Below are 72,089 nucleotides of genomic sequence, written 5' to 3'. Positions count from 1 at the left end.
ATCTTTTTTTTTAAATACAAAAGTTATAAATTACAGAATCACATTAAAAAATTTGATGGAAAAATACATAAATGAGGAATAGAATGAAGACCTACCTCATTTTTGGGGCGTTATGGATGGAAATGCAATAAAAAATCAAATTTTATCCCAAACCTAATTAGGTTTTAACCTTCTCCTCTCTAATCTAGACTATTGCTACTATTTGAGGGCATAAAAATGCCCTTAGACATAGATTGTAGACAAAAATATATACTTTACAAAACCCAATTGGGTTTTGTAAAACCTAATCAGGTTTTTAAAAGTATAATGGCCAAGCTTGGATACCAAGCTTGGCCTACATTTCACTTTTAAATAACCCAATCGGGTTATTGAAATTTTTTCTTTTTTTGGGGGTGTCAAATTTTTTGTACACCAACTTGTTGCACTCACCCAATTGTATTTTCTTGCAATGTCCCTCTTTGGCATTTATGGAAACACCTCTAGTTACAATGCAATCCAAAAATTCCACTATAAAATTTTTTATTGTCTCAAGAAACACCCTTAATGTGAAAATTCGGAAATGGATCTTCATTAATATCCTTAGTTTCATTTTCATTCTCATGCATGTATAATTCACATAAGATTTGAACTCCCTCTTTGATATATATCATTTGTTATTTAATCTCTACCTCTTTTACCTTCATGATATAACTCTCACTTTTTCTTATGGTAATTGTCTCACAACATGATCATCTCTATCTTTGATAATAATGCCAAAGACACTTTACCTTCTACATATTTTCCAAGTTGATATCTACATATTAGTACCAAATTCTTTGTCTATCTTTTTTGCATGAATCATACACCATTCTATCCATTTTTCTCATTACTACCTTAGGAAACTCCTAAAGTAGGGCTATATGCATCAAATTATAAGATATTCTTATCAACATATTTGATGCAAAGCTTCACTTTATCTTAAGTATTCTTGTCTAGGGGAATAACCCCTGCTCTTACATATTGATGAGCATCTTTAGGTAAAGTTTTCATGAATATGTGACCTATTTTTTCCTTAGTTTTCACATACTCTAATTTCACTTCTTTGTCTTGAACTAGCTCTCTCAAGTAATGATACTTGACAACAATATGCCTAGTTTTTGTGTGAATTAAATGATTCTTTGATATTTTAATAGCACTAGTGTTATCACAATAGATAACAACTGGATCCTTGATCTCTTCCTTCATTCCTTTTAACAATTTCTTGAGCCATATGATTTTTGAATAATTTACTACTATACCATCATATTCAACTTTAGTTGTTGATTGGGAAATGAACTTCTACTTCTTTCTTATCTAGGAAATTAGTCTCTTTCCTAGAAAAAAATGTGCATCCACTTGTTCTTTTCCATCCATCAATATTACCTACCAAATTTGGGTTAATAAATACCTTCAGTTCAAACTTATCATTCTTCTTGTAATACAATTGACAATCTTCTACTCCTTTGCGAAATATTAGTATCCTTTTCATTGCCATTATGTGACTCTCCTTAGGATGTTTAAAAAATCTTGCAACTATCTCACTACTAATGCAATATCTATTAGAAAACTAAAAACCAAATTAAGCATATATATTCATAGCATGAAAACAAATAAAAATTTACACATATAACACAAGATATGATTGCATAGAAACCCTCCAATGAGAAGGTAAAAATGGGGTGGGGATGACACCCACAAATCTTCACTGCTATAGTTGTAAAGTGTATCCAATGAAGGTTACATTTTTTTATCATGAACCATGATCTACCCTATGAAAAGTCCACCTTGTTAAAGGCTTACAAGATTGTTAGATCGTACCATGTTAAAAGATTTCAAAACCCTATTGGAAGTGTGCCTAATTAAAGGACTTAAAACTTACAATGAAGTAAGACCCTGTTAAAGGATTTACAATAGCCTATTAGGACTACTCTATTAAGAGATTTAATTGATTCAACTATTAGAATGTCTCAATAATGATCCTATGGTTAGCACTCTGCTACTAGATAATAGATCACCTCTTTGCATGTATCCTTGATCCTCTCTAATAAGATATATTACTTATGTCCTTTAATTCTTTTCCTCTATTCTCCTCTAATTGATTCTCCAGCTCATAACTTATGATAAAAACTCTGTTAGTCACAATGAAATGCTTTGTTTGCACATTCACAATTCTCTCTTCACAGTTATGATGTATTAGGGTTTTCCTTAAGTAGATCTAGTTGACTTAGGGTTAGGTATGAATCAACAATTGTGATTCACCCATTTTGTTGCTTAATCTATCCCTTTAACTAATTGGATGCATGTACTAGATAGGGATCCTCAATTTAGATTTGATCTTATCATCTGGAATCTCAAAAAACTCCTTATGTCAGCTCAAAATTGGTTTACATATAAGTTTGTATCATTACAAACAACTATGTCCAAAACTACATTACTTGGCACTTGAAGTCTCTGATGCTTGGCATCCATTTTATCTTCAATGTTGTAACTAAACCTCTAAATGAATCAACATCCATTGATCACTCAACATTTGAATCACTTGACATCAACTATCTTCTCTACACTTGAGTAACTCAGCACTAACTACTTACTCAGCACATACTTTATATTTGGCTCAGCATGCATTACTTGTTCCACATGAACTAAGTTCTTTCTTGTAAATAAATTAAGTGTATTGTCACTCATATGTCAAAACCAATATGATATTAACAATCTCCCCCTTTTTTATGAGTGGAAAAAATACTTTGTCATGCATGAATAACCTTAATTCTTGAGCATAACTCAAATAACTCTATCCTTTACTTGAAATATATGCAAAATTTCAAAACTTCAAAATTTTGTAAAACTTGTGACTTAACAGTCATACCTAACCATTTTATAACTCCCCTTGAGTTGATTGTGCTTTTCTAAATTTGAATCCAATACTCCTACTGAGTAAATATATTGAACTATTGTGCTCTATTATGTCTCCCCCTTTGTTTGGTCTCCCCCAAAACTTATTCATTCTCCCCTTTTATTCTCATTCTCATCTTTTCAAATTTCAAAATATATCTAATTTATTCTCCCCCTTTTTGACACTTATGTCATAGGTGGTACACATAGAGTGCATTTGTCCAAGAATGATTTATGGACCTCTAGTATAATCTTTAATGTTGCATCCCAATTGTCACATGTGACCTACAGAGATTCGACTTAAATATCCGACTCAGCAACAAGGTTGACTAGGAATTCATGAGTAGAAATATGGGGATCTTTCTTCATCAATATTTTTGTAAAGGCCAGTTCCTTGTGTAACACCTCCATGTGAGGAGTTAACATGGATAAGATGTTGATTAGTATAGCCCTAATATTTGTATCTTGGCCTTACAATGTTGCTAAATTACCTTGTGCTGACAAAAAATTTCTAAAATGATTTTAACTTTGACCAGGAGATTTTTGTAGAATTGTACCTATTTTATTCAAATCTGCCTCCAAATGGTCAATGTGTCTCTACACTTCTTGTGTGAATAGGGTTGTATCACACAACTTGGTGGAAAGAGAGAAAATGTTCTCCAACACCTTCTTCACATCATCAATTTTGGTTGCTAATCCAACTTGACTTAGTGCAATGGCACTAGATATCTTCTCATTCACATTTTCTTGGAATTTTCTCTTAGACTATTCAAGTAATTTTACATTTGAATCTAGGTCTTTATCATTTATCTTATCCACAATATGTGCTAACTTCTTAATTATTGGCTTATTTTCCTCAAGTTTAGTTAGGCTAAATACATCAAGAAATATGTGCTTCATGTCATGTAGTGATTGTTTCTACCTATTCTCCCTTCTAATAAGTTCTTGGTGTTTCTTCCTGGCTAGAGCATCTTGCAATATGCTCATTTTTTTTATGGTGATTGATGCAAGATCAATCTTTGGGAGTTCAGTCACCTCATCTAAGTTGACATCACCATATGATGTAACCTCATAAACCTTACATGTACTAGGATTAGGCCTAGATGACTGTAGTGGTGTAGCTTCTACACTTGATCCATGAAGTGGAAGACTAGGAATAGGAGTAGTAGTAACTGGTAGTGTAACCAATGTCTAAATTGCTAACTATTCATCTAGTTTCATAGTCAAGATTGAATCTTTAGTCCTATCCTTCTCATATTCTTTGATATTAGTTTCACCTTGTATTTGTGTTGTAGGTGCAAGACTAGCTTCCTAACATATTTGGACTAGTGTCCCATCTTTTTCATCTATTGCAACTACTTGAACTAAAACATTTTACACCAATGTGATGATATTTGATGTCACTGTTTACTTCCTTTGGTATACTACAATAGAAATTGTAGGTTGTACCTCTATATCTTGAGGAGAGGCTATGGATATTTCTTGGGTTTTCTCCCCTACAGATGCCAATTCTATCTTCTTAATCTCATCCACACTCACCAATACAAGATGGCTACACAATTTTGCCTTGCTAGTGGTGTCTATCAATATCTGAACTTCATGTCCTCCTCTATTAGGGGATTTATGTTCTAAGTGATATTGATAGAAACATCCTTGATCTTCACTATTTTTTTTTTAATCTTCTTTTTCCACATGAGGTGGATTGGCACTTAGCATATGTACCTCTGGTACACTGTGATCCTTTTGTTTCTCTTCCTTAGTTGTAGCCTTTATGTCTAGATCTTTTTTAGTACCTTCATCATGTCCTTCCCTTACAAGTTCATCTTTTTAAACCTCAACTACTCATTTCCCTTCCTTGTCTTCACCTACTTTGACATGTGTCTTCTCAATTGCCTTTGGTGGTGCTAAACCATATATTGATTTCTATAGTTGGGTGGTCTTCTAAATATCATCCTCTATATTGTTCTATAAAATGTTAAATGCTCTTTATTTTGGAGAAAATGTTCCTTTATACTTGTTAATGGCCTTTTTCATTGAAGTTTTGTCCAAGCCTAGTATCATTGTTGATAGAGTAGTCTCTTAGATTTGTCTTTCTACAATGAAACTATATTGCCACTTTTTCTCAACTTTATCGTATAGAATTGTGGGTAAAGAGTTGGCAATCTCAATTGGATTTTTCTTGAATGTTTTCATCATGGCATACATAGATTCTTCTACTTTATTCATTTCTATTTTTCCAAGTTTATCAAGCTCAACGTTTATGAATCTTGATAAGTCAGCATTATTCTTAATGTTTTCACACAAGTTGTCCAAATTAGAAGAGAGATTGTGACTTACCACTTTGAATTGGTTATTGTCATCTAATTTGGACCTCTCATCTAATTTAGCTGGGGCAACATATTTTATCCTTTTCCTCTTCTCAGGTTCATCTTCCTTAGTAGTTGTACTACGATCAAAGCACAAACCAGTATCACCCTTTTGTGAAAGAAAGGCTAACAAAAGTATAACTATTCACCTTCAATAATATAAAACTGGTATTATTATTTAGGATTTGAAAATGAAGTAAACTAATGAAATGTGTAGAAATTGATCAAGTTTAGGATTATAATTTTTAACAACTATTTGGATTAAGAATTGATATATTTTCATAATTTTTATAGATAATTTTTTAGTTGATAAAAAATGTTAAAAATTAGGAATCTAGTTCCCACCAGAAAACTATATGGAAAAAAGCTTATTTCCCTTTTATCTCAAACTATGTTATAGATAACATATATATCTCTAGAACATACAAAAATAAAAATTGTGTTTAGACTTATATTTTCATTTTTATAATCATTCAAAGTTCAACTCACCTAAAATTGATAGCTTTTATCTCCCACCACATTTATCAAAATAAATCTATTCTAACTAGAATAAAAATTATACATTCTAGAAGAGGACTCTCTGCTCTAGAACACCATACAAGTTTTAATTTTTTATGATATGATTTACTATTCTTTTCTTTCTCAAAATTGACATCTTTTCGAGTGTCAAAATATGTGTTTGTAGAATTTTTTAATTATAAACTCTATATGAGAATATTTTTGACATTTGGCTCTAAAAAATGGTGTTTATAAGTTATTAAAATATATCATAAAAAATAGTAAGATTTATTGAAACATCAGTTTTCTTTAGTAATTGGATACAAACTAGTATAAAACATGAATTTAATAGATATTTCCAATTGGAAAAGTGTGATACCATTTATAACTTAGTTAGAATGAATTTATCTAGCTCATATCTTTGAACAAAATCAATTTTTAGATACAAATACTCAAATTTAGTTATTTTGATTAGTTAGCCTAAAATGTGACATAGCTTTGTAATTTTACCCACTTAGCTCTCTTTCCATTAGGCTTATCCACTTCTTGAGTTTTCTTGGCAGTAGCTCTTGTGCTAGCCCTAGTGATAGGAACTGCAAGCTTTTGTTCTAAAGGTTTCACAACTTTCTTTGGTTTACTTACTATCAACAACTTAGCTTTTCTCATCTTAGTTTCTATATCAATAGGTGCTTCATTGGTCTCTTCTCTCTTGGCACCTTCATCAAATTCTGCTTCCTCTTCACTTTGGTCCTCACCTTGACCCTATGTAATAGAAACTGGTAAATGGGAAAGTGTATCATCTTCATCATCTTCATTATTTTCTTCCTCTTCATCTTCTCCTACCTCTTCACCAATTTTTTCTTTGAGTTTCTTCAAAAGTTTGTTCTTTATAAAAACTAGTTTTCCCAGGTCTTAATTAACAACTAACATATCAAAGAAATACAATTATTACTTCATCTCTATAGGAAGACAATTATATTAGTTATGTTCATGTGACTGAGATTAACAGTTAAAAAATAGTTCTAAGAATTGACATACCATAAATGAATTTTCTATGGAAATTAAAATCTACATCCCATGGAAATTGAACCAATAAATCATTGTAAGAATACTTCTACAATTACCTAGATTAGTCCACAAATAGCACTATAATAATATCATATAAAAAATAGCATTCAATAATGCGATATCAAAATTAAATGATGATTACCATTCAATACCACTATATATAATTAGGGCATCACATGCCACTGTGTCAATTAAGGCATCAATTCTATTGGATTGTTTAGGGTTTCAAATACTACTGTATCAGTTAGGGCTTCAATTAGCACTGGATTATTTTGGGCATCAAAGACTAGTGTATCAATTAGGGCTTTAGATACCACTGAATCAATTAGGGCTTCATATACCACTATATCATTTAGGGCTCTAGATACCATTGTATCATTCCTCTCCTTTTGATGGTTTAACTCTGGCAATAACATAAGATTAGAAGATATGCTCATACTTATTATTCAAATAAATGAAATATTGATATAGAAATCCATTAGATAAATATTTATCTCACAACTAAATGTAAAATAATTGTAATGATGATAAAAATCAATTAATCTTACCTTAGTCTTGCATATACATCATAAAAGTAAAAATACCAATTTCTGACCAACAATTGAATGTATAGTTTATCTTTGTCTATTGTACGTTCGATAACTTTGGGAGAGGTAAAACATTGTCAGGGGCTTAACCACCTAACCTTGGACCTTAACTTATCCCTACACTATCTCTATCAAGAAAGGCCCTCCCTACCTAAAATAGACATGTAATAGCTTGTCATCCACTGACCATGATGGTATCTAATCACACCACTTGACTTGATAGCAAGAGAATTCAATAGTCATGATCATGCATGAGCTATTAAATGATTCATTTTAAAAATAATAAACATTTTTATGTCATAACTAATATTGTGTCATGCTATTACAGATTCCTTTCTCTCACCTCTTCACCCTTTTCGTTGACTATACAGTTGGGTGAGTCCTAGGTGTTTGGAATTCTTAGAACAACTGGTTCTTTCTGTTGATTCTCAACTATTTCATAATTAACATATATTCTAGCTTATCACAATCTATTATTTGAGAGATTATATTCTTTAAAGATTGTGGAATTGATTATTTAATTCTAATATCCTTTGTCATAAAGATTTATGGATCCATACTATGGTTACTTGGCTATCACTTGCCATGAAAAATGTTAAATTAAAAGAAATTCAATCTATAAATTCAAACAAGATATCATCATGGAAAATGTTGAAACTTTCTGCTATAAATAATCAATAACAATGACATGGAATAGTTAGCAAAACTTATAACTTATTCATGGAAGGGAAAGAATCCCTAAGCTTTGCTGGCTACTATGGAAAATGATTTAAAACTTTGGAAAATCACAATCTAGGATGATTAATACATGACCTGATGTAAATTTGGAAATTTATGAATTATTTGAAATTTGACTTGGTAACTAGCTCTCCTTCAGTTGCTATGGATGTATCCAAAATGTAGAGATACTTAGTCTTCAATGATGATCAAATCACATATGAAAGAGTTCTAAGGTGCTGCATATAAATGGAAAGTGCAAATTGAAATAAAAATGAAATTGGAACATGAAATATCTAGAGGTTGCGTGTTATGGAGGACAGAGAGAAGATTGGAAAAACATAATAGGAGATAGTCAAGGGTATGAATTATATCAATGACTTCCAAATGTAACCATAGTGTATAAATACAACCTCAACCTCAACATAGAAAATGATCACTTATGAAAAACTACATTCAAAATGGCACTACTATGAAAGGTAAAAGATTTCAATTGAAATTGCAATAAGTTCAAATTTCTTAAGCAAAACATCTCTTACAAATGTAAACTAGAATGAATAAGGAAGAAGTAATAAAAAAAATTAAAGTCAAGATTGTGTTCTCCTCTAACTTTCTTCTCACCTGACCCATGGTGTAAAAGAATTAAGAGGGACTCTTTGGCTTTTGTAACTCAAAGAATATTTGCCAATTTAAAATGCCAAGTGTTAAATCAGTTTCAAAAAAGAAAAGAATAAAAGTATGGAAAAGGAGTTGGAAGGTTATAATTAAAATATTATTATAATTTATATTTATATATGTACATGTAAATATATTGAAGTGGCATTATTTTATTATAATAAAATAATATGATGGTGTCACTTCATTTTTATATCTATGTGTACGTACATAGATATAAATTATAGTAAAAGATGAAATATCAATCAAACCTTTAAGGTATGTATTGTATTTCAATTAATTTATTTTATGTACAAAATTATTTATCTAATAGATCATGTGGTTCCATCAATTGTATCTTATTTTTCAAGTTGCTAGGTCATCAACCCATTTGCCTAGTGATGGTGATGCTCCTGTGCCTAATCCTTTCTGACAATGCTTCCACCCCTTCGATGTGCTTCCTCAAAGGAAATCCTCTACAATTAAATCAAATTATCATAACAAGTTTATAATCATAATGACTAATTGCCTTTTCAATTCCTTGAATTCATGATAAATAATCAACTAGCATGCTATCTTGACATGAAATTATAATGACTAACCATCTTATAATTTCATAGGATTTTAAAAATTTTAATTGTCAAATGACTTCATGTGAACCACTATGGCTATATTTTAAATTAGGTCAAAAATTAGGATGTAAGATTTTTCTTCCTTATTACAAAAGATGTCTTCAAGCCCATTGTGATTTTGGACTTGGCTATATCATAGTTTCCAAAAAAGGTAGTCTTCTTATCTACTTCCTCTACAAGTGAAGTAGTGATGGCTACAGATGCCTCATCAACATTAATTTCACAAGGTAGATCCCTAAGCCATCTAACCCTTGGAGCAATAGCCTGAACATAAGTGAAATCAACATCAATGAGAAAAAAAAAACACCACTATAATATTTCTCTACTAGTGACACTAGTATTCTCATTCTTTGCTTCACTAACTTCTTGAAGTCTTCAAAGTAGCTAGTCATTACAATCCAAAAATTCTCTCCAAGTTGCTCTATATATTCTCCAATTTGCACTATAATAGACCTATTGGTCTTCCAAGAAACCTTTCCAAACGAAGGAAATTTGTTTTGAACATAGAAAAATATGCAAACAAGTATTGAACCAAATTTGCACTATGCACTCTTTATTTTCCATATGGATCCCAAGTTTTCTAATAACTATTGGAGTTGCAACTCAGCAAGGTTATAATAATGATCCTTCTTTACTATCTTATAGCCTAAATCTACAACTATACATGGTACACTATTCAATCTATTGGATTGGAAGAACTTATGTGGAATGAATCTAACTACAAATGAGATCAGGGGATCAATGATTGTCTTTATAGTCAGACCTCTCTTGTTCCATATTGCCCTTGTATTCTTTTTAATTGCCTCTTTTTCATCACTCCTCATGGTCTTTGGTCTGTCAAGGGCAGGATACCTTGTTACTCTATAAGTAATCCTCTTTGTGATTTTGATAGGGCCATCTTCTAACCATATAGAGTTGTCATGTATTCTCCTCAGAACTATCCTAATCCACTCTATCTTGAAAATGTTTTGAAAATCTAGGGCACATGTTAACCCTTTTCTCTCTACAACTTTGTTTCCTTCAACACAAAATTCACACACAATTTTCCATATAGGTCTCTAATTTCCACGTCTCCTATATTTCCTACCTTACAACTGTAGCAACACCTTATATCTTGTATTGTTAGAACTTGTGGTGGTATCATAGATAATGCTCTAGAGACAAGTCTAATTTGTATGCAATATCAAGAATTACCCTAAAATGTGGTTGAGTAATCTCATTATTGGTCAAATGTACATTCAAAACTTCTTTTCTCTCCTTAACCATAGTAGTAGAAGAGCTATTCACCATAACAACTATCTAGGGTTTGTGTAAGTTCAAATAGTGTAGCTCTGCAAAGAATAAATACCTTGAAAAATATGATGATTGGTGGCTAGTAGTGGTTGAATCTAGTTCACAAATGCTTGTATCAACTTCTTCAATTTTCCTCATGCTCTCCATTCTCTCTTCAATGTTGAATAAAAATCAATCATATGGCCCTTGAAACTTCACAATAAATGTTTAGTGCTTACACAACTATAAGCTTGACTCCAATAGTAATTTAAAATTACTAAGATTCTATTCAATCTCTACTATGCTTGGAAACTATAGTTATATTGGCCAACACTATTACCTTCAATATCTTGACATCAACTAAGCTTTCACTTGGCAGCAACAGTGAGAATTTTCATGTTTGGTAGCAACATGAAAACTAGCAAAACTTATGGATTTCTTCTAGGTTCTAACCAATACCTTACATCTTTATTGATGCGTATATGTTCATTTCAACACTAATCATTGGAACTTATGTAAAATATTTTATTGGAATATCAATCCCACACATACATTTTGATTTCCTAGTTAGTGGTGGTGTGATCACCTGATCCATTGGATTAAGTTGTCCCACTTGAACTTGATGTGTTGTAATATTGCTTTTTCTTCCATGTTTTTTTCATCTAGACTTTGAATTCTTCAACATAAACCTTTCCTTCCCTTTTATTGAATTTAGTTCTTAGTGCATTTGACCTTGTTGAACAATGTCTACTTATGTGACCAGTCTTTAAGCAACTAAAAAATAGAGTCTCACTTAACCATCTACTATAATAACTTCTTAAATGTGTTCTTATGCAATTCTTAGGAACATGTACATACTCTTGATAATAGTGATAAGTCTACCTAGCACTATAATCCCAATTATAAGACTTTCCATTATGTTTTACTTTTTTTTGCTTGTTTAATCACCATGTGGGCTTGGATCTGCACTCATATGTTCTATGTCTATACTTTTGACAATTATAGCAGTATCCTTCAAATTTTTTTCCATTCATGGTCTTGGTTATGTATTCATGTGCTTGATGTCCTTTCTTTTTGCACATATAATAGTATCCCATGTACTTCTTCTTAGTTTTCTGATTTGTAGTCTTGCTCTTGTAAACATTAGTTGTATGTCCTATCTTTCCACAATCATAACAAGTAGGCTTGAAGTTCTTACCTTTGCTATCTCTTTTTTCACCACTTTTAGATGATTCTCCTTCTTCAGTGTTGGTGTACCTCAATCCAGTGGTATCATCATTGGATCTAGAAGATCTTATCAACTTCTCAAAGTATCTTATGGATTTGCTTGATTTGTTGAAACTTTTTGAAAATTCATTTTCCCTTCTTAGATCATTACTCAATTGTTGATTCTATAATTTTAGGGTTGTGATCTCAATATATTTACCATTCAATTCATGATTGGCTTTCATCACTTGATTCATTGTCTCCAGTTGCATGCTAGCAATCCTTTGCACTTCTAATGTCTTCTCTTCCAATCTATTAGTCAATACCCTTTTGTCATTTTCAATCATGAATTTTTCTTCTTCAACTTTCTTTCTCAATTTAGTTGTCTCACATAAGATTATAGCTTGTGCTTCATGTTATCTTTTAGTACTTCTAACTCTTTAGTTAGGATTCCATTCTTTTCCATCAGATTTGCAACTATTCATCAAATTCACTTGAGTTTCGTTTTGAAAATAGTTTAGTAGTGTCAATATTTTTGTAATGTGTATCATTATCTTTAATAGCTATTTATTTAATTCTCTTTAGTGAGTGCTAAAGATCTTCTCTTGCCTCATTCAGTTGATATAGGGCAAGTTGTATTTCAATCTTCTAATTCTCAATAGTCTTTCCTAACTTGTAGACTTCCATCTTTAAGATCTTTCCTCAAAGTTGCAAAGCTTTCCTTTCAGAAGAACAAGGCTTTGATACCATTTTTTGGAAATACAATAGGAAAATCAAACTTTGAGAGAGAGGGAGGGGTGGGGGGGGGGGGAGGGGGGGGATGGGGGCTAGAGGGTAATCAACACTTCAAAAATTTAACCATAAAATTATTCACCTTACATCCATCTCACAATTTGCATAAAAACTAAAATATTAAATTATGCATACACATCCATCACATGAAAACAGATAAAAATTCACACATATGACACAAGATATGATTACCAAGAAACCCTCCAATGAGAAGGTAAAACTAGAGTGGGGATGACACCCAAAAATTTTCACTACTATAGTTGTAAAGTGTATCCAATAAAGGTTACAATGTTTAATCATGAAACATGATCTACCCTGTGAAAGGTTTGTCCTATTAAAGGCTCACAAGCTTGTATCTTACCCTATTAAAGGATTTCAACACCTTATTAGAAGTGTGCCTGATTAAATGACTTAAAATTTACAATGAAGTAAGCACCTTGTTAAAGGATTTAAAATAGCCTATTAGGACTACTCTATTAAGAGATTTAATTGATTCACCTATTAGAATGTCTCAACAATGATCCTGTGGTTAGCACTCTGGTACTAGATAAAAGATAATATAACACCTCTTTGCATGTATCCTTGATCCTCTATGATCAGATATATCACTTATATCCTCTAATTCCTTTCCTTTGTTCTCCTCTAACTAGTTTTGCAATTCATAACTTATGATTACAACTCCCTTAGTCACAATGAAATGCTCTATTTGTACATGTAAATTTCTCTCTTCACACATAAAATGTATTAGGATTTTCCTTCCTTAAGAAGATCTAGGTGAATTAGGGTTAGGTATGAATCAATTCATTTTGCCCCTTAATACATCCCTTTAACTAATTGGATGCATGTATTGTATAGGTATCCTCAATTTAGATTCAATCTTATCATCTCGAATCACAAAATAATCCTTATGTCAACTCAAAAATGGTTTACATAGAAGTTTATGCCATTACAAAAAGCTATGTCTAAAACTATATTACTTGACACTTGAAGTCACTAATCCTCGGCATCCACTATAGCTTCAATTTTGTAACTTGGCCTCTGAATGACTTGACATCCATAGATCAGTCGACATCTAAATTACTCAATATCAACTATTTCCTTGACACTTGACTGACTCGGCACTAACTGCTTACTCAACACATATTATATATCTAGATTGACATACACTATGTTACAACTTATGCTTGACATTCATTATTTGTTTGACATGAACTAAGTTCTTTCTTGTAACTAACTTAAGTGTATTGTCACTCATATGTCAAAACAAATCTAAGATTAGCAATAATAGGTCTTATGTGAACAACATATTATAGTTTTCCAATCATTGATCTATATATTTTCTAGTTCACATTAGTAGAATCATCACTCTTAGGTAACTTTTGGCTAGTGACCATAGGTGTACTAACTAGTCTTGAATCTTCCATTCCAAAGGTCTTTAGAATTTTTGTGATATATTTGGATTGAGTAATACAAATACCTTGGTTCATTTGATATGCTTGTAATCCAACAAAGAATTTGATCTCTCCAAATACTAGCATTTCAAATTCCTTCTTCATTTTATTAGAAAATGATTTTCATAATGCTTCCTTACCTCCAAATATAATATCGTCAACAAAACTTTTTGACAACAATACCTCATTGTTCTCACTAATCTTCAAATATAGATTACTGCTATCATTTGTTCTTGCGAATCCAGTCTTCACCAAATAGTTATGGATTCTTTCATACCATGCTCTAGGGATTGTTTTAAGTTGTATAAAGCCTTGTGAAACTTGCATACCTATTTGTAAATAGATTTTTCTTTGCATAAAATGCTTACAAAATGACTCAAAAATGCCCAAACTCAAAGACAAAACAACTCCAATAGATAGATAGCATTACAATTAGATTACACAAGTGTCCTTTGAAATTTTTAGGGTATATCTCCCCAATTAAATAAATAATTAATGAATTTAAAAGATTATTTTAACCTAAAATAGATAGCTACTCTCACTATTCTTAGATAGGGGGATAATAAAATAAACATTAGCAAATTAAAATGTATGTTTCATAATGAAAAGGGAATTCATAGTTTCCCCATCAATGAATATTTAAGAGGAATATAAAAATAGATAAATTATCTAAATCATGCACAATATATGCACCCCACAGTATAAAAAGATTACACAATTCAATATTGGTTTAATCATAAACTAATAGAGAAAAATTCAAATCATAAAATCTTCAAATATATTTATAGAACCTTTATCATCAAAAAATAATCTTGTTGTTGCATATCACTAGAAATCCAAAATATTTGCATAAAACTAAGCTAAAGACTAGATTAAAGTTTATAGTATGATGCCAATAAAAAACTATCAACCCTCTACACTACTAAGTTTCTAGCTTAGGTAGACTAATATCTGAGAACCTCCATCAAAAACCAATTCTTAGATAGATTTAAAGTAGTTAAAATAACCAAGTTTAATGGGTAATTAGACCTTGGGAAAAACTAATTAAAAGCTTAAATTTGAGAAAGAAACATAAAGCAAAGACTTTTCAAAGAGGGTCATCATCCTACTTCTTTAGCAACTCTTCTTCTTCATCCTCATTTGGGTTAGAAGGTCCTTGGGTGAGCTTCAAAACTATGTATCTGCCTATGTACTCAAACATGGAATTCTTATTTAGACTCTTTATGCTCTACATATGGCTTTTCCATGTTTCCCTATCCTATTTCATTTTAGTGACACTATCTAGATACTCTGGAAGTTACTAGTCACACATGTTGATCATAGTCTCTACGTTGGTGATTTTGATAAGATCTATTGTGGTCAGATCAGCTCCATCTTTGATCATGTTTAGGGGTTCTTCATATTGTTTAACCAATGCTTCCACATCAAAACCCCATTCTTTGAAAAGTGCAAAAGGAGTTGAATTGATGATTTGCATGTCTTTATTCACACCATCCTAAGTTGTTTTGAACTCCTTTTCAAAAGAATGTATGTGAGAAATGTTTGAACCATAGTTAGAAACCCACTAAGCTATGTTCATTCACAATACATGGATCAGCCTTGCATCAACTAGTTGCAAAGGATTCTCCTCCAAAAATTTATCCAAACCATACTCTTCCACATGTGCTAGCTAAGTAATCATGGCTGATAGCCTTTTAGATTCTTCTTTCCATACTATCACTTATATGAAGGCTTCACTTATCACCACTTCAGAAAAAGTAAATATCTTATGCAAATCATGTATAAATTTAGTGAGAAGATTTATTACATAGTCTATCCAACTATGGATGACAAAAATTAAAGCCTTTCCCTTTTTTAGAGTATTCATCAATTGTCAATTTTTGGGTGCACTAGGATCATGGCTGAGACCAAAAATTAGTCATTGAACTTTCCACCCTTTAATGATCTTATGTATTCTTCCATTGCATATACTTCTAACTTCAATCTCTTCTTTTCAACACCTTCTTTTTGCGATTGTAGAATAAACTATTTAGTGGATGATTGCACCTAATGTTCTTTCATCTCCAAGTTGATCACCCCTAAATTTGTGCAAGTAATCTTAAAATTATTCAAATCCAATGCACCTATATCTTTTTTGTGATTTTAAGTGGCCACTTCAGCAATGCTATTGCCTATTTCTTGGTTGAACACTATTCTAGCCAAGCTCTTAGTTCTTTTGGACTTTGAGGCTCTAGTAGTATACTTGCTTACAATGTCATCAACAAAAAAACAAATAGAAACTAGGCTTCTCTTTTTGTTAATTGTGGCAACCAGTCAATTTGGTGTGGAATCAAGAATTTTTTGAGGTTCATTACCTTTGGAGTATTGAAATTCACTATCCTCTAAGGAGAGGTTCATACTATCATTTGAACTCACTAAATATTTTTGATGAGTACACCACCCATATCCTTGTCGAGTTCACTGTCAACATGATAGCTTCATTAGGTCCAATAGCTGTCGACATCTTGGTTCTATTCTTTTAATGAGCTTTCTATACTAGGAGGGGATTATTGCCTTGCACCTTGCTAATCCTTGAGATCTCCTACTACCTGTAGCTTTGAGATTAACATTAGAACTAGAATTAGTTTATTTTTTAGCATGTTTGATCTTTTTCATTTTTACCCAAGAATTTTTTCTTTCAAGCATAGTCTTTGTTCTCTCTAGGATATTATCCTCTTCTTCAAAATCCCAGTTTATAATGGCTTTGTTGGAAATTAAAGGCTTAGTTATTTGGATGTCTACTAGATCTTCTTTATCTTCTTCACTATCCACAACATCTATATCCAAATTTAGTTGAAATTTTTTTATTTGGGAAATAGTCAACCTAGTAGATTCTCTCTAGTCTTCAATATTAGGGACATGTAAAAAATTTACATGGGATTCAAACAAGCTATGAGCTATCCTTTTGCTATCAAAATTTTGGCTAGCATGATAGGAACCAAGATGAAAATTGATCAAGTCCAAACTTATGCATATAGCATCTTCTATACTTTGTAGGTTAGTTTTCTTAGTTCAAGTGGATAGATGATGTTAGAAGCTTCATCAATGGTAAACTTTTTTATGACTGAAATTAATTATGGAGACACCTCTGCCAAGATAAAATAATGAAGAGAAAATCTAGGGAGTCATAATAGTTCCTTATCAAAACCACCTATCCTCATATAAGTGAATTTGGGAAATTGAATGTATATGCTACAAAAGAATTGAACAAATTTTTGAGATTCATGAGAGAATTTATGATGAGGAGAACCATTCATTTTGAAACACAATTTCCTTGAGAAAATATCACAAACCTTCCTAAAGTTTCCCAAAGCTTTGTCTTTATGCAACACATGATAGGAATTATATATAGTGATATCTTCCATCTAGGGTTCATGGGGTAGATACTACAAGTCCTGAGTATGGGCAAGCATATATGTTAGGTACGAAAACATATAAATCCTTCTTTAGGTTTAAAGTTCACTTGAGTTGATTTCTCAAAGAACTAGCAATCAACTTGGCCCAGTCAAGGAATTAAGACCCTTTAAAGAAAATTTTAATGTAAAATTACATCCATTCTTTAAAAGAAGAGACATCTAGAGAGCCATAAATCCAATGCAACAAGACCATTATATCATGAGCTTTTGAGGTCATGCGACCTTTCTTGAGGATTTTGGGTAACCTAGAGCCACCTTTATAAGGAGTTTTAGTCCAAAACTTTGCAATGATATTTCTATAGATATTAGAGATTTCTAAAAATCTGGCCAATGATAATGTAGGTGTCAAATTTACGAACTCTTGTTCTTCAAGGTGACACAACTTCGACACAGTTTCTCTAGTGATACTTAGCAATACACTTCTATCCCTTTTCAAAATATTTCTACTAGGCATATCATGTATTTGGATACATTTTTGAATGAATTCTAGACATGAATATGCTAATGGGAAGGAGGAGGCCAAAGGAAATTGGTATCTAAGACTTTAGTAGAAAAGGGCTCTGAAAGTTTCTCACACAACCTTTCTATTATTTCTGCTAGATCAAATACTAAAAGGTTTGTATCTAACACAATGGAAAACTTACTATGAAGACTATAGGTATTCCCAAATATATGCAATGTATACCTTATAATTTAGAATTCCCTCCCATTTCCTAAAAATCAAAGAAGAAGTCACAATCTTTTCTACTAATAGGTGAAAGAAAAAGAGTTAGAGATTACAAGACTAACCTGAAGAGAAGTGACTATGACAACTATAAAAGATATCTTCTCCTTCCTCAGACTCTTGATACTGACACTTAACCAACTAAAGAAACTTGTGCCTTTTAAAAAAGGAAATTTTACTCATATACACTTTGAAACAAAGGTAGGGTAATAATCATGAGAAGAATACAATGTATTACACATTCTATGAGAAAAGAATGATGTGACAAAATGATGTCGATCATTAAATAAAAAGAAAGTATCTTAAATGATGTTCTACCTTTGCATGTGCAAAAATTTTACTTTTACCCCTTAAATATATCCTGACATGATAATTAATGATTGCCTTACTTCAAACATTAGTTATTTACTACTTTTCTGCAAATGATGAAGTCATACATGATTATGTCAGACTCGACAAGGCATCTAGCTATAGTGCATCTCCTCTTTGAACTCCATGACACATTAGGCTAGGGCCAGCTAATGATGTTGCATGAAAATTGAAAGTGAGTTGAAGAGATGAACTCGTTGAACCTTTCGAACTCGGTTCAAATGGTACAATTGGTACAAGAGGTTCATGGTTACTTCACTTCATTTACAAGTGGTACAAAGGGTTCATGAGTTACTTAAGGAAAATTGAATCTTTGGATATGGCCTTAATAAAAACATTTACAAAGGAAATTTGGGGATTGGACTTGGTCAACAAAAAAAATGAAGGAAGGACTGAAAGGACAAGGTTCATGGATGAATCACTGAAAATGGTTTATTTAACTTCAAATAGAAACTAACAATAGACAGAACCAATGATTCAAAATAAACAATTGAAAATAGAAGTGAACAAAAAAAAAAAAAATGGTGAATCTGAAAAATCCTAAACTAACAATACCATATTATTCTTGCTAGGATCCACAAAACCTTTTGTTTTCTCTATGTATACTTCTTCTTCAAGTATCCCATTCAAAAATACAGATTTGACATCCATATATTATACCTTGAATCCTTTATAATTAGAATATTCAACCAGTGTTCTAACTCTGTCTATTCTTGAAACATGGGCAAATGTCTCCCCATAGTCAATTCCTTCTTCTTGTGCACATCCTTTGCATTCCAGTGTAGCCTTTATCCTTGTGACTTCACCATTTTTATTCAACTTGTTCCTAAATACCCACTTTGTTTCAATAATATTTTTTTATTTAGGTCTAGGTCCTTTTCAATCTACTCAATTTCTTCATTTATTGCTTGTATCCAATCCTTCTCTAAAGCATCTTTCATTGATTTGGGCTCAAACTCACAAAGTATGTATTATTCTTTAGTCTTTTCCTTGTCATAACACTAGTTTCTTTGTGTCCAATGATTTCTTCTAGTGCAAGATGTCTTCTCACATCTTTTTCTAGTAAGTTTGAAGATGATGAGTTTGTCAATAACTACAATCAGATGGGATCCTGTTTGCTTCCCTTTTGTCATTTCTTTTGTGGGCTTTAGTTTTTAAATATTTTGTTTAGCGGTTATCTCCCTTTTGGATTTTCTTTGTGCTGTTACCAATGTTTCTATTTTTCTTTCTTGTTCATACATTGAAATCATTGATACACACACACACACACACACACACACACACACACACACACACACACGCACACACATATATATGTATATATATATATATATATATATATATATATATATATATATATATATATATATATATATATATATATATATATATATATGTATATGTATGTATATATATATATGTATGTATGTATGTATGTATATATATATGTATGTATGTATATATATATATACATATATATATATGTATGTATGTATATATATATATACATATATATATATATATATACATACATACATATATATATACATATATATATATGTATGTATATATATATATATATATATATATATGTATATTCAATATTTACTCTATAAATGGTTTTCAAGCCCCTTCAAAACTTTCTTTTACATAATTAAAAGAAAATTCCTAACTAGCCTAAAAGCTCTTAGCTAAAACCTCATTTTTTCTAATGAGATCATCATTAATATCTCTAACCTTACAAAAAATACTATCTAAAGGAGTGAAAACATTATTCTTTCTCCTTAGATGCACATGGAAAGGTCTAATATGGAAGAACAACCCTTAGGGTAATTATGGACCTTCACTTCAATGTCTATGTCTTTATTTATCTTCTTTAATTGGGACTTTTTAGTCTCATGCAAAGTACTTTTCAAGATATTACTAGGGGAGTTACCTTTAAATTAAATGATACTTATCTTTACTTGTATCATTAAGATTTTGTAGGCCCTTACTAGTTTCATTTAAAGTAGATTTATCCACATTCAAAACCTTGTTCAATTTACTCTACACACCATAAAATTTATCATCCAAAGTTTTTATTTTCTCTTCATGGTCCTGTTTATAATTATGAATTTAATTGGAAAGATTATGAGTACTATAAAGAATATCATCCAATATATTGGTTGAAATTGACCCACTTTAAAAATCCTTAAACACTAAGATGAATCAATTAAGTAGGGCCAAGATTGACTTTGTAACAAATTATTCAATAAGGCTACTAATAGTGGGGTCTTCCTTGATTGAAGAGCTAATTTCAATAAGGGTATGTTTCCCAATGTCTATAGGAATGTCATCATTAATTTTATTCTTAATTCCATCCTTATGAATAATCTTCAAGTATTCCCTAAGAAAACTAGGAGAAGGTTTCCTTCTAAGAAGAGATTAACAATTTTACAAGGTAACCCATAAGGTTTAGGCTGGATTATTTAATTAGCCCTACTAGTACTCACCTGCCCTTTTCTCTTTCCTGTACTTTTCTCTAACTAATTTGGTAGACAATCTTGAGAATGCACATAATCTAAGTCCTCTTCATCCAAAGAAATAATGATATTTCTACAAGACAAAGAAGGAAGAGATGCCTTTCTTTTCTTCTTATACATGTGATAAATGTCACCCCCTTTAGAACAAATTCTATCAAGGTCAATTCCTAACTCATCATAGTGAATCCAAACACTCTTTTTGATTTCTAGGCCAGACTTTTTATGAATCTTTTTTTCAACATATAGGGATTTATCTTATCCCATTACAAGTAAAGTCAGTCCCTCTTGCTAAATGGGTTTAGAGTGTCTCTTCATATGAGCCACCATTCTATAAATTAAATATGAAGACATATAAAATAACAAAGAAATACATTTATCATAGAAAAAATAATTGACAATAACCCATTGGTAACTCAACAACTTGCTAAATTTTCCATCCAAAGTCCTATATTGCATGATCAGCTTAGCAACATTCACCCATAATAGTGGTAGAGAAAGGTGCTCAGAACCCCCATTAGTGGTCTTGGTGGACTTTCTCTTTCATTAAGAAAAAATAAATTGTCCATCACCTCTAAAGATAATTTTGTCTCCCTATAAAATTTAATGCCACCACTTTTCATGTTGGAGACAATTGAGCCCATTTACTCATTGATCACCATCTATATGTCATAGACTTGCAACACTCCATCCTTTCACCCCTTGTCAAAAGCCTTAGTAATTAGGGAATCCACCTAGTAATGAGTCAATATGTAAGTTGTTTAGCTGCCAATAGAAATGGTGCTCAATATAATCTCTATATATTACCAATTCTCATAAATGATGGGCTCTATTAGGTTGAAATATTCTCTAACAGTGTGAATAGGTATGTTTGTAGAATCAAACACAGTAGGGATGCCAAAAAAATAAAAATAAAATTATATGTAGCCTCAAAAAATTCACCTTCCTAGCACTATTCTTTTTCACATATCAAGGTAATGAGTGAGAGTTAAGCCTTGAAAGCTTACCCAATAATATTCCTAAGAATCCATTTCATCCCTATTGGGATGTGATCTTCATAATCCCAAATCAAACAATGATGGGATGCAACACCTTTATGTGCAATGAAATTTGCCACCCAATTTCATTTATGATGCATGTGAGAAATTAGAAAATTGTGAAACTCATTAAGTATTTTGATACAGTCTCTTATAATATTCCTAATAGGCTAGCTAGGAGGGATGGAGCCTTGAAGTAATTAGCTATATGCAATGAGTCACTCACAATCCACACTTTAGCCAAACTTTTGTCTTTGGCCATTTTCAAAGCCCAAATAGATTGCTCTAGCCATGAAAAAATGGTTTATCTAGGTCCCTAAAGGAATTTCCATTGATCATTGATAATGTTGTTAGTTGTCAAATATATTAAAACTAGTCACCAATATGGTAAAGATGCCATCTTTTGTAGGGTAAGTGTGCACAATATACAAACTCACATTTATACTAGTATTGTATACAACTATTATTTGATCCAATCTATTAAAGCTTTGACCATGTAAGATTTCACCATCATATAGGTATTTCAACTTTTGATGTTCAAATTGTCCTTTTTGGAAATCTAGAGCAACACAAAGTATAAAGAATACAGAGCCATCCAAAAGAAAGCTTCTCTTAAGTAACTATTATCATTTGTTTGCCCCGCCAAGATTCAAATTTCAAATGTCCAGCCCATCCAATGGCTAATTCCAAAAGATAATACCATTTTAATGCCAAGCCTTATGATATATTTTGCGGCCCGCAAGTTCATAATCGTCAGATCCGATGAAGATCTATGGTTGGCGTTATCTCACCATCAGAAGCTGTGTGAGATTTATGTTCGCGACATGGCACCCTGATGACATGTGTCCGGTGGGTCCAACAGGTGGACAACATGTTTTGGCAGGTCAAAAAAGTTCCATGGCATCATGGGCGCTATGTCGCTATCGTGTGTTGGCCAAAAAACCTTCATAGCGACATAGCGCCCGACAGAAAAGGTTTCACGACAGGCAGGTTGTGTCACCGGGAAGTTTTACGGCGGATAGTCAATTTGCATGGGCCAAAAAGTTCAAAAGGCAGTAAGGCACCATGTCGCCATTGGAAAACCCATGGGTTTTCTGATAGCGACATAGCACCCGGCCGACCGAAGGTTGTTTCTACAGCGAGTCCCAGTGTCAGCGGCAAGGTTCGCAGCAACGGAAAAGATCAATGGAAAGAGCTTCAAGCAAGTGGTTGGGTCCCATTTTGTACCTCATTTGCCTAGTTGGTGGAATCTGGTGCCATGGTGGTGAATCATTGGAAGACACGTGGAAATTATAAGACATGTCATCATTGGGTGCCATGGCGCTATGGGAAGTTGGCCTCGATTTTCCCATAGCAAAATAACATCTAGACACCACGTGTCCACTCAGTAAGGCCCCGTTTGGTTGCTGGAATATGAGTGGAATAGGAAAACGAAATTAGAATATATTTTATATTCACTGTTTGGTAAGCTCAATCGTAATTGGGAATAGGAAGACATATTCCAATTTTGCCCCTAAAATGAGCATATGTCTATGCCAAAAAATATTTGTTATTGGAATAGGCCATTTCCATTCCCATTTTGATTTTCTATTAAAAAATATTTTTAAATTTTTTTTTTTTCAAATTTTTTTTAAATTTTTTTTTTTTTTGATTTTTTTTTTTTTACTTTTACTTTTTGAATTTTTTTTGTTAAATTTTTTTTAATAACATTTTTGAAAATTATATCTATTTGTTTTAAAAAATGAAAATGAAAATGAATTAACTAAAAAAATAATAAATTAAAAAAAAAATTAGGAAAAATGTTTTTAAAAATAAAAAACTTAATCTTATTCCTATTCTATTTTTGTACAACCAAACAATAGATTAACATATTCCTAGTCGAATTCCAAGTGCACCAAACATGATTGGAATTGCCTATTTCTATTCCCATTCCTCATTTCCATTCCCATTCCATTTTTCTATTCTAATTTTCTATTCCTATGCTAGCAACCAAACGGAGCCTAAGGTCAAAGTAGTACGGACCCTCTAGGTTGGTGCCTTGTCGGACCAAGGTGGTGCTTCGTTAGTCTAATGAGGAACAACCATGTATGCCAGGTCAGAATACAGTCAGCGCATGGGACCAGATCTTCAACGCGGCCAGTGCAGTAAAAGGTTAACTTCTCCACCATCAGATCTGTAGAAAATCAATGGCAGGTGCCATCGTGCTATGGATAAGCTGCATGAGTTTTATGTTAATGACATGGTGCCCTGATGACATGTGTCCTCATGGGTCTAGATTTAGAGGTGCAAGAAATATAAACAGCGATACGTGGCCGATTTCTATTGATTGATGCACTGAGGAGCAGTATCTATCGCTTACTGTTAGATTAAGGAGAATCAACGTAAGGCACCATCTCACTATGGTAAAGTTGTGTGATCTTTACAATAGCGACATAGCATCTTGCTGACACGTGTCTCACTGGCAGACAAGGTTGACGGTTAACTGCTGACAGTTAGTGCAATCATCGCAGTCAACGTGGTAGTTAGTTTCGATGTTGCTGCTAAGTGGTGGAAAGGTGGTGCAATCAGGTTGGTGACCACCGCAGTGAGAGATATCAACAACGACATCGTGCCCAGTCTAATGTAAGGAATGGTTAGCGCATGGGACCTTGAGGAGGTGGCAAAAGAAAGAGAGGTGATTGGCCCACGTGGCCTAGTTGGCACATAAGGAACTATTGACTTGCTTTGACCTCACGGATTCATGAGCCAGAAACAATGAATCAAGTTTTTGCCATGAGATTGCAATCCTGTGATCAACGCCATCGACTTAGAAGTGAATACAAAGTGCAAGGACATTCTACCACCATTACAAATCTATCTACTATGTCAGGGGATGTCTTTTGGCGCCATTTTGTCTTCTCTAGGCTCTTTCTTAGAGGAATGTCAGATTTTTTTGGTACTCAAAACCACCAAATCTTTGATTGGATTTTCAGGGTGAGAAGTTAATGCCAGTATGTGAGAAGTAAATGTAATGCAAAAAATCCTCAGTTATGCCTGAACTATAAAGGCAATTTTTGTGATCTTTTCTTAGAAGGACTCCCTTTCTGATTTCTCTGCTACTTCTTTTAGGTCTATAGTGTAAAATTCCCTTTGTCTCTGAGCTGTATAACATTCTGTATCATCTCCTTCAGCTATCAATGTGTATGTGCATCTGTCTTGCCTCTCATTGGTGTATTGTTGAGATTTGTGGCTTGCATACTATGTCTATTTTTGGCCTATTGGATAATATATAAGTGAAATCTGTTTCCTTGTGTTATTTAGTTTGGTTTCCTGATCTGTATGTGGTTATTGATTGACATAAGTCTGGGTGTGTATGTCTTTTGAATGTTATCTTGGTTTTGTAGTGCATATATGGGTAGAAATGAAGTTTGAACACTCTATCTTGGTGCATCACCTCCTTAGATTAGACTAGGTAGATTTGCTTTCATACTCTTCTTCTCTCTTTCCCTCTCCAAGAGTAGATAGGTGCGCCCTAATAGTAAGAGAAAGCTGGCCTTCTCCAGAGACTCAACCTCACAGTTCAAGTCCCACAGCTTGGAAGTTGTTTCCATGTTTCACTAGTTATCCTCGTGCATAGGCCTTGGACAAGGGTGCAAACCTAAGTGACAACAGTTTTTAGCATGCCTAGTGGGACTCCTTTCAAAAAGAATTTAAAGTCTACTGGTGTCAAGAAGAAAGAGATTCAGAGATTAATGCTAAAGAGGTAGTGCTGGCGTTAGTATTCAAGCCTTCAAGAGGCTGATTCTTCAAAGTACTTGATGACTCTGAACATCAACAAATCTGGTTCCAGGCCAAAGCTATAGTGATTCATGCCTAGAGCTGAAACAAGGGCGTCTTCTAGAGGTAAATTTCAATATCAAGAGATTTCTCTTTCAAATCCTAGAAAAAGGAGGACTAGAACTTCATTATCACCAGTTAGGAGTGTAATAATAGTTAATATACCTATAAGATATGTCTCTACTCCTCCTATTGCTCGAACTCAGCCTAGATTGCCATCAACACTCATCAATAGAACACTTGTTTACATGGCACAACCAAGAGTTCATGCTTTTGCCACCTTTAATGGTGGGAGTCCTCTATTGTTAGCCCAAAGACATGATATACCAGTATCTACACTAAGAAGCATACCTGATTTTACTGGTGAAGCTTCCATCTCCCCTTTAGAGCATATCCAAGAAGTAGCAAATGTCTGTAATATTCATGGCATCATAGAGGATGATGTTGTTGTTAGACTTCTAGCCTCATCTTTAAAAGGAAAAGCATTAGAGTGGTATAGAGGCTTAGCTCATGGTTCTATAACTAATTGGGATGGACTAGGAGTAGGGTTGTGCAAACATTTTGAGGATAGAAGTTACCATTTGTCACTTTTAGAGCAGCTGACTACTATAAAAAGAGCCCCCCATGAGTCTATGACTGATTTTAACTATAGATTTCAAAAGACATGGGATAGAATACCTACTACGGTGAAACCTACCCCCTATAATGCCTTCTTACATTACCTTAGAGCTTTTAACAGTGGTATTGCTACTACAATCCAAACTATGGGAGGAGATACCTTGCCTAATGCTTATGAGATAGCCATAAAAGCTAAGAACATCCTAATACAAGGAGGAAAGTTGGCTCCAAGGCCCCCTATCCCTTTCTTTCCTGATGTTCCTAACTACCAACCAGAAATGGCCCCTCTTCCTACAACTTCTACATCACAAGCCCTTACTCCAGTTCCCCAAGCTTCCACATCCTCAAATGGGATAGATGAACTCAAAGAGATGCTCCAAGGTCTAGTGCTGAATAAAGATAAGAGAGAGAAGACCCTAGATAAAAAATTGCAAGAGTAGGGGAGGGAGTTGAAGGACCAAGGGAAGAGATTAGAGGATAGTTTCTCTATAATACGAAAAATGAGTAACAAGGTGGTGGCCTTAGAAAGGTAGTAGGCTCAAAGTGGCAAGCCTCCCCAATTGCAATATCAAGCTCCAAATGGTGGAAGGTCTCCTAATTAGTGGAATAGCTCTTTTAATCAGGGTAGGAAAAATAGTCATGCTTCTACTTCAAGCTCAAATCGGAACAGAGCTATAGTCCCTCAAAATGACTTGGCCCAAGATCAAGATTTCTGTCCTTCCTGCAACTATTCTTATACCTATTGCATGTGCCAGAAGGCAAAATCTTATTTGGCCCTGACTGACCAAGAACCTGTAGCAAAGCAATCATACAAGGAGGATCATCCCAAGGAGGCCTCATATATTCAAGGACGTGATGATTCCTCTTTCATAATTCATCAAATTGAGGAGCATTGTAATGTCAACCAGGATTCTGTTGCTCATAACACAAGAAGCAAAAGGAGAGCTATAGAACATGCTACCCCTCCTTCTCCTAAGCAGGCCTCAACTTCAAGTGCTACACCTCATATACATGCAGAAAATGAACCAACAAATACTTCACAGTAGCAAAAGCAAGATTCTAGAAAGAAAGATGCAGGTGATCCTTATGTTGCTCCATCTCAACCTCTTATAAATACAGCTCCCAAAGTTTCTACCAAAGTTCTTAATACACCATTCAATGTGGTAGATCAAATGAAGAAGACAGATGTGAACATTTCTATGTGGGATGTTGTTGCTACCATACACATGCAGAAGAGGATGTTGCAGCAAGAATTAGAGATGATTGAACCCAAGGATCAACCATCTATCATAGAGAGTGCAACAAGTCTAGTACAACCAGTAGGGGATGTGGAGACAAATAAAAAGGTTAGACCTCCTCCATTCTATGTTTCTCTAATTATAGGGGGAAAATTAGTCCACAATTGCATGATAGATTCAAGGGCTAGTAGCTCAGTAATGCCTAGGTGTATTGCTAATGCTTTAGGAATGAAATATGAGCCCATTGTTAGGGATGTGTTACAATTAGATGGTAGTACTATCAAAATTGTAGGTATCCTTAGGAATGTTGAGATGGCCCTACATGCATGCCCTAGTTGCACTATGATTCAAGACATATCTTTTGCTGAAGTCAAGCCCTATTTTGCTATCTGTCTTTCAAGAGACTTCACTACTCAAATTGGTGGATTCATATCTGCTGATTGGTCATATATGTCATTTAAGACCAGATATGGAGCCAATGCCTCAATTAGAGCGGAACCTCAAGCCCTTCATCACACTGAATCCTACACCCCCAACTTCATCAATATGAATTTCCCTATTCTAGAGATGGATGAAAATGACATAGTAAATGAGCCTGTTACTTCTATAATGGAGATTCCTGATTTCTTCTTGGATGAGTGGGAAAATGCATATCAGTTTGAACCTATGTTAGAAACTCTTGAGATAGGCCTCAGTACATATTGCATAATAGAAAAAGATGCTCAAGTTCCTCATCTTGTTGGGACTAATGATGATATAAGTGGAACATGGACTATGTACTTTGATGGCTCAAGGAATAGAAATGGGTGAGGGGCTAGTGTTATGTTGATCTCTCCTGCACAAATAAGATACTACTTCTCCTTTAGGCTCCAATTCAGTTCCACCAATAATGTGGTCGAGTATGAATCTTTGATTCAAGGTCTCTTACTTGCCCAAAAGAGAGGAATTCAAGCCTTGAAAGTATATGGGGATAGTGAGTTGGTAGTTAACCAAGTGAGAAACCAGAACATCACCAAAAATGGCCTGCTCAAATCTTACAAACACAGAGTCTGGGATTTGCTTGAGGGCTTCAATGCATTTAATATTTAGAGCATTCCTAGGAAAGAAAATAGACATGTTGATAGACTTGCAGCAGTGGGTGCAACTTATGATGTACCAAGGAATCTCGAGGAGAAGAGGAAGTAACAAATAAGGGTGGTAGTGAGGCCTACCATCCCTGAAAATAACACTCGTTAGAAGGTGTTTGATTCTGATGAGCAAATTGTGAGATTCTTGTAGAATAAGGCAAAATTCTCAGATAAAAACCAGTCAAGACTGCAAGATTAGTATGGTGATTAGATCATTCACCTCAGTTCTAACAAGTTACCCAAGGGTTTCATTACGTTGGAGAGTTTCTTTAATCGTGATGATCAAACAAGAGGCAAAGGAATGAATCTAGCTACAAAAAAGGATGATTATGCCCCAGTTACAATTGCTGATGGAAAATCTCTGAATATGGGGAAGGTATGTTCTGAAAATGAGCAAGAAAACTTCATTCATTTATGTCAAGAATTTAATGATGTATTTGCTTGGACATATGATGACTTAAAAGGGTTTGACCCTAGTTTGTTTTAGCATACCATAGATTTAATTGATAAGACCAAACCAGTAAGGCAAAAATAGAGGCCAGTGAATCCTAAGATTGAGCCCCTAATGAGAAAAGAACTATCCAAGTTGATAGAGGCTAATATAATATTTCCTATCAAACACTCATCATGGGTAGCTAACCTTGTCCCTGTAAGGAAGAAAAATGGAGAAATCAGACTGTGTGTGGACTTTAGGGATCTTAATCAGGCTTCTCTTAAAGATCACCATCCTCTCCCTTCCATGGAGAAAATCCTGTCCAGAGTTAGTGGCTCAAGGAGATTCTCTTTTCTTGATGGATTCTCTAGTTATAATCAAGTGCTGGTTAAAGAATCTGACACATATAAGACAACATTTACTACTAAATGGGGCACATATGCTTATCGCAAGATGCCATTTGGACTAACAAATGCAAGTGCCACATTTCAGAAGGCAATGGAGATGGCCTTCAAAAGATTAATTGAAAAATTTGTCTTAGTATACCTTGATGATATAACTGTATATTCAAAAAATGTAGAAGATCATTTTGATCATCTAAGACAGGTATTTCTAAGATGTAGAGAGTTTGGGGTCTCCCTCAACCCAGCCATGTGTGTCTTTGCTACAAGCCAAGGAAAACTATTGGGACACATTGTATCTGAGGATGGGCTGACCATTGATCCAGAAAGAACAAAGGTAATACTTTCCCTTCCTCTTCCTAAACACAAGAAGGGGCTGCATAGTTTCCTTGGTAGAATAAATTTTGTAAATAGGTTTATTCCTAATCTTGCTACCATGGTGAAACCTCTTACAACTATGCTTAAGAAAGGTATGGTATTCTCATGGACCAAGGAAGGAAAGGAGAGTTTTGAAGAGATCAAAACAGCCATAGCCTCAGCCCCTACTCTCATGAACCCAAATTTTGAGAAAGATTTCATCCTCTACACTCTAGGTGGTGAGTCAAGTATCTTTGTTGTCTTGACTCAAACAAATGAAAAGGATGAGGAGCAGCCCATAGCCTTCTTTAATGAAGGGCTCAAGGAATATGAGGATAAGTACAATTATGTAGAGAAGCAAGCCCTTGCAGTCATCAGAGCCTTGAAGAAATTCAAGCATCTCTTGTCCCACAATAAGATCCATTTGTTGGTGCCCCATGCTAGTGTAAAAGACTTCCTGTTAAGAAAATATATCAGTGAAAAGAGAGCTGGATGGATCATTAGGGTAATGGAATGTGATGTTGATATTTAGATTACCAAGTTGGTAAGGGGAAGAGGATTGTGCAAAGAAATGTTAGCAGGCTAGGATTCTGATGAGGAGGCTGCTATGGTAATAACAGAGCAGCAAGAGGAAGGAAATGTTAATGGTCCAAGGAGCTGGATAAATTACATGAAGAGCTTCTTATCAGGGAATGGATACCCTCAGGGATTGGAAAGAACTAAAAGAAGACAATATAGACTGCAATCCATTCCCTATGTTGTAATTGATAGTATCCTATTAAGGAGGGATTTTAATGGGACCCTGTTGAGATGCATTGAAGAGGATCAGGCTGAGAGGATGATAAAGGAACTTCATGATGGCCCTAATGGTGGCCATTTCTCTGCAAGAACAACTGCTATGAAGATCATGAGGGCTGGTTATTATTGGCTATCTCTGTTCCATGATTGTCATGGATATGTGAGAAAATGTGAGAAATGTGCTTTCTTCTCAGGCAAACAGAGGCTTGCAGCTCTCCCCCTTCGTCCTATTCAGGTGGATCAGCCCTTTACCCAGTGGGGGTTGGATTTTATAGGCCCCATTAATCCTCCATCTAGTGCAGGTCATAAATGGATTTTGGCTGCTACCAATTATTTCACTAGGTGGACAGAGGAAGTTGCCTTGAAGGATGCCACAGAACCATCAATTTTTGAGTTCTTTGATGGAATTGTATCTAGGTTTGGTGCTCCTTCTACTATCATTTCGTAAAATGCTAAGTTTTTTGTTGGAACCCAAATTTGTGCATGGGCAATGAGTTACAATATCTACCTGAGCACATCATCAAATTACTATCCCCAGGGTAATGGTTTGGCTGAGTCTTCCAACAAAAATCTGATTAGAATCATGAAGAGGACAATAGAAGACAATCAGAGGGTCTGGCATAAGAAATTAAGAACTGCTCTGTGGGCTAACAGGATAACACCCAAGAGATCTGTTGGGAATTCACCTTTTGTGCTGGTATATGGTAGGGAGGCCAGACTCCCAATTTCATTGGAATTCCCATCCATAGAGTTGGCTCATCAGCTGGAATTGATTGAAGATAATGCCATGTCAGTAAGAATGGCAGAGCTGATTGAACTACAAGAAAAGAGAAATAAGGCTATGCAAACCCTGGAGATACATCAGAAGTAGATGAAGAGGAGTTTTGATAAGAAAACTAGGGTTAGGACCTTCAGAGAAGGAGATTTGGTTCTAAAGTTGGATGTAGATAGGGAAAAACCAAGAAGACATTCCAAATTTGATGCACTATGGAGTGGCCCCTATCTGATTTCCAGTTGCAAACAGGCTAATGCATTCCAGCTGAGCAGACCCAATGGTGAAGTTTAGCCCATTCTAGTCAATGGGATTTATCTTAAAGCTTGTTTTTGATGAGGGTCAAGTTCCTATATATAGGTAGTTTAGTTTCTTTTCTGTTGTTTCTTGCTTTTCAAGAAGTGCGCGGGCACAATCGTCTCCCTGTGAGGTAGCGAATTTTGAGGTGTCTCAGGTTGCAAAGGAAGTTTTGTTTTTTGTTTCTAGTTGCAATTGCAGAGCTAGGGTTTTCAATGTTTTGATCTCCTCACAGAAGGGTTAGGGTTTTGCAGTTCTCAAATTCATACTTTTTTGACTCCATAGCCCAATGGATACATGAGGCCACTGGTCATACACATAGTAGGCTTGTGTCCCTTGTGAGTTGCTGAAAATGTTATCATTTGTTCACCCCGCCAAGATTCAAATTTCAAATCTCCAGCCCATCCAATAGCTAATTCCTAAAGATAATACCATTTTAATGCCAAGCCTTATGCTATATTTTGCGGCCCGTAAGTTCGTAATCGTCAGATCTGATGAAGATCTACGGTTGGCACTATCTCACCATCGAAAGTTGTGCGAGATTTAAGTTCGTGACATGGTGCCTTGATGACATGTGTTCGGTGGGTCTAACAGGCGGGCAACATGTTTTGGTGGGTCAAAAAATTTCCACAGTACCGTGGGCGCTATGTCGCTATTGTGTGTTGGCCGAAAAACCTTCATAGTGCCATAACGCCTGATGAAAAAGGCTTCACGATGGGAAGGTTGCATCACTGAGAAGTTTTACGATGGATAATCAATTTTCATGGGCTAGAAAGTTCAAAAGGTGGCAAGGCGCCATGTCACCATCAAAAAACCCATTGTTTTCTAATAGCGACATAGCGCCCGACCGACCAGAGGTTGTTTCTACGATGAGTCCCAGTGTCGGTGGCAAGGTTCATGGCAACGAAAAAGATCAATGGCAAGAGCTTCAGGCAAGTGGTTGGGTCCCATTTTGTACCTCATCTACCTAGTTGGTGGAATCCGATTCCATGGTGGTGAATCATTGGAAGACATGTGGAAATCAAAAGACATGTCATCGTTGGCACCATGGTGCTATGGGAAGTTGGCCTCGATTTTCCCATAGCGACATAGTGTTTGGGCGCCACATGTCCACTCAGTAAGGTCAAAGTAGTACGGACCCTCCAAGTTGGTGCCTTGTTAGACCAAGGTGGTGCTTCATTAGTCCAATGAGGAACAACCACGTATGCCAGGATAGAATAGAGTCAGTGCATGGGACCAGATCTTCAACGCGGCCAGTGCAGTAAAAGGTTAACTTCTCCACCGTCAGATCTGCAAAAAATAACGGCAGGCGCCATCATGCTATGGATAAGCTGCATGATTTTTATGTTAACGACATGGCACCTTGATGACACTTGTCCTCATGGGTCCAGATTCGGAGGCATAGGAAATACAGACAGCAATACATGGCTAGTTTCTATTGATCGATGCACTGAGGAGTAGTATCTATCACTTGCCGTCAGATCAAGGAGAATCGACATAAGGTGCCATCTCGCTATGGTAAAGTTGTGTGATCTTTACAATAGCGACATAGCATCTTGCTGACACATGTCGCAGTCAATGTGGCAGTTAGTTTTGATGTTGCGGCTAGGTGGTGGAAAGGTGGCGCAGTCAAGTTGGTGGCCATCATAGTTAGAGATATCAACAGCGACATAGCGCCCAGTCCAATGTAAGGAATGGTCAATGCGTGGGACCTTGAGGAGGTGGCAAAATAAAGAGAGGCGATTGGCCCGTATGGCCTAGTTGGCACATAAGAAACTGTTGACTTGCTTTGACCTCATGGATTCATGAGCCAAAAACAATGAATTAGGTTTTTGCTGCAAGATTTCGATCCTGTGATCAATGCCACCAACTCAGAAGTGAATGCAAAATGCAAGGACATTCTACCACCATTATAGATCTATCTACTATGTCAGGGGATGTTTTCTAGCACTGTTCTCTCTTCCCCATGCTCTTTCTCAGAGGAATATTAGATTTTTTGGTACTCAAAACCTCCAGATCTTTGATTGGATTTTTAGGGTGAGAAGTTAATGCCAATAGGTGAGAAGTAAATGTAATGCAAAAAATCCTCAGTTATGGCTGAACTATAAAGGCAATTTTTGTGATCTTTACTGAGAAGGACTCCTTTTCTAATTTCTTTGCTACTGCTCGCAGGTCTGCAGTGTAAAATTCCCTTTGTCTCTGAGCTGTATAACATTCTGTATCATCTCCTTCAGCTATCAATGTGTATGTGCATCTATCTTACCTCTCATTGGTGTATTATTGAGATTTGTGACTTGCATACTGTGTCTATTTTCGGCCTATTGGATAATATATAAGTGAAATCTTTTTCCTTGTGTTATTCAGTTTGGTTTCCTGATCTGTATGTGGTTATTGATTGACATAAGTTTGGGTGTGTATGTCTTTCGAATGTTATCTTGGTTTTGTAGTGCATATATGGGCAGAAATGAAGTCTGGACACTCTATCTTGGTGCATCACCTCCTTAGATTAGACTAGGTAGATTTGCTTTCATGCTCTTTTTCTCTCTTTCCCTCTCCAAGAGTAGATAGGTGCGCCCTGATAGTAAGAGGAAGCCAGCCTTCTCCAGAGACTCAACCTTGTAGTTCAAGTCCCACAGCTTGGAGGTCATTTTCATGTTTCACTAGGTTGTCCTTACGCATAGGCCTTGGACAAGGGTGCAAACCTAAGTGACAACAGTAACCTATTGGGTTTTGTTAATAAATGGAAAGCTTAATGATCTCAAATCTAAATATAGTTAGTGTTTAAAGTCTTGCATCAATGTGTTGTACCCCACTCAATTTCCCATATGTGTATTGGGTAGTTAATTATAAATGAGAGTTCTCTCGAAAAATTCAAAACAAAGATTCTCACTTTAAAATATTGCTAACAAAAATATTACCAAGAAAATTAATTGAAGTAAAGCAATATTATAATATTCTTAAAACTGCCATAAAACTAATTAATGAGAATGTTAACATATCCAATGTGGTTATCTTTCATAAGATCATATTATTTAAAATCAAAAGAATATCCTTGTAAACTATAAATAAAAATTAAATAACACACAAAATATCTATGAAGACAAAACCAGATATAACATAATATTTAATAATAAAAGAGCAAACATCTTTAATATTATTAAAATATAATTGTAATAGATTCATTAATAAAAGAGAAAACATCTTTAATATTATTACAAATGTAATCCTAATATATTCATTAAGACAAAACTAAATACTAAATACAAGATAATATTTTATATTATTCCTTCATATGTAAGCACCATACCAACTATTGATACTTAGATCCATAATTTTATTTTGTTTTGAGTCACATAAAAGTGAGATCAGTCCCTAAAAAAGAACACATAAAAGCACACATATAAACATAAATATATAATAGTAATGTTATCTTCAACACAATCATATATTATTCTTTCATATGTAAGCATCACACCAACTATTGATACTTAGATACATACATAGTTTTATCTTAAGTCAAACAAAACATAAAAGTGGGATCAGTCCCTCAAAAAGCACACAAACATAAATATATAATAGTAATGTCCTCTTCAGCTCTGTCATATACTGATGCTGTTAGGAATTCCGTTGAAGGTGAGACCACCAACCTTGGTATTATCTGAAGTGCTTGGAAATAGGAGTGTGTAAGGAAGCATTGTGCCACCACATCGGTTTTTCAGGTTTGGATCCTTATTCCTAGCTATAATATTTTTCTCAATGGCCAACAGGTTCTGCTGAAATTTTTGAAATGCTTGAGAAACCCTTTAATCATCAACCCATTCTTATCTTGAACCCTGCCCCAAGTAAACCTCGTCGGTGGAATGCCTAGACAAGATTTCCAAGACAGCCATGGTAGTAGTCGTTGTGATAGGGTCTGTAAGAGTCTTGAGAAAATAGGCCTCTGGGTCCTTGAGTAATTTGGAATACTCGTCTAACCCTTTTTGTGGAACAAGCTTTCAGGTGGTACTGGGTAGATTGGGCATGAATCTAGCGTAGTCATACTGGATAAAGTTCACTGCTGCGTGGTGAGCAGAGGCAATCCAGATGAGCATTGTGACTGCTTCCTTCAGATCACTCAGGCTCTTCATCTTGTACCACCCAGCTACATCCTCTGCTGTACTCTACAGCATCTTGTCCCCGTGCCCAACTTCTATTATCTCTTTCCACCACACTCTCAATTCTTCATCACTCTCCACACTCCCATCATCGCTGTAATAAAGTGATAAGTAATCAGACACCCATGATTTCAAGGCATCCCATACTTCAAGCCCATCCACCACATATGGATAATCTTTGATCACCAGTTCCACTCCACCTACTTTGTTGTCTATGGCAATGCCCCTGCCACAAGTAAGCTGGCAGCATCAGTATCTCTATCCTCATTTGTACATGAATATCAGTATTTGAATACAATATATATTGTTCATAACATACCTTCTCTTCACATCAGCTGGCAGACCTTGCTCATTGAATTTCCAGTCGATGTATGCTTTGGAAGAGATTTCCATTGCAAACTTGCCTGGACTGAAACATCTCTCGATAATGCCATGTGCATTAATTAGGCTTTCAGGAGCTGCACGATTGATGTCCATTGTGTTGCGAAAGTGAGGGGCAAGTAACTTGTGAAGAGGGTGTAGTTTGCTCAGATTTCTGTTAGTGGAAATGATGAACAGCTCTACAACCGCATGTGCTCTAAGCCTGAAATTGTACCATATTAAGTAGACTACATTAGGTACCTTCATGTGTTGAAGATTTAAGGGTAGTTTGTTACGATGCATCAACTACTTACCAGTGACTAACTAGCTGGTGATAACCAGAATCTTTGGATCGCACATGACCTTTGGCCAACTCCCATAGCCATCCCTTATCTTCTCTAGCATAATTAGGTGTGAAGACCCGGTTGTCACCAAGTCCCATCGATGTGGGAGGAAAACAAAGCTCGATGGCAATAGGCCTCAGAGTTCCATCTTGGAAAAGGAAGAATATGGTGCGGGTGGCGTGGATTTTTCTTGTGAGAAGGCTGTTAATGCATCCCACAAAGGGCATGTACACATCGTAGTAGTCCAATATAAACAGCTTCTGGTTTTCAATAGCCTGCCATCAATATATCCAACATGGATACTATGCTTGTGCTGCCTTAGCTATTTATTATTATTATCCCTATGGTTCAAAGAAAAAACAACGTGAGATTATTACAAGATAGCGTATCTTTTGCACCGACAATCGATCCATATAAGGAAGTAAATGCTCCTGAGTGATTGAAGTGCTGCCATGACAAAAAAATATCGCTGGGATAAATAAAATAACATGTCAATCATCAATGTACAAGCATTTCTCTAATTACTATTGCCCATTGTGAAGGCAAAGAAAAGACAAATACACAGAAATAACACTAATTTTATTGCCTTACTGCCTTGCACAAATGCATTACATAAGATCTTTATTTATAGAGATCTGAGAATACTCTAGAATACACATAGAACATTTTAAACATGTTATATTATATTAAACATGGGCAGCTTCTATACTGTAGTTGGGACAGCTGACTGTCTACTATTTACTTTGGATGGTGGATGGACGGCTGAGTTGTGGGCTGGACGTGGGCTGGCTGTCTGCTATTAATGGCAGAAATTAATACTGCCAACTACTGCCAACATTCCTTCTTAATTTTTGTCATTAACAAATTTTGCATCAGTAATAGCCAATTTCTCTCACAAATATTCAAAGTTATTCTTTGACAATGGCTTAGTAAATATATCTGCCAATTGATCTTCAGAGTTGCAAAACTCAAGATAGATTTCTCTATTGTTGACCAATTTTCTGATGAAGTGATACCTTGTATCAATATGTTTGCTCCTCTTATGAAATACATGATTTTTAGATAATGTTATTGCTGATTTGTTATCACAAAGAATTGGTGTTGGTTCCTCTTGATGATGGTGAAGATCGAGCAAAATTTGATGCATCCATACTGCTTGACATGCTGTAGAAGTGGCAGCTACATATTCTGCTTTAGCTGACGAGAATGTCACTATAGGTTGCTTCTTTGATGCCCATGATATAACTCCTGATCCAAGGCGAAAGATATATCCAGAAGTGCTCTTCCTATCATCAATGCTACCTGCAAAATCATTGTCAGTGTAACCAATTAAACCAAAATTGTTAGCTTTTGAATATAGGATTCCATATCCCATTGTTCCTGCAATATATCTCAATATCCTTTTTCCAACTTGCCAATGAAAATTTTGTGGTGATTCCATGAACCTTGAAATCGAACTGACACTATACATGATGTCTACCCTTGTAGCTGTCTTATACATTAAACTTCCAACAAGTCTTTTAAACATAGTTGGATCAACATTTGAGCCCTTTTCTTCCTTGCTAAGTTTTGTTCCTGTTGCAACTAGAGTTGACACTGGATTGCAATTCATCATTTTAAATCTCTTTAAAACATCCTTTATATAATTGGATTGACAAATGAAGATACCTTTGTCATATTGAATAACTTCAACACCTAGGAAATATCTCATCAACCCCAAATCTGTCATTTCAAATTCTTTCATCATTTCTGACTTGAACATGTCTACTGATAGATTTCCAGTGAATATTAGGTCATCAACATACAAGCATACAATCAAAATCTGACCTTTCTTATTAGTCTTAACATATAATGTGGGCTCATTGTTACTTCTATTGAATTCATTACTTATCATGTATGAATCAATCCTCTTATACGAAGCCCTAGGAGCTTGTTTCAAACCATAAAGTGCCTTGTTTAGTTTATATACCTTGTTTTCATGCCCACTAACCTCATAACCAGGTGGTTGTTTAATATATACCTCTTCATCAAGAAAACCATTCAAAAAAGTTGATTTTACATCCATTTGATACACTTTCCAATTATTTTGTGCTTCTATTGCTAAAATAGTTTGAACTATGTCAAGTCTAGCAACTGGAGCAAATGTTTCATTATAATCAACTCCATATTGTTGTGAAAAACCTTTAGCAACTAGTCTTGCCTTGTGCTTAACAATTTCACCTTTTTCATCAAATTTAGTTTTGTAAACCCATTTGACTCCTATACATTCTTTTCCTTTAGGTAAACCCATTAATTCCCATGTGTTATTTCTTTCAATAGAGTCAATTTCTTCATCCATTGCCTTGATCCATTTATCTTCTTTAATTGCTTCATCAAAATAGAATGGATCACAAGAAAATAAAGAAAAATTTGATTAAATATCTGCATTCTCTTCTTTTTGGTCATATATTTCTTTTAAGCTTCTTGTCTTCTTATCTTTGTAACCTGGTGTTGAGAATGTTGAATCAGATTTATCACTTACAATTGAACTTGGAGGTGAGGCACCTTGCACAAAGTTCCTTGGTGGAGTATTGGGTGTTGATTGAGTCCCTTGTTCTTTTAATTCATCATCACCTTGTAATATTGGTGCTCCTCTTGTGACTTGTTTGTTATCATTTTCATGCCATGAATCTTCTTCTTCAAATTTAACATCCATGCTAATGATCAATTTCTTTGAAACGAGATTATACAATCTATAAGCCTTTGATTCTTCACTATAACCAATAAAGATGCATTTTTTGCTTTTATCATCCAATTTCTTTCTCAATTTAGATGGAACTAATGAATAAGCAACACAACCAAAAACTCTAAAATGGGACACCGTATGTTTCTTACAATTCCATGCTTCTTGTGGAATTGTGTTCTTAACACTCTTTGTAGGACTCCTGTTCAAAATGTATATAGCACATGCTATTGCTTATGCCCAAAACTCATTGGATAGATTTTTGGACTTCAACATACTCCTTGCCATTTCCATTATGGTTCTATTCTTCCTTTCTGCTACACCATTTTGTTGTGGTGTGTACCTTGTGGTAAATTGCTTCTTAATTATGTGAAATCTGCAAAATTCTAGAAAATCATTAGAACTGAATTCACCACCTCTATCAGATCGCAATACCTTGATGTAGTGACCACTTTGTTTTTCAACCAAATTTTTTAATTCCTTGAACTTTTCAAAAGGTTCACTTTTTTGTTCAAAAAAGTATATCCAAATCTTCCTGCTAAAATCATCAATAAATGTTAGGAAATATATACTTCCTTCTAAAGATGGAGTTTGCATAGGTCCACATATATTGGTGTGAACTAATTCTAATGGTGCTCTTGCTCTATATGAACCTCCTATTGGGAAGCTTTCTCTATGTTGTTTTTCCAAAATACAACTTTCACATGAACTTGGTGGTTTCAATATTTGAGGCAATCCTTTCGCCATATTCTTCTTTTGTAATAAGCTTAAAGCATCAAAATGAAGATGACCATACCTCAAATGCCATAGCCACAACTGATTTGAGTATACTGTCTTGAAACTAACTTCTTTTCCTCCTTGAATGCAATGAATTTGGAGGGGGAACATTCGATTTTGTGTCATGTTGACCCTTGCAATTAACCTGCCACTAGGATTTCTATCCAAGATTGTGCAAACATCATTATCAAAAGAAACTTTGTAACCCTTTTGTACTAGTTGACCAATACTCATGAGATTGTGTTTTAATCCAGGCACAAAATATACATTAGGAATATATCTTTTTCCTCCATTTTTTGTTAAGACATTTATAACACCTTTTCTCATTACAACAACTTTACTATCATTTCCTAGCTTTACTTCAGATTTTATAGAATCATCCAAGCTAACAAGCAAATCTTTATTTCCAGTCATATGGTTACTAAATCCACTATCTAGGAACCATATATCACTAGAGCTTTCTTGGGCAACATTACAAGTTATAAATAAACTTCCTGAATTGTTATCAGATACATCTGAGTAATTAGCACCATTCTTTTCAATATCCTCTTGTTTCTTTCTACATTCACTTGCAATATGACCAAATCTCTTACAATAATGACATTGAATTCGAGATTTATCAAACCTTGATGATGGGTGTTGGAATGAACTTTTGCCACATCATCTATTCGAACTCTGAATGGATTGATTTTTTCTCTCTTCTTGATTTGGACTTCCACGTCCATCTATGCTTCTACCTCTTTCTCTTCCTCTGTAGTTTGATCTTCCTCTTCCTCTGCCAAAAGATACCTACGATCTAAATGCATTCTCCAAAGAAGAATTGTTATTTCTGTTCATTCTTGATTCATGAGATAAAAGTGAGCCTATCAATTCATCAATAGATAGTATTGTCAAATCTTTAGATTCTTCAATGGCAACAACAATGGCATAAAATTTTCTAGGCAAACAACGAAGTATCTTTTCAACAACTTTTTGATCTGTCATATCATCACCATATGATCTAATTTGATTAACCACATTCATCACTTGATTTAGAAATTGATCAACTGAGTCTAAATCCTTCATATACAAATTTTCAAAATCATGCCTTAAAGTTTGCAATTTAGCAATCTTAACTTTTGATGTCCCTTGATATGCTATTTCTAAAATATCCCATGCAATTTTAGACTTTTTAGCAGCACAAACCTTAGGAAAATTTGATTCATCTAAAGATTGTTGAATTAGAAACAACGCTTTAGCATCCTTTTTCCTGTTATCTTGTAATTTATCCTTTTCATCTTATGTTAATGTAGACTCATCTTGTGGTTCAATAAAACCCTTTTCAATAAGATCCCATATGCCTTGAGAACAAAATAGTGTCTTCATTTTTATAGCCCAAAATTCATAAATTTTACCAGAAAATATTGGAATTTTTGCTTGAGCTATACTACTTCCTGAAGCCATATTAATACACAGTTACAACTGTACCTTACAATTTTAAACTTTGCTTTACAAAGAAAATCCACCAAACAAGTCTAAGACAATGACATATAGCTTAAACAAACAACATTATAATGCTTATTTTCCCCTTTTAACAATTTTTTTTTAATCATTAGACTTCACTCCAAGAAATCAGCTCATGCCTTCTTCAAACATTAAATTGGGATCTTTTCTTCTCTCAATCTTGGCAGCCACTAGTCTCCAACATTAGATGTTGATAATGATCTGCAATCAAGAAAACATTAGAAGCTTCATTCACTACTACAACAATTATACATATCAACACATAATTCTTTTCTTCCTAGGCGTAGCTCTTCATGCTCTGATACCAATTTGAGGGCAAAGAGAAAGACAAATACATAGAAATAACACTAATTTTATTGCCTTACTACCTTGCACAAATGCATTACATAAGACCTCTATTTATAGAGATCTGAGAATACTCTAGAATACACATAGAACATTTTAAACATGTTATATTATATTAAACATGGGCAGCTTCTATACTGTAGTTGGGACAGCTAACTATTTGCTATTTACTCTGGACAGTGGATGGACGACTGAGTTGTGGGCTGGACATAGGCTGGTTGTCTGCTATTAATGGTAGAAATTAATATTGCCAACTACTGCCAACACATTGCTCATTGCTAGACAGTAGATGTGATCGCTAACTTGTTTTAGCCAAGTTGTACAATTTAAGAGAAAAAAGGCTAGTAGTGGTAATGTTGATTATGCATTGATGATAAATATTCCAAGAACTTATAATGAACCAAGGGAGCAACAAAATATGAATAATGACAATGTGTCATAAATAAGGAGATGGGTTTCATCCGTCAAAATCATCGATTGGAGCTGGTCCCTTTTCTATTGACTAGGAATCCATTATCTATAAATAGTGGTTTTCAAAACAAAGTTTGAATCTCACAGTTCAATTGATAAGCAGAAAGCAAGACTAAGTTGCAAATATTTAAATTGTAACCAATATTTTGTCATTACACAAACAATATTCAATCATTTAGAAACATAATGTCTATTCATCACGTTCTTTAATGAAAAAACATCTTTGATTTTTACATACCTCCAAACGTTTTATAGCCATTGGATTAATTCCTGCAAGTGTTTGACGAGCAAACTCTTCGTCTGTCTTCCACACATTATCATCCCCTAAATGACATGTCATATTCATAGCATGATTATATTTTGGTGACCAACGACGTATTAATCCAGTGTCAATATAGAAGTAAGTTAATCTTACTTACTGCTTAGTATATTGGGCTTAAGAAATTTCAGGATCGCTTCATTACCTGGATCCACGATCCCTTTCAACATCTGAAAGGGAACAACTGCTTTGGCTATAGTAAGTATAATATCAATTGGCGAGGAAAGTCCCTCACTGTAGAGACTTCTAATCTCCTTCAAATTGTAGAAGTGGCTCTTCTTCAGTATATTTGTGAAAAGATCACAAACATACTTTTTAGAAAAAGCTCAGATAAAATGGGCTCGAAAGTCAGAGAGACTGGCCAGAGGGAACCTCTCATCTGATGGAATATAGAAGCTTGGATATAGAAGTTCTACCACTTTGGACTACACCTTTCGAGTCTCAAAGGCATGATCTATAAGAGGGAGGGAGAAATTTAAGGACAACATATATTAAGATTTGATTCGTAAACTAAAAGTATTACATACTCAAAACTAACTTATTTTTATATAGATTACTCACTTTATCTTATAGAATCATGGCCAGTCCTGCATCTCCTTGGATATGGGAGGTGGCGGGATCCTCTGAGAATAGGCCTCTCAAGATCCTTCTTATTCTCAAGGTCACCCAGATCATTGTAAACATCATAATCATAAACATGATCCCACGGCTCCCTTCTTCCTGTGCCATTTCCTCTCATTTTCACCAGTTCTTTATCCCTCCAAACCACCAACCCTACTGGTGTTTTCTCCTGGAGATAGCTCTACACATTACAATACATATTTCTTCCAGATCATTGTTTATTTATAATGTTTATCAACTGAAACTATATTAGATATTGTCAGGTAAAACATGATACATTAAGGGCTTTGATTCCTAGTGTTAATTATTGTTAGTTGGACAGCTGCTATTTCTAACCCAAAAATAGTAGTAGTATTTATTGGTAGCTTGGACAGCTATTCATCCTTATCTATACATAGCAGCATTAGTTATGAGTAGTTTGGATAGTTGTTTGTCCACTTGCCAAGAATTAGTAAATAGTTATTGCAAGGATAATTATTTACTAATTTTAGTGATTCCCTTTTGGACACCTTGCAACCAATTCTATTATTGGCTGTCAAGTTGTCTTAATCTTAGCCGTTGGTTTGATTTAATCTCAGTCATTGGTTTTTCCAATAGTGTAGTATAAAAAGGGGTCTTTGGGTCATTTGGAGATATAAGTTTTGGAGAAGCATTTTGCAGTGATAGCAAATTGTCTTGCAGTGTTAGCAAGGGCGCAGTGTTAGCGTGGGGATAGCAGTGGGGAATATCAGTCGGAGAAATTAGGAGGTTGTCAGAGTTCTGCCAGTCAGAGGCAAAGAATTTTGTATCTCTTGATTTGTTGAAGTTTAATATAATTCCTCATCTATAGAACTGGTTTTCCCTTAGGGGTTTTTCCAGGGACAATTTGTTCGAAAATATTGTGTTCATTGTGTTGCGCATTTCTTTTTGTATTTTATAAGTGAAGTTGCAGTTGTGTTATTTTTCGATATTAGTTAGGAATTTATTTTCAGCAATTTAATAATTGTTTATGATAGGAGATTAATAATCAGTGACTACTTTAATTGATTTTTCACATGGTATCAGAGCATTGTTAAGGGTAGAAGAGTTTTTCCCTAGGAAAGAAATTATGATCTCTTTAGATTTATTATTGTTTTAAACCTTTGAGATGGCTTCAATTGGTTTGAGAGATCAGGATAGATTGGATGGTGCCTCAAATTTTGGTGTCTGGAAGGCCAGAATTTATTTATTGTTGGAAGAGAATGGTATCAAGGATTATGCTACTAGTGTTGTACCTATACCAACAGATGCAACACAGCTTGCAGCATATAGGAAGGATGATGCCAAGGCAAGGAGGATAATCCTTGATGGTGTCCATATATCTTGAACGCCATTCTAAATCTGTACCAGAATGCTACCACCAACAGGAAGTTGATTCTCAGAGAGAAGCTAAAGAATACCCAGATGAATCAGGGAGAAGACGTCACAAGTTACCTCACCAGGCTCAGACTTGTTAAGGATGTGTTAGCAGCTATTGGAGATAGCCCTAGTGATGACGAGCTAGTGAGAATAGCCCTAAATGGGTTTACTAAACAATGGAGTGTCTTTGTTCAAGTTGTCAGTGGATGAGATACTTTACCGAGTTGGGATCGACTATGGACTGATTTCACTCAGGAGGATTTTAGACTAAGTCTTGTCAATGGGGCAAACAAGAGTCAGAAAAATGAGGTGGAACAAGAGAATGTTGCCCTAGCAAGTAAAGGGAAAGCAAAGAACGGATCTAGCAAAGGATCAAATTCATAAAGTGAGAAGAAGAAGAAGGACCTTTCTAAGGTCAAGTTCTTTGGATGTCACGAGTTTGGCCACCATGTCAGTGATTCCCCATAGAGTAAGAAGGGTAAGAAGTAGGTGGCAACTTTAGCAAGTGCAGAACAACTCTCTAGTAGAATGGAAGATGAGTTTGCACTCATAGCTTGTATGGTTAGCTCAACCTCATAGTGTGTTTGGTATATATATAGTGGGGCATCATTTCATATGACAGGAGTTAGAGAATACTTCTCCAATTACAAGGAGGAGGACACCAACATCTAGATTTCTATGAGAAACTTGCCCAAACTCAACCCTGTTGGGAAAGGGATTGTTTAGTTTCAGAGGGAGAATGGAAAGATAATCCCACTTCATAATGTGTTATATGTGCTAGGCTTAGGTATGAATTTGATTTCTGTATCTGTTTTTCAAGATAGGGGGTATACTGTACTCTTTAGAGGGACAAATGTGTTGATAAAGTACAAGGATTGAAAATCACCCATAACTATTGGAGTTAGGAGTGGTCGCCTTTATAGATTGCAGTTTGATACTCCTAAGGAACTTATGAGCAACAGTAATCCTAGAGATCTTGGAGAGCTTTGGCATAGGAGAATGGGCCATATTCATCATGGAGCACTTAGATTGCTTCATAAGACGGTGACAGGTGTTCTAGAGGTGAGCACAGAGCATGATGATGTATGTAAGGGATGTGTGTTGGGGAAGTTTGAGAAAGCATCTTTTCCAAGGAGTGACACTAGATCTAAGGGTGTTCTTGATCTAGTACATTTAGATGTTTGTGGACCGATGTTGATGAAATCTCTCAGAGGATATGAGTACTATGTTACTTTTATTGATGACTTCTCTAGAAAAACCTGGATATACTTCTTGAAGACTAAGGATGAGGTTTTCAGTCGATTCCAAGAGTTCAAGGCTCTTGTGGAGAACTCGACAAGAAAGAACATAAAGGTTCTTCGGTCAGACAATAGAGGTGAGTACAAAGGAAATGTCTTCCAGGAGTTCTGCACCAGAGAAGGAATCAAGAGAGAATGGATTGTTCCTTACAATCCATAACAAAATGGAGTTACTAAGAGGAAGAACCATTCTATATCGAAGGCAGCAAGAGCTATGCTACATGACTAGGACATGCCCCATTACTTATGGGAAGAGGCGTGTAATACAATAGTCTACATTCAGAATAGAGTTCCACACAAGGTGCTAGGGAAGATGACACCAGAGGAGGCTTTCACAGTGAAGAAGCCAGATGTTAGTCACTTTAGGATATTCAAAAGTTTGGCATATTGCCCTATTCCTGGAGATACACGTACAAAGTTAGATCAGATTGCAGAGAGGGGGTACTTTGTTGGGTATAGTAAGACCTCAAAGGCATATACAATTTTCATTCCAAGGACTAAAAGAATTATTGTCAGACGGGATGTCAAGTTCATGGAGGACAAGGAATTTAGGAGATCCATATATTTGCCAGTAGATGATCAGAGTGAGCAGCCAACAGAAGCTCCAAGACCAAGTCAAAAGCAACAAAGCTCAAGTACAGTTACGAGTACAAGTGTAGACTCAGTTAGTGAAGATTCACAGAGTATGGATCAATAGGTGCAACAGGAAATGCATCTAGAAGACTTAGAGGTTGACATTTCATCCTCTACAGTTGACAACGAGAACCATGTGGTTCCAAATACACAAAGGGATACTCAGGAGTTTGTGGCAGCTCCTAGGAAGAGTACTAGATGGCGAAGACAACCAACCAAGTTCAATGACTATGTGGCATTAGTTAGTCAGTAGGTAGATAGTGAGCCTTCTAGCTATCAGGAAGCTGCAGAACATCAGGTATGACGAGATGTTATGGTTGAGGAATATTCCTCAATAATGCAGAATGATGTGTGGGAGGTAGTACCTAGACCAACAGATAGGGCTGTAGTTGGATCACGTTGGATCTATAAGGTAAAGCATGGTGTAGATGGTAGCATCGAGAAATACAAGGCAAGGTTCGTGGCAAAGGGGTTCTCTTAGAAGGAGGGAATAGACTATGAGGAGACATTTGCTCCTGTTGCCAGGTATACTTCTATATGAGCTGTAATCTCACTTGCAGTACAGGTGGGATGGCAAATCCATCAAATGGATGTCAAGATAGCATTCCTTAATGGTGAGTTGAAGGAGGAGGTATACATAGAACAACCAAAAGGCTTTGTAGCACACAACAAAGAGACCCATGTGTGTAGATTGAAGAAAGCATTATACGGACTCAAGTAGGCTCCTAGAGCGTGGTATAAGCGCATTAATACATACTTGTAAAAAATGGGCTTTGTGAAGAGTGAAGCAGATGCTAACCTCTACTACTTGATGGTTGGGGGTGAGATTCTCATTCTTGTTCTTTATGTGGATGACCTATTTCTTACAGGTTCACTAGGGCTCATAGTGGATTGTAAGAGGAACCTTGCAGAAGAGTTCGAGATGAAGAATTTAGGACTTATGCACTACTTTCTAGGCATGGAAGTGTGGCAGACAGATGGAAAGATTTTCTTTGGTCAAGGGAAATATTGCATTGAAATCTTGAAGAAATTTGGGATGGAGGATTGCAAAGCCGTGTCTGCACCCATGATCATGAATTGAAGGAAGGTAGATACAACTAAGGAGAAAGATGTAGATCCCACTTTATATAGACAGTTGATTGGTTCGCTTATGTATTTGGTCAACACTAGACCAGATATAGCATTTGCAGTAAACTCTCTTAGTCAGTTCATGGTTGAACCAAATAGAATGCATTGGATAGCAACTAAGCATGTGCTATGTTACTTGCATGGTACAGTCAAATATGGGATCAGATATGTTCGAGGTGAAGGTATCAGGTTGATAGACTATACTGACGCAGATTGGGTAGGAAGTACAATAGACAAAAGGAGCACTTCAGGGTGTTGTTTCAGCTTGGGATTAGGAGTTGTATCTTGGTTTAGCAAGAAGAAAAATTTTGTGACTCTAAGTTCAGCAGAAGCATAATACATAGCAGCTAGCATGGCAACATGTGAAGCTATATGGCTTCGAAAGTTGTTAGTAGCCTTATTTGGTTAGAAGGTTGAGACTACTGTGCTACATTGTGACAATCAGAGTTTCATCAAGTTGTTTGAGAATCCAATGTTTCATGATAGGTCTAAACATATAGATATCAGATATCACTTCATTAGAGATTGTGTAGAAAGGGGAGTTGTTCAGCTACAGTACATACATATAGAGGAGCAGCTAGCAGACATTTTGACTAAGGCATTGGGGAAGGCAAAATTTATCTTCTTCAGAGATAAGTTAGGTGTCCTGTAGAATAGCTTCCTCGCTAAGAGGGAGTGTTAATTATTGTTAGTTGGACAGCTACTATTTCTGACTCAAAAATAGCAGTAGTATTTATGGTTAGCTTGGACAACTGTTTGTCCTTATCTATGTATAGCAGCATTAGTTATGGGTAGTTTGGACAGCTGTTTGTCCACTTGCCAAGAATTAGTAAATGGTTATTGCAAGGATAATTATTTACTAATTTTAGTGATTCCCTGGACACCTTGCAACCAATTCTATTATTGGCTGTCGAGTTGTCTTAATCTTAGCCGTTGGTTTGATTTAATCTCGATCGTTGGTTTTTCCAATAGGGTAGTATGAAAAGGGGTCATTGGATCATTTGGAGATATAAGTTTTGGAGAAGCATTTTGTAGTGATAGTAAATTGTCTTGTAGTGTTAGCAAGGGCACAGTGTTAGCGTGGGGATAGCAGTGGAGAATATTAGCAAGAGAAATTAGGAGGTTGTCGGAGTTCTACCAGTGAGAGGCAAGAAATTTTGTATCTCTTGATTTGTTGAAGTTTAATATAATTTCTCATCTATAGAACTGGTTTTCTCTTAGGGGTTTTTCTAGGAACAAATTATCCAAAAATATTGTGTTCATTGTGTTGCGCATTTCTTTCTATATTTTATAAGTGAAGTTGCAGTTGTGTTATTTTTCGATATTAGCTGGGAATTTATTTTCAACAATTTAATAATCGTTTATGATAGGAGATTAATAATCAGTGACTGCAATAGTTGATTTTTCACACCTAGAATATTAAAAGTAACTACAAAATAGATAAGAAAAATATTAGGAGTACATTATTTGCAAAGAAGATTCGTTCACTACTCAAACTAGAACAAAATTTAGCCATCCATGTAGGATAAATCCACGAGTTATATAGAAAATTAACATCTCCTTGACTAGGAAGATTGAAGCAAACATGTTTGAGATAAAACTCTCGCATGTGCTTGTTTGTGACTAGTATAGCTCTGGGAGTCCCATAGTCAGTAGGCCACTCAAAAGTGATCTTGTGCTCTGAATCCTTAGTAACTATTCCCAAATCTGTCAAATTCCAGTCTAAGGCAGCCTTACGAGGGCTAACTTTACCCCTGCCAGTCTCTACAATATTAAAAAAAAAATACAATTTATTATTTACTATGGGAGCCACTCTTAAACATCATATACTAATAAAGAAATTAAATTTACAAAAGTATGCCAGTTTTGACTATTTAACGCAAACAACTCTTAATATGTGATTTTTACAATGCCTACATATATGTAAGAAAAGTAAGGCCATGTACATTACCATTATCTGTCTGATCACAGCTGACCAGTTGAAAGAACAACTTTCTCTTCAGGATCTCGGCTACTCTGTCACCAACACTAGCACTATAATCTCTAGCATCCATAAACGATACTTTCCTCAAAACTACTATCCCCTTAATCTTTATATGATCTACTTTCTTATTGGAAGACCACCTCATTTTTCCTTTCACCGCGCTTCTAAAACTTCAAAATGCCAACCCAACAATTCTGTTTCAATGCGCTTCTTGTGTTACTGCGAATTGGCGCGAGTGTTGTATAAATACATGTCCGCAGCCGTCGTAACGCAGAAGCTCACCAATTCCGTCAAACACTGGTGGAAATTCGCAGTACGGGAAGGTGACAGATGAGATCCTATCTATTTGAGCACTTATCCCAAACTGACCCCACGCTAAAATTGTAGTCTTTTTTATAAACACTGAATTTTCGCAAAACTTGAATGGACCTGAATATTCCAGGTGAAAAAGGTATTCTCATTCCTTCCTATCTTTAACGAATGGAATGGTGTACTGGACTGTTTTGTAAATGGACTTTTAAGCTTATTCATGCAAGGAAGGTCACGAATTGAGCATCCCTGTTCTTCTGCTCAATCTTTGCAGTTTTAAAACATGTTTCTCATCATCATTTGATATCATATGTCTAGTTAAGTGTTCTTATGGACGATTTGTCTTATTTCAACAAAACTTCTTACTTTATCTTTTATAAAATAGGGTTACATATATATATATATAAAATTAGGTGGGTGGAAATAGTATGAGACTTATCAATAAAACTTTGAGAAAAACATATTAAATTATAGATGATTAGATTAAATTGTTCTAATGAGGCCAGTTAGGTGCAAGGATGTGAAATCCTATTTTGGAGAGAAATGTGCGTGCACCAACCTCAACTAGTTGGTCAACTAAGCATGCCACCTAAGCATGATAGTGCTTTGAGGATGATTTCACTAAAATCTCCCTTAAGCATAGTTTATGTGAGGAGGTGGTCTTGACATCAAAATCTAATAAGCCATTATACCATCCTTAAATAAGGGAAACAAATACTCTCTAGAAGATGAGAAGTACAAGACCCTATGTGTGATCTTACACATTTTTCTATATTTTGATCTTACACATTCTAGAGTTATTAGTTCTAACATATGCCTTAATTGATAAGTAGGACATGATTTCCACAGCTAGTCAAATTGTGATGTGAATATCAGGATTTAACTGTGTGATTTTGAGTCAAACTCGATGACCCATGTTTCATGAGTAGTGATTCAACATGAATCCATCTCTCATGAGAATAAATGGAACACTTAGCACTCATTGGATCTAGGTGATGCTCACAGGGGTGAAGCACCGGGACTTCCCGGGAGGTCACCCATCCCAGTACTACTCCAGCCTGAGCGCGCTTAACTACAGAGTTTCCTCCACAGTTAAACCCAAAGCTTGCATGAAGGGTTGCAAGCTTTGGGTTTAACTGTGGAGGAAACTCTGTAGTTAAGCGCGCTCAGGCTGGAGTAGTACTGGGATGGGTGACCTCCCGGGAAGTCCCGGTGCTTCACCCCTGTGAGCATCACCTAGATCCAATGAGTGCTAAGTGTTCCATTTATTCTCATGAGAGATGGATTCATGTTGAATCACTACTCATGAAACATGGGTCATCGAGTTTGACTCAAAATCACACAGTTAAATCCTGATATTCACATCACAATATGCCTTAATGTTCTAGGTCAAAATCAAGCTATACACCTCTTTTGTCCATGTCATCCTCTAGAGGCATGAAATACTAAAAGAAAACCTCATCTCGTTGATTTGGTCTCCCTTTTATTTTAATTTCCACTATGTTATCCCTTGGTTCAATTTTGTAAGCTTAATCAATACTTAATTATTTTATATAATGTCCAATTATATAGGACTTATTTTCTTCCATCATGTTAATCTTGTATAACTTGTCTAAGTTCAAAACTATTTCCATAATGAATATTAACAATGTATCAAGTTCTATTGTTTAAATCCCATAAAAAGTGATACTTAACCATTGTTAGGTCAACATATTAAAGTTATATAAAATAATTTTCTTAGTGAGAGGATCCTTTTGTGTATATTTATTAAAGTGGTGGAAAATATCATTGGAGCCTTTATAACCATACCTTATAGTCATTCTATTCTAGATGTACATATATCTAAGTTAATCACCACTATGGATAACATTGATGCCTTTCTACACTAAGCATGTCTAATATGCAAGCTCATAACTATACTAATATTATTTTCAACTAGTTTTGTGCCCACTTATATAAATCTATGATGATGTAAGACTCCACAATCCACAATCCTATAAGACTTCTATTTCATATTGTTAGGTACAAATTAATTTTCTTAGGATAAGTAATGCAATTCAAATTACTAGATACTAATGATCATCTAAATGAAAATTATTTACACATGGTACCTTCTTGATATATTGAAAGAAAAATTATTTCATATATATATAGTGTAAAGTATTGTCACAATGTTTTATATCCTTCCTCATTTGACACATGAATATTGAATGAATGATAAGATAATTATATATTTCTCATAAAAACATTGAGAAAATAGTTTTCAATTAAAAAATATCTAATAAAAACTTTCCCTAGAAACTAATTAGAATTATTTTACATTGTAACACTTTCAAAAATCACAAAAAAACTCAAACCTCAAGGGTATTTCACACCCTATGTCATTTCCTTTCATATGACCATATTATTTAAAAAATTTAGGCTACATCATTTATGTGGATTTTTTTTCAACACATAGGGCTTTATTTCATTCCACAATCACTAAAATTTTCCCCTTGTGTGAAATATGTGTAGATTATCTTTTCTCATGAGTCACCATACTATAGTTTCTAAAGGAAGCAAGATATATAAAAAAGGAAAATATATCTATCATGATCAAAATGATTGACAATAACCAAATAGTAACCAAACAAGCTTCCAAATTTGTCTTCCAAAGTCCCAAACTACATTATTATCTCACAAACATTCACCCATGTCTTGAGTAGAGAAAGGTGCTAAAAATCTGCATTAGTAATTTTGTTGGCTTTTTCTCTTTCACTAGGGAGAAAGAAAATGTCTACTACCTCTAAAGTGATTTTTTCTCCTAATAAAATTTAATGGAATTACTTTACATATTGGAGACAATAGAGAGCATGTCCTTAGTGATCACCAATTCAATTTCATTGACTTGCAATACTTTATCCTTCCACCTATCCTCAAATGCCTTAGTTTATGGAGAGTTTTCATATAAGTGGGTAAGCCCACAATAGAAATGGTTCACCGCACAATCTCTGTTACCATATTATATCACAACTCATAGTTGTACTAATATTATTTTCAACTAGTTTTGGGTCCACTTATATAAATCAATGATGATGTAAGAATCTAGAATCCTATAAGGTTTCTATTTCATATTTTTAGGTACAAATTATTTTTCTTAGGATAAGTAGTACAATTCAAATTATTAGATAATAACAAGAAAAAAAGGTAAAGAGCAATGACAACTCTTATAATTGGGATTATAATACAAGGTATAGTTGTCACTAATATCAAGAGTATAGACATGTTACTGATAACTATATAAGAACACACTTTAGAAGTGATTATAAAAGGTGGTTAAGTGAAACCACATGTTTTAGTTGTTTGAGCTGATATTGTCCAACAAGGTCAAAGGCACCAAGTTGTGAGTACAATAAAGGAAAAGGCAAGGCAAATATTGAAAATTTCAAAGATCAGATGAACAAGACATGGAAGAGAAAGGAGGATTGCAATACATCAAGTAGAGAAGGGATCACTCCACCCGATGGGTTAGGTGATCACACCTGATCAAACTAAGCAATCAAGAGGTATGTGGAAATGATATTTGAAAGATATATCATACATTAGTTCCAAGGGTTTAGTTCTAAGAAGATTACATATGCATGAATAAAGATGCAAAATGTTATTAAAAATCAAAGAAAAAAATCTTTAAGTTTTGTAAGTTTTTAATGTTACTACTGAGCATGAAAAGGTTTCTTATGGTTGGTAAGAAAAATGTTAGTGATGTCGAGCTAATAAATTTGGTTAGTTGAGACCAAGCTTGTAATAGTTGCTAAGAAAATGGAAAGACATGTGGATGCCAAATGAGCCAAAAATTAGTTGATGTCAAGCTTACAATTGTGTAAGCACTTAGCATTAATTGTAGTGTTTTAAGGGCTCTTTGACCAATTTCTACTCATTTAACATCATTCAAATTTGAAAAAGAGCACAAAGAGCTAAAGGTGATTTGGAAATCTTATCTGAAGTGTTTGCAAGAGATTTGAGTAGCTGTTCGACAACACTTGATTAGGATTTATGAGGTATTTACCATGTGTCGAGCTATGAAGTTTTGAATTTCTCAAATTCTAGATATATATAATGGCATCTAGCTCTTCCAAAGTGAAAGGTGTAGAGGGAAAAAAGGTTTGAAAGATAGCATGTTGACATTATAGTTTTGTTTGTTATTAGTGACATACACTTATTCATATTATACGTTCATACCGAGCATATTGTATAGTTAATAGTGGTAACCAAGCATTTTAGTTGCTACTGAGTTCTACAGTTACTACCAAGTCCTTTGGATAGATTTTAGTTTGCACCAAGTAGTTAGTACTATGGTGATGATCAATAGTGTAAATCGAGCATCTTAGTGTGTGCCGCGTTTACCAGTGCAAATTGAGTTGTGTAGTTCTTACCAAGTTTGTAGTTAATGTGATGTGATTCTAGCATTAATCGAGCTACTCAATGTTAACCAAGAGACTCAGTTTATACAGAGCTCACAATGATAATATTGACTAAGCTATGCAAGAAGAATTGAGTGATTCAATTTATATGCCAAGTTTTAAAGTATTCACTGAGTCACTAATGTAGACTGAGTTCAAGACTACTTGGAAGCAATCAATATGGACCAAGCTTCTACATCCACTGAGTGCATGATGATGCTGGGCATTAATAGTGGATGTCGAGTATCAAAACTTCATTGAGTCAGTCTTCAAAACCCAAGTTCCTGCACTTTGGCCGACTTTGTAATATTTGTGTAAACTTGTATTGTGGCCAACTTTGTAATTATGTAATTAAATTGGTATATATGTAATGTATTGTATCACATCCAAGATATCAAAGAGAAGTAATGTAATCATTAGATAAAAGTAGAGAAGAGTGAATTACAAAGGCTACAACACTATGCAGAGAAACAAAGATTTATCTCTAAAAACAAGGTGATTTATAGACTCAAAGATATCTCATTCAATAAACTAAGTTGTAGATTAGAGATCAGCTGCTGCTTTATGCTAACAGGTGGATCAATCAAATCCTTTAACAAGGTAGACCTACAAGGTGGACCTAATAGTTCTTATTACTCCTAACAGAGCATATCATCATAAGTGATCATTGTAAGGCTTAACAGGCCAACTTTATACTATAGTACTAAAGCTTGTGAGTATCATCCCCATCCCACTTTTACTTTCTACTTGGAAGGTTTCTAGGTCACTAAATCTTGTGTGTTAAAGTGTTGTGTATGCTTTCATGTTTTCAGTTTCTCATACATGTAGTTAGATCAGAATTTACATAAAGGATTAAATGCTAATTAAGATAAAATTTTATAAGTTACTGATTCACCCCTCCCCTCTCAGTAACTTAACTTGTTATAATATTCCCAACAATTGGTATTAGAGCTTTGTGGTTCTCAGAGAAAATTTTAACATCTTGAGAAAAGATCAAAGGAAATGGAGGTATTCAAACTTGACAAGGCTATTGAAAATGAGAAGCTAGATTTGGAATTGGCTATTAGAAAACTCGAAAAAGAAAAAGAACAACTCTCTCAATCCTTGAAAAGAAGAAAAGATCTTGCAATCTAGATGAATGAAAAACTCTAAATTGAGGAAAGAATTGAAGACATCTACTCAAGCAAATTAGATGAAGTTGATGAAGCAATCAAAGAGTTATTGGAAAAGAATAGTACTCTTCAAGAAGAAGTAAGAAAATAAAGAAGAGAGCAAGAAATTAGTCACTAAGATTGTGTGAAGTCGTTGAAGGGAAAGATAAAACAAGAGAAGAAATAAAAGGAAAGAACAATGAAATTCAGCACCTATTCCTTCGGCAAGTAGACTTCATTAATCAACTCACCATTGAAAATGAAGAAATCATGAATCTAAGATCAGAGAATGAAAGATTGCTGAATGATCTAAACACTAAAAGACAACCTAATAAAAGGATGATGAAATTCCAAGTAGACATGAATCAGTTGAATGAGAAAATTCATTACAGACAAAAAGGAAAAGTAGGAATTGGATACACAAAAGAAAGTGAATCATCCAAACGAGGAGCTCAAAAGAATAAACCTACTTGCAATCACTATGGTAAGATAGGTCATAAATCAAACATATGTTGGAGCAATGGGAAAGAAAAATTCAATTGAAAATGCTACAATTGTAATCAACATGATCACAGAGCTAATGAATGCAAAGACAAAAAAAGATTTGAAGGTAAATGTCAGAAATATAAGAAGCATGGGTAAAAGTCAGTAGAATGAAAAACTAAGATATTGAATCTGGCAAAAAAAATTGTAAAAGCTATATTTGATTGGGACTATAACACTATGGATAATTTGGACACATTGGAATGGATTGTGAGAAACATCACTTAAGGAAAAGAGATACTATCAGAAGATGTTTCATTTGTACAGAACTTGGTCATCTTTCCAAGAACTATATGAATATTGGAAGAATTGAAGATAAAAAGAAGGCAAAAGCTGATGACACTAGAAAGAAAATGAGACCACAATGGGTTCCAAAATCTACTGAGAATGCCAATCCAAGCAATGATGATCAAGTCACTCAAGAATTGGGTGACTCCACCATTTCCACTTGATTTTTCAAAAGAGAACTAGAGCTAGGCTACTAAAGAAGGCTTCTAAATTAGTTATAGCTTATAGGACAAAAGATCCATATCAACATTCAAGATGCAAAGGGATCACCAAGTAAGAGGTACTAGTTACTATCAAGTTACCTTCCTTATCGAGAAAGGTTAGGTTACAGATTCTACCAAGTGAGGTCAGGAGTAACTAAATTTTATGTGGTTACTAAATCATGGAAGACTCTACTGAGTATTCAATACAAGTGAAGCAGATGAAATTATATCAATTTAATATAACATTTGTACTAAGCATTTATTGTGAAATTTGATAAAAGGGAGTAAAATCAAAGTCATTTCTCACTATGAATTTTTTTGAGCTATTTGTGCAAAGTGATCTTCAAGAGAATTCAAGTGATTTGAGTGAATTGTTACCAAAATATTTTGAATTCTCTCAAACCCTATCGAGCAAAGATGGAAGCTACTAGCAACAAGGTGAAGAAAGGATTAGATATATTGGATTGTGGTGTGGAATGTAAGGCACCAAATTTCAAACTTGCTCCTACCATTGTGGAAACCCTAGATCTGAGTGGAGTGCAATCTTAAATCCCTCCAAATGTACTCTTAATCAATGACATCTTTTCTCATTTCAAATGAGAAATTTAGGATATTGGTACTTTGGAAATGGATGAAACTCTAGAAAAACTATGTGTTAATGGCATGTTGAAACTAAAACACCAACATCTGGAATCTAAAAGTTTAACACATATTCTGCATATGCCACAAGATTTTTAAATTAAGTGAATAAGATACATCCTTAGTCATGTGTATAATGGTTAGTTGTGGTTGGAGAAACTAATTTTTTTCACAAAGAAGATGACCCATAGGAGCACTAGTCTCTCTAGGTTATCAAAAGCCAAAACAACTAAAACCCTAAGTTGGGTTGAATTGGAAAAGAAAACCATTTCCAAATGGGATGGAAGGGGAATGAAAATAAGAAATATGACCTACATGGAACTAAATATTAACATTCACATCATCACACACAAAATCTACAACTCTAGTAGGTTGAATAGTGTGTCATATGAAGTTGTGGACTTGGCTTACAAAGTAGTAAAGAATAACCTTTCTCTTGACCTTGTTGAGTTACTATTGAACTAGTTCAACAAAAACATGGAGAGCATTAGGAATTCAAAGAAAAATACATGTAAGTTTGGTTCACTTTGGACATGTATTTTTTTCTTTAATGTTCAAAAATTCTTCCTACAAAAGGTACTATTGTTTGCAGAAAAGATGTACCAGTCCTTTATTAGATTAATGAGTATATTGCTAAAATGGGAGGAGGTCATGTAAGAATTATGGACAACTATTTTGATGCATTTAAGGATTAAATGAATAATATATTTAGAATCCTCATGAAATTAGTTGAGGATTATAAAGATGATGCTTGTTTCATGGTAGATAGTGACAAGGTGTATACTTAAGCAGTAAGGCCAAGAATTGCATGGGTAAAACCTCTAGGATATGAGGTCAATATTGATGAAACCAAAGACATAATTGCAGCACAAATAAATGAGACAATGGACCCTAAGAATAATTACTTTGGCACCTGTGATGAGGCAAAGGCTAGGATAGAACTAGAGTTCAAGCTTCCTCAGGTTGTTAACAAGGGTAAGAAGAGGATTGCCAAAATGAAATCTAGTTCTACTCTTCTGTTAACTGAAGGAAAAGGTGAGGATGAAGTAGAGGATGATGAATCAAAAGAAGAGGAGCCACTGAAAAAGGAGGTAATGTAATCATTGCCAAGACTACCAAAACATCCACTACAGTGTTCATAAGGACATCCTCTAGGAAGAAAGAACATACAGAAGGAGGAGACATAATTTTCAAGAGGTCTCTAGCCACATTTGAGGAAAGAACAAAAGAGTTGGAATCAAGTTCTAGAATTATAAACTTCGAGGCACTAAATTATGAGACCAAGATTTCTGATGAGTAGAAGTAGATAGAAGATATGTTGATATCCAAGATAGGTAAGTGGAAGTAATCACTTGATCAACTTACTCAATAGATTCCTGATGCATTGATGAAAAAAATTAAGCCAAGATGGGAACATGCAATGCAAACTACAAAAGATACATATGAGTAGAACTTAATGAAAATTATTCCAAATTTGAGTGACAAGGAGGTAAGAAAGTTCTATGAAGAAAAATGAAGAAAAGTTAACCTTAAGATTCAATACTTGTCTTATTTTATTGAAAGATATTGAGCATGTTGTTAAGAATGCTACAAATACATAGAAGAATGTCTATCTTCTTCAAAAATATTGAGGGATTTTTTTGTAAATGTAGGTGATAAGGATGATGATGATGATCAAGAGGAGGAGCAAGATGAAGAGAAAGATGATGAAGAATTGACTCATTTTGATAATATAGATGATGAAGAGGAATAGGTTTAGGAGGCTATCAAGGAAAATACATAAGATATTGAAGAGAATGAACCAATTAAGATTGTTACAGTGGTCATAGCCTCACTTCCTCATTCTCCCAACAAAACATTTATAACATCAAGCCCAGAGATAGCTATAGCAGGATTGATTATGACCAACAGTGAAAGCAAAAGAACTCAATCAATCTTTGCAGCGGTCTAGCTCAGCACATCATTGACTAAAGCGCCTAACATTTCATCTAATGAACAACAAGCTCTTCCTTCTACATCAATTTTTGCTACTTTGGGTATTCATACTACTAGTATTTCAATGAGTGTAGTATCTATTTTTGCAGCTATTCCTACCATTTCCACAATTGTTTCCAGTCCTAGTACACAAGCAATAAGTGCAAAGATAGTTGAGACCAAGCTTCAACCAAGCCCAAAATTTTGGAGTAAAGGAAAGGAAAAGGAGGATAATACAGATCTTGATGAAGAAATTTTCATTCCTAAATGGAACATCTCAAATCTAAATTGAGATTAGATGCAAATTTTTGGTGAACTTGTTCAAAAGAAAGCCAAGTAGAAAAGGCTAAGAGAGGAATGAAACAAAGAGTTTAAAATCATTGAGGATGCTAAGATCATTCTACCAGAGGCTCTAGGCATAGAGGTTGACATTTATCAATCAATTTTGTATCAGTTGGTAGAGGTATTCCAAAAATATAATGAAGATTTGGATGGATAGGATAAATTATTGTAGAAAGCTGAGAAAAAGTTTTTGAGCTTATTGCTCAACAAATTGGCATTCATCAAGTAGAATTGTCTACTATTTTAGGCTCTCTAGAAACCTCTTGAATTAATGTATCTCTATGTTTTGGTAAACTATGTGATAGATCAATTTTCACAAAAGAAATAAGAGACAAATTGTCTAAAATTGATGAAGATCTAAAGGAAGGTGCACAACAATTGCAGCTTGACCCAAGTTCAAGCTCTACCCACTTCAACAAGATCAAATTTTTGACAAATAAATAGGTAGAATTTCTTAGAGAAGAAGAAAGAATCAAATCTACTTTGACAGATATTCAAAATATGATTCTCCCTGACATGGATGCACTACAAAAGTACATTACATATTCAAAAATGCTCATCCATGATAATAATTTCTCCATTTCAGTCTACATGATTGAATTTTTAATAGAAGTACAAATTACATTTCACACATGCAAGGTCTTGTAAGAAAATTGGGACAAGACTTTAGCACTTATCCTAAAGGTACACTCAAATTTCTTATCACATTTTTGGCATTACTATATAAATACATATAACATAAATCTTTGGCATTAATGTCAAAAAGTGGGAGAAGATATAAATAGGGAGAAGATTGGATAGGATGTAAAAAGGAAAAAGGGGGAGAAATTTTTGTTAAAAAGGAGATTGGAGAGGATGTGTATTGTATATTGTATGTATAGTATACTTTAAATTATGTATAGGGGAGCATTACCATGTATAGAAATATATCTCTTACAAAACTAATTTTGAAAAATCTCAAAAATAGTATACTCTATCGAGTTGGAGACATAAGGTGATGGATAAAGATATTCTTGAATTCAATTTTTACTAATAAGTGTTTTTGTCACTAATACCAAAGGGGGAGATTGGTGACATTCTAGTCATGTTTGTTATTAGTGACATACACTTATTTAGATTGTAAGTTCATAGTAAGCATATTGTATAGTTAATAGTGTTAACCAAACATTTTTGCAAATACCAAGTTCTATAGTTGCTACTGAGTCTTTTGGATAGATTTCAATTTTCACCAAGTAGTTACTACTATGGTGATGATCAGTAGTGTAAACCAAGCATCTCAGTGTATGCCAAGTTTACCATTGTAAACTAAGTTGTCTAGTGCTTACCAAGTTTGTAGTTGATGTTATGTGAGTCTAGTGTTAACTAAGCTACTCAATGCTAACCAAGTGACTAAGTTTATATCGAGTTTGTAGTGACAATATTGACTGACCTATAGAGTAATAAGCAAGTGATTTAGTTTATATGTCAAGTTTCACAATATTCATCCTATCACTAGTGTAGACTAAGTTCAAGACTACTTAGAATTGATCAGTATGGACTAAGATTCTACATCTACCGAGTGCATGATGATGCTGAGCATTGACAAAAGATGCCAAGTATTAGAACTTCACCAAGTCAGTCTTTAGAACCTAAGTTCCTACACTATGGCCAAATTTGTAATATTTGTGTAAACTTGTATTTTGGCTGACTTTGTAATTATGTAATTGGATTGGTATATATGTCATGTATTGTATCACATTGAAGATATCACAGAGAAGTAATGTAGTCAATAGACAAATACAGAAGAGTGAATTACAAAGTCTATAATAGTATAAGGAGCAGGAAAGATTTATCTATCACAACCAAGTGATTTGTACACTTAGTGGAATCTCATTCAGCAAACCAAGTTACAGATTAGAGATTAACTACTACTTCATCCTAACAAGTGGATTACTCAAATCCTTTAATAAGGTAGACCTAATAGTTTTTTGTAAATCTCCTTACTAAATGCATACTTCATTGTATGTTTGTAAATCCTTTTTTAAGGTGGACCTAGTAGTCCTTATTGCTCCTAACAAGGAAGATCATTAGAAGTGATCACTGTAAGCCTTGATAGGCCAACTCTATACTAAAATACTATAGCTTGTGGGTATCATCCCCATCCTAGTTTTACTTTCTATTTGAAAGGTTTTTCAGTCACCAAATCTTGTGTGTTAAAGTGTTGTGTATGCTTTCATATTTTTAGTTTCTCATGCTTGCAGTTAGATAAAAAATCGCATAAAGGATTAACTGCTAATTAAGATAAAGTTTTATAATTTATTGATTCACCCCTTCCCTCTTAGTAACTTAGCTTGTCATAATAATTCCAACAATAGCATACTAGCAAGATCCATCTAGTGCATTATCTATGATACCACCACAAGTTTTAATAATTCAAGATATTAGGAAGTGCTATAATTGCAAGATTAGAAGTATTGGTGACATAGAAATTAGAGAAGAATATGGAAGATTATGTGAAAATGGAGCATTGAAGGAGGAATACAAGATTGTAGAGAAGAAAGGATTAAACTGTGCCCTAGATTTCCCCAAAATCTTCAAAACTGAGTGGATCAAGATTGTCTTAAGAAGAATTCATGATAGTTCAGTATGGTTAGATAATAGACTGGTTAAAATAAAAAAGAGGATAATTCATAGGGTAATAGGGTATCCAACCCTAGATTGGGCAAAGACTATGAGAAGTAATTCAAAATAAGTTATCATTGAAAATAACACAGGGGCTATATGGAATAAAAGGGTAATGACTATTGACACAATGACAGATCCCTTGATAAGTTTTATAGTGAGAGTAATTACACGTAAGTTTTATCAATCTAGTAGGTTAAATAGTGTACCTTGCATTGTAGTGTATATGGACTATAAAATTGTGAAGAAGGATCATACCTATGATCTTCTTGAGCTACAATTTCAATAATGAATTGAAAATTTGGGAGCAATAAGGAAAACAAAGAGTTCTTAGTGTAAATTCAGATATGTTTTGGTATGTATCTTCTTTTAGGTACATAATACATTTCCTACATTTCATAATATTGCATGGAAGACAAATAGATATATTACAATTCAAATAGGAGAGTTCATTAAAAAAATAGGTGATAGCTTTGAGTTAGTAATGACTAATTATTTTGAGGATTTCAAACAATCCATGAAGAAGAGATTACGGATTTCAGTTTTACTACTGGAGAAACATTATGATGATGTTTGTTCCCTGGTTGATGCTGATCACACATTTGTTCAAGAAAAAATTCCTAGAGTGAGATGGATAAGGCCATTAGGTTATGAGATCAATATTAATGAGGCCTCTACAAAAATCACATCATTACTTGTAGAAGAAGTGGACAAAGAAGCAAAAGCATTTGGTAACTATGGACTAGTCAAATTAAAGATCACTATGGAGTTGATGACTAATTCTATAATTAGGAAAAAGAATAAACTAGAAAAGAAACTAAAGGAAAATTTTGGTGAAGGTACCGAGGATGAAGAAGAAGAGGATACACAGGTTAGAGCACCACTGGTATTAACTCAAGGCAAGGGTGAGGATCAACAAGAGGAAGAGAGAAAAACTACAGAAGGTGCCAAGGAAGAAGAAACCAAGGAAGCACCTATTCCTACTTATCAAAAGAAGAGAAAGGCTAAAGCACAAGTAGTGACAAGAATAAACAAGGTTGCAAAACCTAGCTAGCCCAAACCAACCACACCTACAACAAGGGTTAGTACAAGAGTCACTGCACAAAAAGGCTAAAGAAATAGACAACCCTAAAGAACAAGAAGGAGAAGCATATAAAAGATCAAGAAGAAAATATGTTTCTTAGGCTGAGTCTAATGAAGAAAGAACTAAATCTAATGGAAAAAACCAATTCCAAGTGTTGATTCATAATCCATCCTCATATTTAGATAACTTATGTGAGAATGTTAGAAACAATGCTAATTTATTAGGTTTCTCTCACATTGATTTTGATAATCTTGGAAAATTTGAGAAGAATCAAGTGGAGGAGGAAATATATGCCATGATGGATACTTTTAAGAAAGATCCTCTAGAGATTTCCAACTACATACCTAAGAACTTATATGAAAGAGTTAAGCAAAAATTACATTTTTTGAACATAGAAAGGCAAATTAGGGAAACATTCCTTGCCCAAGTTATGCTAGAACTAAGCAAAGCTGAAACACAAAAAGCCATTAAGAAATATGCTGTCAAATTTGTACCTATGTATAGGAAATTCAACATATTATAGAACAACATAGAGGATGTTATCCCAAAGTCCAAAAAAATGTGGAAGATTACATGTGGACTAGCCACAAATAAAACTACTAACCAAGAACCTTTTGAGGTAGATGATGATAAAGATAATGATAAAGATCAAGACATGGTTGAGGGAGGTATTGATATAAATGTAGATAATCAAGCAATAGCTAAGGAAGAGTAGCAACAAGAACAAAGTGTACAAGATATACAAACGCTATGTACTATCCCTCCATAGGAGATTAGTACAAACACATAAAATGTTAAAGTAAAGGATGTCTTTGATTCTACTAATCAAAACATTAATCCCTTAACAACAGAAGATTTAGAAAGGATAATTTTCCAATCTACACTGCAGGATAAATTATATGACAACCCTAAATTGGTTAGTGTAGATGAAATTTAGAAGTTAGTGACTACAAATGCAAGGGAGGACATGAAAACTCAAGAACTACCTACAATCACTCCTCAAGTCACTAGTGTACAACCTTCACAACCCTTAGTTGTATATCAAAGGAACGAGATTATAGGATGCATTATCAGTACACACATGGAAGGATATCTAGTCTTAGCAAATGTACAAGAAATTGAAACGATAAGGCTGAGACAGTTGGAAAAGATAAGGTGGAAACACTAGTCACTAATGAGACATAGAGTCAAATAGGTCAGGTAGATTCACCTGCACCTTTAGCACAAGATCAAAGTGCAATTCAAATTAAAGAGGGAAAAAAGGACAATCCCAAAGAGACTAATTTGACACCCAAGCCAAAGGAGCTAGTAGCAATTCAAACACTAGTGACATTACAAAAATTTGGCACTCCTTCTAGTCAAACTCTTCAGAGGCCGACCATAGATGCAACAGTTTTAGAATTCTAAGTACCAAGTCCTAGCTCATCAAAGGTAGAAGAGGTAATATTTATGGAGATGTTAGACTTGATGAAGAAATTGTATTGGCTAAGTTTGATTATGCAAAAATAACAATAAAGTAGATGGGTATACTTAAAGAAGCCCTAGTAAGAAAGAAACATCAAGAACTACAGAAAAGGGAGCATAGGTACAAGTAAGCTTTGGTTGAGATCAAAGTAATTTTCTTAGATGAATTCAGTCTGCCTACTGTAGATGAGACAAAGCCCATCATTGAACAATTGACTGATATAGTGGAAAGAGTACGTGACACAAACTTGGACACAAATATCAAACTATTAGAATGGTTTGAGAAGAAGTTTCAAAGCAAAGTCAATGAGAAGATATCTAGTGAAATAACACTTACACAAGTTGCATTGACAACTAAGATAGATAGTGAAGAAGGTACTAGAGAACATTTTCTCTATTTACAACAAGTTGTGTAATCCAACACTCTTCACATAGGAGATAAGGAATGACATCCTAAGTTTGGAGAGTCAAATGTAGTCATCCAATGCAAAATTACCCATGACTCCCACTCAAAGTGAGAAAAATTTTAGGTCCTTTCTACAATTCCAAAGCTAGTTAACTACATTACAATCAGATGAAGCCAATATTAGGGTCAAACTAATTAGCATCTAGTCTACATTGACTCCTCACATGGATATCTTACACAAGGAGCTATGCTATGTAGAAATTCTTATGAAGAAAGACCCTAATCTTTCTATATGAGATGGCCTAGTACAACGTGTTTCCAAGCTAGCCATCAAAATTAAGTCTTCGAAGGTAGCTTATGACAATTGGGATGCCAGTCTTAAAATAATACTTGAGGTCCATAAATCCTTTTTGGAAAAATATACTATTAGTGTACAACTCATTGACATCAATGTCAAAAAGGGGGAGTAAAGGCTAAGGGGGAGTGAGAAGCTATGCAGAATGGGGGAGTAAGAGAAAGTAAGAAAGTAGAAAAGTAGAAAGTAGAAACTAGAGAAAGAGTATTAGTTGATGTAAATATACTCATTAGGAGAGAGGTTTTGATATAGACTACATAACATAATAGGTCAAATAACTCAAGGGGAGTTATAAGATTTTGAGGTATAAGTTGTTGCAAAATTTTTATATTCTAAAATTTTGAATAGAAACCAAATAGCTAGTTATGTTACACTCATAAGAATAAGACTAGTAATGTACAACCAACTGTTTTTGACACTCATGTCAAAGGGGAAGATTGTTATTTTTAGATTGGTTTTGACAAGTGAGTTTCTACACACTTAAGTCATTTACTTAGTTCATGCCAAACAAGTAACATATGTTGCACACAACATATAGTTTAGTACATGTCAAGTAAAGAGTGTGTGCTAAGTCACTCAAGTGCTAAGCAGATAGTATGTGACAAGTGATTTAGAAGCAAAGCAAGAAATGCATGTTGAGTCATTTTGATGCTAAGTGATAGTATTAAATCAGTATGTGCCAAGCACTAGGCACTTCAGATACAGAGTTACACAGTTTTGTCATAGTTGTTTGTATTGGCACAAACTACTATGTAAACCATTTTTGGCACAAGTTAAGGATTGAATTACAATTTTTTTTGATAAGGACAAACCTTAATTGGTAATCCCTATGTATTACCTGTATTCAATCAAATAAAGGGAAGGTTTAAGTGGCAATATAGATGAATTAAAGTTGTTAATTCATACATAACCCTAAGTTAACTAGGTCTTCTTAAGGAGGACAAAACCTTGAATGTAAAGATGATGAGTGATACAGGAATGAATGATCAAGGAGAGGTTTGTATGCACAAACTAGGATATTCATGGTGATAAAGGTATTATGATCTGAATTGCATTGTAGAATTGGTTAATGGAGAATAGAGGAAGGAAACAATGAACAATAGAGAGACATATGATCAAGAAGAATCAAGTATACATTAGTTTAGAGGTGATTTGACATCAAGTAACAAAGTGCTAGTTGTAGGATCAATGCTGAAATATTCTAACAGGTGAATCACTTAAATCTCTTAACAAAGTAGTCCTAAAAGGTTGTATTGAATTCCTCTAACAAGGTGTTTACATAATTGTGAGTTGAAGTCCTTTAATCAAGCATACTTATAATAGGGTGTTGAAATCCTTTAACAGGGTAAGACCTAATAGTCTTTGTAAGATTTTAACAAGGAAAACCTTTCATAGGATAGATCATGTTTCATGATCAAACATTGTAACCTTCATTGGATACACTTTATTACTGTAGTAGTGAAGAATTGTGGGTGTCATCCCCACCCCATCTTTACCTTCTCATGGAGGGTTTTTGGGTAATCATATCTTGTGTCATATATGTGTGAATTCTTACTTGTTCACATACTTTAGATTTATATGTTTTACATGGTATTTTAATTTACTTATTGAATATGTGGGATGGAAGTGTGGTGACTATTTTATGGGTTAAAGTTTAAAGCACTGATTCACCCCCCTTCTCAGAAGTTTACATTTCCTATTGTAATTCCAACAACATGAATATTGAATGAATGGTAAGAAAATTATATATTTCTCATAAAAATATTGAGAAAATAGTTCTCAATTAATAAAGATCTAATAAAAAAAATTTGTCAAAATTAATTAGAATTATTTTACATTGTAACACTTTTAAAATTCACATAAAACTCAATCCTCAAGGGCATTTCACTCTCCATTTCATTTCCCTTGATATGACCATATTATTTAAAAATAAAATATCTAAGTAGCGAAAAAACAAAGTGATTTTTCTTTTTGACATATTACAAACCTAATTATAATATATGTATATAGAAATGTAATATTTATCCATGGAGATATCCACCCAAGATATAAAGGAAGAATGCAAATCAAGAGAACCAAGGAAGATCAATATGATAAGAATAAGCTGTATTCATATCAAAACTTCAATATAGTTGAATGAATGTACAAAGGACACCCTTTGTTTAAGAAGGCCAATGTTTGAAACATGATTGCTTAAAATTATATATATTATCTTTATATTATTATATAACACATAAATTTATAACTGATCACCCACATAAGGTTGAAACATGATAATGTTATAAATCATATAAACTTGCAAGTTTCCTTTTAAGTTGATATTGTTCCTATGCAATCATTAAGAAATCTTAAGTAAAACATGTGATTATGACCTAGGAGAACTTACTATGTACAATACCTAATAGACCAACACCCCAACCTCCCCTTAAGTGAAACTCAAGGAGAATATCTACAATTTAAATAATGTGAAACATATCTTAACTACTATATGATCCTAGAAACCCATCTATAAATATAGTTAAATTTTCTCACAAATGGAGAAAAGGAGAAAACCAAATTGAGAAAAATATCCTCCTTAAGATAAAAATAAAAAATATTCTCAAAAAAAGAGAAGAAAAAAATTGCATGTGATGGAAAGATACCTCAATGAGAAGAAAAGATTCAATGTAGCAGCCACCAAAAACATATTATTTACACCAATAGTAGATGCTCCAAATTGGATTTAGGAGATCGATCATGATAATAATAAAAAATTCCTTCCCTTACTGAGAAAAATGATGTGTATAAATATTTCTCCCCAATAAATAAAATAAAATATAGGAAACAAAATTGAAGGTGTATTAAGAATTTGAAATCCATGTCAATACTAGAATTTATGCCTTATATCATGTACTAAGGTACATCAATTCAAAATATAATCTAGTACTTATTATAGATTAATGTAGAATGTGATACAAGGAAAAAGCGTCTCTTCTCAATCCAACAAATTTTATTCAAAAGTGTAATCAAACTCATGTCAAATTATGAGGAATGATTATGTGGAAAATGCATAATAGGGGTAAGATTTTTCCCTTCAAAAACTAGATAAAAATTAACTATAGGAAAGAGAATATGAATTTAATTAATTGCATCTCTCAAATCTAAAAGATAGGATACCATAGGCATGTTAGGAAGTAAAGTCCACACACAACTAAGTGAGTGGAGGAGGGGGAAATGGGGGGGGGGTTGAATTCATTGTGAGAAATTAAAATTTAAAAAATGACACAAAATAATAGAAAATCATACACTCTAACACAATGATTTGTTGACTAGGAAAACTATTGATCAGAGGGAAAATCCTGGTGGGGATGGCACTCACAAGATAGTGTACTAATATATAAGTTCCTTGTAAAAGGATGTGACCTTGTTAGGAAAAAATTACAATGTATTTAGTATAAAAATCCTTGTTAGAAGAAAAATCCCTTTTAGGACACCTTGAACCCTTTCTAGAAGGTTCTAATCCCATTGTAGGTTAATAAGGAAATAATTAGACATGTTGTTTAAATTCATACACCAATAGTGAAGATTGAACTTTAGGATAAAACATCCAAATCAAGTAAACTAAATGATCTAAAACTTATTTTACAAAAGAGTTCCCTTGAGTCCCAATACAATCAACCAAATCAATCTCTACTTTTCTATGATCACCCAATATTAAAGCTTGCATCATCTGATTAGATACACTACATACATGATGTGCGCTAATTCTCAACCAAGGAAATAAATTTCCTATATATGCTCAAAAATAATTAATTAGGCCATCTTGGTAGAGCTTCCCAAATGTAGAATTAATAACTTAGGTCTAAAATAAGTCTTACATGCCTTCTTAAGAATCATTACAAATATTACATTAATGTTTCGACATATTAAAATACAATTGATACATTCTACAATGAGGACCAATTGATATATTTCCCCAACCCAATCAACTACTAGTTAATAATGTTACACATTTCACTATAGCTACCTTTCTACAATAATCTTGAAGCTTTACTAACATGAACAAAACATCACAAAAATATCTTCTAACATGATCCAAGCTCTTAGAGGTTACTTCAACTGAGAATTGATAAGATATATCAAATATGCCACCAATTGTCTCCAATAATATTTTCTATAGATTGGTCTTCTAATAGTCTTCACAAAATGATCTATAACTTGTGTATAACTCCATATAAAACTAATTAAACACACATATGATATCTATACTCATCTGAGAACAAAATCCTAACCTTACATAGATTAATTTATTGCATGACAACTTACATACTCAATAATCTCCCTGCCATATATAGAATCTTTGTTTTTCATGATCACATAAATATATGTTATTTGAATAAAAAATTCTATCTTAGTACAAAAAGAATATATAAAAAAATATCCAAGTTCCAATGAAACCTCTATTTATTAATAGAATCCTACATTGTGGGTCAAGTAGTCATCCCAAGGATATCAATATAAAAGACAATGCATAAATTCTAAGTGTTGAAAATAAGATTGTTTGATGTATGGAATCTGGAACAATCATTATACTATCAATGATGTCAAAATTGCTACTTCCTAGTGAGACAATGGCTTTTTGGCTTGAATGCTATCATTTATTTGATTCATGAAGAGGATTCGATAAGATATGATAACAAGAGTACCTAGAGAAAGGTTGAGTTATATGGTGTACAAAAGGAGCACTAAGACTAAGTAAGACATGGATGTTATGATGTATTATTTATCTAATCAAAGTTGAAGTTGATGGATACAATAAATAAGTCTTGAATAACAAGGGATACAAATTGAATCTACTAGGCTTCACTGAGTAATCAACTCGAGCTGAGTGATGTTAGTTCAAACTAAGTAGTAAATCTATTAGTGTTGAGTAAAGTGAAGTTATAGTGTATGCTCAGTGAAATTTGTATGTACTAAGTGATAATAAAAGACAATATGTGCGAAGTGAATTTTAGTTGATGCCGAGCAACCCAGTATGTGCCAAGCATTAGAAGCTAGTTGTTGCCAAATTACAATAATTAGAGTTTGATAGAAGATTCATTGAATATGAGCCAACAAAGTTAATTTCTTAGATTGTGTGATGCATGTGGAAGATAAGCTTGATGAGCTGGAGGAACCAAATTAAAGATAAAGTGCTTTGAGGTGAATTCAAAGAGGATCATACAAGAAGTTTCTAGAGGGAACAAAATGGAAAAGAGAAAGGATTTGATGAATTTGACCTAATCCTAGGATGGATGATTTTGATTAATAGATAAAAGACCTAAATTATCTTTATAAGGGGATACAAGGCATGAAGAAATAGTTGGCATGTGCAAGAACCCAAAGGAGATAAGAAGGGTGTTGCTTCATATGGTGGTCGAACAAAAGAGTCTACAATTGGCATGAAAAGAAATAATGCTTAAGAGGATGAATGCTTGAAGGGTGAACAAGCTGTCTGAGATAAAGTTTATGAAAGCCAAGACAAATGGAGGACTAAAACATAGATCTATAATCTACAAGTAAGTTGTGATTTGTTATCAGATCAAGTCCTATTGTTACTTTCTAATCATTGTATTAGTTTAGGATAAATTCTTTGGATTAAGGTTGACTTAACAGTAATTTGTAAATTCTTTAACTGGGTGACATTGTAATGGAATTTTTTTAAGTCCTCTAACTAGGTTCACTCCTAACAGGGTGATTGAAATCATTTAACTAGGTCACATTTAACAGTGTGCACTATAACCTTTAATAGGGTTGGCCTTTCACAGGTCATCACTTTAGAAGAGGGAGAATTAGTAGCATTTTATAGGTGGTTTTTCCCAAATTGGGTTTCCACATAAAATCCTTCTGTCAAAATTGTGAATGATTTTGTGGTGTTTAATGTTTACATTTCTACAAAGTGATTTTGACCTAGGACAATGACCTACTAAGTTGTTGGAATTTTTTGATGCATGCATGATACATAATAAGGATGCATATGTCTATGAGTTTTGTTAAGTGCTGAAAAGTTTTATTTGGACATTTGGACCTCAGATAATTGATCCAACCACCCCCCTCCCCCCC

The 72,089-nt window shown here is 34.3% G+C and overlaps 1 pseudogene; it reads right to left on the bottom strand.

The window, feature by feature from the left end:
- Positions 1-35,703: 35,703 nt before the first annotated feature.
- Positions 35,704-49,697, bottom strand: LOC149570939 (linoleate 9S-lipoxygenase 6-like; annotated as a pseudogene).
- Between the last annotated feature and the right edge of the window lie 22,392 nt (positions 49,698-72,089).

This window comes from Cupressus sempervirens, chromosome 2 (assembly GCF_028749045.1).
Source record: "Cupressus sempervirens isolate cs-2001-9-10 chromosome 2, ASM2874904v1, whole genome shotgun sequence".
Classification (NCBI taxonomy): domain Eukaryota; kingdom Viridiplantae; phylum Streptophyta; class Pinopsida; order Cupressales; family Cupressaceae; genus Cupressus; species Cupressus sempervirens.
The sequence above is the reverse complement of the archived record's forward strand: the minus strand, read 5'-3'. Positions and strand labels throughout refer to the sequence as shown.